This window comes from Leiobunum rupestre, chromosome 2, assembly GCF_980474605.1.
Source record: "Leiobunum rupestre chromosome 2, qqLeiRupe1.1.hap1, whole genome shotgun sequence".
Taxonomy (NCBI): domain Eukaryota; kingdom Metazoa; phylum Arthropoda; class Arachnida; order Opiliones; family Sclerosomatidae; genus Leiobunum; species Leiobunum rupestre.
The window spans coordinates 26,859,222-26,931,310 of NC_143385.1; the positions used below are offsets into that span (position 1 = coordinate 26,859,222).

The following is a 72,089-nucleotide window of genomic DNA, read 5'->3' on the forward strand; positions in this document are numbered from 1 at the left end:
TGAGGGGTTTTCGGACTGGAAAAATATGGCCAAAAAGTTCGAAGAACACTTTACTTCAACTTTTAAGGGGCGCATATCTCTGAAACGAAGCACTGTAGGACCCATTTTTATTAGACTTTTTCGACTCATCTAGACCAAAGAACACGCCCTCGAGTTCATGACATGCTTATTTATTTTAAATATGGGGAAATAATTGATTTATGTTGGTCAACCAGTCTCAAAATTGTCATAGAAACGTGTTTGCGAATTTATGGTTGATAAACTGACTCAAAATACATGTAGTCGTAAAGGCGTAGATATCAGAATATTAAAAATATTCTCGAAAAATATACTGATATTTTTAGTCGGCTTTTGGTTCTCGATCTTAAAACGACTTTACGACCTTTACTAGGCTAGCTTTCACCTTCTCAGCCTATGGTATAGACATGAATGCCTTCAATAATTTATTACTGCGCAGCTATCCGAGTAATTTAATCCAAAATTCATAAAATACACTTTATCTTTAAAGTTGATCAAGGACATGTATAATTTCATTTTCAATGAGCTTGTCATTATAAAAAAATAATTAATTAAAGCTCAATTTGAAGTGGCGCTATTGTATCATAGCCAAAACATCTGTCTTAAGCAAGAAAATAATAAAAACTATGTTTGACAGTTATAAAAAGTTCGACAAATAAAAAAAAATTAATATTTTCCCCGGTGCTATGTTGTTTCTCCAAACAAGACGTAATTTCCTTTCTCTACAGTCAGCATAAGCGGTATATTATGTTTGCCCAAAAAATGCTGTTTAAAACCAGACATTTTCGTTTCTAACAAACTTGATGCTCTAATATTTGGAGCGATAGAATAATGTGAACCAACTGGGTGTCTCAAATTTCTGTAACGCGCAATTTTTCTAAAAAATATTTCGAATAAAATACTTAAAATTTCCGTTTTAATGAAAAAATCAAAGGATAACAGTAATTACATGTATGGCTTAATCTCGTCCGCATTGCAGGTGTCAGTATATTATGAAATGCACTCTGTATCGTATTCGGAATTACCAGCCAGAAAACTGGAAAGATTCTCTCAAGAAAATCTGATAGGCTCGCCGCAAGCGTTTGATATACTTTTTTTTTAATGAAACTCAAGATAAAAACGTCAAGAGGTGTCAGGTGTGAAAATTTTGGTGGCCACCAAACAGGTCCGTAGAAAACTCGTTGGTTAGAAATTCTACATTGCGGTGATAAAGTGCTGGGGCACCGTCATGCTGAAGCGAAAATTAAAGGAATTTTGGTCAACTCGCCTACTAATTGGCATCGTTCCACATTTGGTGGTTTTGGCGTTTGTACGACCGACGTTGTATATTTCTATCAAAAAGTGTCTGGTGAAGCTTCCCATGGAACGGATGGTAAATCTAGCGGTGTAGCACTCTCCTGTCATTGCATTTGAAAAAACAAGGTCGTAACTCGCTTGCTCGAGGGTATTCCTACGGCCGTGAGAGAAGGACACATTCTTTAAATATTTGACACTATGGGGAAAAAAGATATTTTGGGTAGTACCAACTTTTTTTCTTATACATTTGTTAGTACGCTCTATAACTTTCTCATTGATCCTTTTTGTCTGACGCTTACCGTAGAAAACTATTTCCAGACTGACAAAAAAATATTTTGCTGAAATTCACAAATTATAAAATTCCCTTACCAACAAAATTACCCAAAAATATTTTTTTAAATTTAGTTGGTTTTTGAGAAATCTGACCTGATTTAGGACTTTGAGACACCCCGTAGAGTAATCTTCGACTAACTTTCGACAACTTCTTTATAATTTTAATTGGTGTATTCTGTATGAAATCAGCCGCTTTTCAAATTAAGTAATTTTTAAAAATATAACCTTAAAGTTTAACAAACTTAAGCAAGTTGTGGCCCTAAAAAAACCTTAAAATTATTTTCCTTATTCCACCATAATTAGAAAGAATTGCTCCCCGTCTTAGTTGCAGCACGAAATATTTAATTTTCATCATACGACAAGAAGCTCCGGGATAACTTCACTTAAATCAAATTAATATGGCTCCCAACGAATCACTTCAATTCTTTTCCGTGTCACATCAAAACGTCATTGTAAGGAATCACCCCAATTTTCGGAACAGCGATATTTGACTTTTACCACTCGAGAAGAATCTCCAGCGTCTAAATTTAGCCCGCGAAGAAAATTACCCGAAGCATTTAATTAATATATATTTCACTGAAATTACTTTTGATTCACCTAATGTAAGAGTTAAATCTTTAATACTTTAATTGTTTAATCAAAAGCTGTTTATTATAATTAAAAATACGATTTTCCGTTAAGCCTCGGTCGTAAGATGGTGAACGTGGTAATTTCTTAAGGCTAGGACTTGAATAACGAGGCCGCTTGTCACGTATTTAATCCCCGTTTGTAACCTTTTTAAATATGAATCACGGTGGCGGTTCTACGATTTTGGGTTGGGTTGGTCAAGTATAAAGAAATTTGAGACCGTTTTAAAAGTAAGAAGTTAATATTATTTTAATAAAATTACTATTTCTATACTCTTTGTCAAAAGGTTTTCAAGAAAAGTAAGGGATATAAAAGTTAACGTACATAGTATTTCCCGTGATAAAAGTTATTCAGCCCCAAAGGTGCTCATTTAAAATATCTTTTCCTACCTCTTGGCGTCACCACCGCTCAAACAATCGAAGAAAATACACTAGCTTGGCAGAGCTGCTATAATAACAACATCCTACTCTTAAGATAATACCAACCATTGGATTTAAGCTATCCTAAATATAAAAAATAATTGGAGAATTATTAATGGTCCCTTAATTTATAAAATATTTCGTTGATTTATTTAAATAATTCAGTGATTTTATAACGTTGAGCTTAATTAGCTCATTATAAAACGTTTTTAAATTGACTTCTTCCTTATCTATATGTTGTTTTTTTATAAAAATTAATATTTTTTTCTAACATTCAGAATACATACCATTCCATTTAATAAATCAGCAAATTACAATGAAGAAGCAGCTAGAAATGTAAATTCCATTTTTATTTCATAAATATTTGAAATTTGAAATTATAAGTATTTATCGACCAAATATTGTCGTATAATTTAATTTCAGTTTGTTTTATGAAAAACTTATAATTTTAAACATATAAAAAGAGAAAAGTGTATTTTGCTAACCAAAGTGAGGAACGTTTATACATTTTCAGAAAGTGGACGTGATGGCCTTTCCTTGTGGGCTTACGTCCCTTGATTCCACCCTTTGGACATTCAGCAACTTTGTTTTGGAATTGAATTATCACATCATCTCTGGAAACCAATTAGTCCATAAATTTGACCTTTGCTCTATTCTTAGTATATCAAGTCTAATAGTAAGAAATCTACGAGTTAAATGCACAAACACTTAACAGTCTTATGCTTGAGTGCCGCAAACCGTTGTTAGGGTGTTCATGGCTCATGGAATGAGGTCTTCGCCTGCAGAGGTTTAGGGATTTTTATGTTTAGTAATTCGTTGAGAGAGATTGGCAGTTAAATATTACATTTCGTTTTTAAAAAAAAAATATTTTTAACACTGATTTGTACTAAAATGTTTACTAAATATTTTTTCAGGTCATAGTGCTTCAAATTGGACTACTATCTATATCATCTTTTGTATCGTATATGTTTGAAAAATGTATAACTATTGATAACCGAAACTCAATAGTTCAAAATAGGATCAACATTAAAAATCATTTGTTTCTATTTTTGGCTATGATGCTATCAAAACGTGAGTCTTTAAAGTTAATAAAATAATAATTATAAATTACTGTTCATGGTAAAATTAATAAATTAAAAGCAAATTTATTTATATTTTATTTCACATGATTTATTTTAAAAGACAAAATTATATAGATTAAGGGGGCCATTGTCTACTTTCGCGCTATTTCAAGCTGAACTCTTTTAATTTTCTATTTTAATTTATAAAATTAATATTTAAGTGTAGAAAAGTCTCTTGTTTAGTGCTAAAAATAATTTTGACAATTTTAAATTTAGAAGTAATTAAGTTATTACGTTTTAATTCGGACCCCCAGAGCTAAACAAGTTGGGCTAGCGCCCAAACTACTCTTTAGTTAGGACCTTATATCTCGTTAACTATTAGTATTAGAGTTATCAAAATTATTTTAAGCACTAGAGGAAGGTTCAGCCTAATAATAAAAATATAATTCAATTATGTAATTGTTAAAACAGAAACGTTCAGCTTGAACGAAAAAGAGGCTTTTACTGTATTCTTCCCCCTTAAGTAAAGAAAAAAATAGGTTAACAGAGAATATGAAGCCGCTAACTGATTTCCTCGAGACCCCGGAAAGAACCACCTATCTTTGCCTTTCTTCGACTCTCTCGGAAATACATTTTGGTATGATAGAACGATCTCCTTTCGTTTTGGAACGGAATGTTTTTCGGAAATCATGAAAATACAGCCTATATTTTCGCTATTAAAATTATCTAAATCTAATTACATCCTGGATAAGGTTTATAACACGTTAGTAAGAATATTTTTTTTCAATGGCTTCAACAGCGAAAATTTAATGATCTTAGGAATAGGGTTGAAAAACAACAGTAGTCTATTGAATTTGCTTCCGCGTTTCTAAATAGTAGTGCTATTTCTATTTGATGCTCTAGGGGGCGCTTAAGATCAACACGACAAGGTTTTTATGTTCCATTCGCTATAGCTTCAATCACCTTCGAGAAATTTTAAATTCATCTTCAGACTGCTTGCAAGCACTTGAATCGATCCTCCGAGTAGGATCATGCAGTAAAATTAAAAAATGTAAAACATCTAAGACTTGTAACCAAGTTTGAAAACGGCGGCGTACTCGCGACCAACCCGAAACATGTCACGCGCCTTTTAAATTCAAATAAAAAGTTCCCTAGATTATTAATCGTGGAAGTCGTTTTGGTTATATTCTTTGGGAACTGGATAAAAGATGTTTAAAGTAAAAAATATGATAGAAACAAGAAATTCACTTAGTCTAGGCATACATAATTGAATACTCTAACACTTTCAAATATAACCTCTATAAGGCTTAGTTCTTAGTTGTAAAACCATTCGAAGATAAATGAAAGTGTGATTCTATGAACAAGCGAAAAAGCCAAGCAATAAATATAGCTATCACGGTTCAACAAGGCAATGAGGCCACTGTGCTAAAAACTTTCCCTCTCGCGGCCTTAAAGATCTTTAAGTCATGCTACTTTGTTTTTGTTGATAAATAAAATATACAAAGAGTATAGGTGTTTTCATAAAATCCAGCTATGTTGTTTTCCCTCCGACAAAAATTTCCCCTCTGTCTTTGATGCGAGTTCAGTTCAGTACGTTCCAGTACGAAAACCGTCAGCGCGACTCGCATGAATGTACGTCAACAAGCTGGCAAACATGATTCCCGAAAAATCTAAAAACCAAAGACAAAAGACTGTTACATGTCCCTTCCTAAAGTATACCACCTCTAGGCAGTTCTTTGATGGGGGTTTTATTAAAACAACTATTAGGACAAAATTTGGCACCTAGGAGCAATAAACACAGCACCCCACGCAAGGAGAACGCAACAGGTCAAAGTCGTGCATTTGCTTGTGTACATTTTTCATTGGTTAGACGCTTTAGGGAATGCAGCCGTCGGAAGGGGAAAATTCAGAAATTGTCTTCCCCCTTTCCGTAAAAAGTTCATGAAATTGCGTGTTTAAAGGCTAGCTGCGTTCTCTTTGTGCTTGTTGCTCCTAGCTGGTACCAAAAATTCCCGTTTCTATTAGATTGCGACTTAGTTTATCCAACTTTGTTATTGCTTTTACAGCAGTGCCCGTATCTCGTCTGCCTCAAAGTGCTGCCAGCAGAGTTTTGATCGGCGTCTGGTGGATTTGTACTATTGTTATAATTGCGCACATTTCGACGATTTTAATAGCTGTTATAACCAATATCGGAAAGAATAGAAAAATTGAAACAATAAAAGACGTTATGAAGCACAAACATGTTCGACCGTACATTCCAGCTTACTTTGAAGGGACGCTAGGAGTAAGTTAAACCTACTACTTATAATAAAAATGTACGTGACAAGAAATATACTTGAGGGTCTTAAAACTTTGGTAAGCGCATAATCAAGCTTTCGATTTGTCTAGTTGACAATATGAAAAACTATTTTTATTGTAATAATTCAAGTTCCTATTATTTATTGAAAATAATAAAGCGTTAAGGAATGTATGCCAAATCATGATATTTAATTAAACTGATATATTTAATATAAAAAAGAGGATAGATTAAATAATTCATTAAATAAATTAAACAAAATTCCTTCATGAAAATAAAAAATATAACTTAAAATTAAAATACTTGATCTTAATATAAAGCGACTTCACTTTCCTTAAAATTCAAAATAAAACTCCAACATGGCGTTTATGAGAAAATCTTTAGATTGATTCTACATTATTTCACAGTTCAACCTTGGAGTTGAGAAGTTGACTGGAGGGGAAATGCCCATATCTGTAGCATTAAGTGTCTTCTCCCATCAACGCTGCCTAAGCCCTCCCGGCATGCACTGCGTTTTGGTAGGGTCAACTTTTTACCTGAACGCTAGCGACGAAAAAGATTGTTATTTTCAAGGCTTCCTTTTAAATAGTTGGGAACCGTTGTGTTGGATGATTTCCTTTTTGGTACAGATTTTATCTCAACATTGTCACCTACCTTCTATAAATAATTTTAATTTATTAAAGAGATAAATAACTTGTTAGGCCTGGGTTTTTAAATACAACCTTAGATAATATAACAAGATTTACCTTAATTTTTTGAATTTTTTTTTTAAATTTACTATATGTGTGATCATGTTGATATCCAAAATGTTTTAAACTAAAACAATCCATTATATAAAAAAAACTAATACAAACGGAAATCAAATAAAAACTTCATCCATCCTAAACTACGAAAGAACGTTTAAAATTTTGTTTCAATAAAAACACAATTGAGGGCGACGCTTATGGCGCCCCTACTGCGGAGCAAAGGATTCTGGGTAAAGTTGAGCCTGACAGACTTCCCACCCTCTTTTCCCCTCCAGTCAACTTCTCTACTCCAAGGTTCAACTTTGTTAACTGGTCTCTCGATTTCATATAAACTTGAGCATGCATACATTATGCTCTTTATTTAGGTTTATAGTATAATAACACGTGATTTTTTAGAGAGATACCGTTTATCTTAATTCAATGGTTTGGAAAATGGCCAAAGAAATGGGGACAACTTTTAACTTCATTGATCCCTTCGATCACTCGAATGACGTTTCTAGCGGACTTGCGGTTATTATTTACGAATACAATTATTCAATTTATAAAATAATGCAAAGAAATAGAAGAGATTTTTACATTAGCAAGAAAGGGTGCCTCAAGCAACTTCGATCAATTCCAATGCGATCATCTTTGAAACTATCTGTGAAAGAAAAAATTAACAGGAAGTAAGAATATTTACCATAATAATTGACTTATGGAACCTAGGCCAAATTAAAAAAAAAAAACAGTATTCACCCGATCAAGAAATTTTATTCTTTAAGAGAGCATTTAATCAATGCGTTTTAGCCTTGACCTTGGTCTCAAAACTAAGGAACACATTTTGGCCTGGATAAATGTGGCATCTAGGAGCCACAAACACCAACGCAAGGAGAACGCAACACGTCAAAGTCGTGCATTTGCTTGTGTACATTTTTCATTGGTTAGACGCTTTAGCGCCTGCTGCCGTCGGAAGGGGAAAATTCGGAAATTATCTTCCCCCTTTCCGTAAAACGTTCAGCGTAAAGGCTCTTACAATGAAATTTGTACACAACAATGCGTTAGCGTGTTAAAGGCTAGTTGCGTTCTCCTTGTGTTTGTTGCTCCTAGATGGCTATTATTAGTCCAATAACTTTAATGCTAATCTCTAGAAAATAAAGTAGAATTTAACTTTTGTATTAATTGCCTTAGAATTTAAATAATATCATGCACTTTATAAAAAAATTGTGTTGTTAATTTTCCATAAAATTTTCCGCTAATCAGAAAAATAAAAAATTGAAACACTCAACATTGTAATATTAAGTGTAAGAATGAAACTAATTACATCCGCCCGTGAATATTAAAAACACATAGACCACCTTAGTGTGATATAGCTGTTATACAGGCTTGACTTTGTTCAGTGATTTTAAACACTCTAAATACAACTCTCCAATCAGCCCGAGAACAGCCAACGTGAATTCGGTATGGATGGCCCTCTCGCCCATTTTCATTTTCTGTTCCTTAAACATCACTTTAACAATGCTAATTCCAAGTTATTTCTTATTTCAGAATTCTCATTTTTATGGAAACGGGTTTTCAGATACGTGCTAAAGAAATGCTAAAGTGGAATATTGCGAATTATTTACTTGAAAATGATTTAGAGGAGTTCTCGTTTTCTCTTTCCAACCAAGCTCCTTCGTTCATTTCTTACGCTATCGTAATTTTGGTTGCTTTCATTGCATTTATTTCAGAATTAGCATTCTAATCTAATTAATATTCTAGTAGCTTTAGTAACTGTACAGAATGCCTCCAGGTTATACACCACAAATAATATACTGGCGCAAGTGAACGTTTTGCCTGTTATCCTTTTTTATATTTTAAAACAAAAACAATAGTAATAGTAAAAATAATTATGGGAGTTAAATGTAACCCAGCCACCTGAATTAATGATTTTAAAAGTCGCTTGATGACTTAGGCCTAAGGTGGTGCCTTGGGTATTAGCCTAGCTGTTTATTATTATTATTATTATTATTATTATTCTTATTATTATTATTATTAGAAAATGAAAGTGCATACACTAAGTATCTGTGTCTTGTACAACAATAAAGTAAATTTAAAAAAAGTTAAGAATTGCATGGAAATCCTTAAAAGAACTTTACTTAAAAATTAAGATAACCTATCAGATTTTGAAGTACTGTATTTTAATTCTAGATAATCAATAAAATTTAAGAAATGACATGTTAGTTTCAGAATAATTATATTTCAAATGCAACACGTGAGAAAAAACGGGCAATTTAATTTGACTTTCAAAGCCTTAAAGCTTGCCACTTTGCTTTAACATTAGATGGTAAATTCTTCCACTCAGTATCAGTCCTATTTGGAAAAAAACAGTTGTCGATTTGTAGTGGAACAATTCTCCGCCTTAAACATTTTTGGCGTTATACGCCCCAACCACATTATTTTCAAGAGCTTCTCAGGCCAAATGGAATTGAAATTGTAAATTAAATTGAGACATTTAAAGAGATCGCTGCATACTGGTCGTGCTGAAAATGGCAACCAAGTAATGCGTGGCCATTATTTTCTTAAAAGGGGCATATTATGAAAGTAATAGTTATTTCTTTTTACGTAGATTATAGGTATTGTGATTGGTCGGTTAGAAACTATCCATGTAAATCCCAATGTCGAGAAAAAGAATGACAAGTTTAGAAGCCGTCAGCTATGTGATAAGGCGGTCTTGTGTGCTGTAGCGCTTTAAAATATAACGTAGAAGGTCGCCAGTTCGCGACTCCGGTTTACCTTTTTAGTTCCACATAGATCGATATATATATATCGAAGTGGGACTATTGCTATGGACGGAAGGGCGTTAAGTGTTTGTTTGTTTGGCGTGGAAAAGCAACGACACGGTAGATGGAGCTGCGAAAAATAGTTTATATTATTGGCGATACCACGATTCGAACCCAGATTTCTGGCCGCGTAATCTCCAAAACCGACGCCTTTACCAAGCTAGCCACGCCGTCCTCTTCAAAGGTCATTGTTTGAACTTTTAGCCTTGAAAACTTTTATAGTTTGTATAGTGGGTCCAGAGATGTCACTCTTGTCCGAAAGTTTCAGCGCATTTTTTTGTTTGAATTTTTCATCGAGCAGTTAGTTTGGCGGGAAGTTTGAATTAAACCCAGGTCTCCTGAGGGTGGGCGGGTTGGTCTCATTCTATAGAACTCTTTTTTCCGCCCCCTCTGACCCGCCCCCTTAAAGGGAGAGTGACCAAAAAAAAACAGTTGGTTTCATTCGATAGAACTCTTTGACGCGCACGCAGTGCCGTTAATTTCCGCCCCCTCCAACCAACCCCCTTAAAGGGAGAGTCACCGAATGGCACGATATCGTAGACCACGAAAAATGCAATACGCCTTAAAAATTGCGATGAAATCATCGCACTGACGCATCTTCAACTGATTTCCTACTTCCTATAAAACAAATCGGTCGACAGTATGGTGCTAATTAAAGTGTTTCCTCTTTGTGACCCAGTCCAAAGCACATTTGCCCCCGCTTATAGCCAATGTCAAGGGCTGAGTTTTATCCCCGCATGTTTCCTCCAAAACGAAACTAAAAGTGGACAAAAAACCTCTGACACCGCGCAAACACGTGGAGCCAACGAAAGGCGACCTTTCTGACGTGTGAACCTCGTCATCATAGCTTCCACAGGCTGGACACCTTCTTTGCTTCAAGGGTCAAGTCTCATTTTTCGCGCCGAACGATACCCTTCCGCATCTGTATTTCAAAAATTACTACACCTTTATTACTTCTATACCTCTAAACTGTGTGCAAGTTTCAGGTCTGTCAGGTAAACAGGGGGCGCAATGTTTCAGCTCTGTCAGGTAAACAGCGGGCGCAATAGCCCCCCTTTTTCTATTTTGATATTTGTAATTGATTTACTTTTAAATTCTGTTTCACTTTTCTTATTTAGGTTTAGTTACTAACATAACAAAAATTAAAACAATTGTTTTGTCGTTTCTTCACAGTTTTATTACTTATTTAAAAAATTTATAATTCTCAACATTATTTTCATTTTATTATCGTCATTCCGTTTTATCTAAGGCTAAACGTTATGGACTGATAAATTTCAAGCGGGAAATATATTTTAGTCGTCGAAATACCGACTATTACATCATTGATGCGCAAGTAAGATACTTCACAAATAATTGTTGTTTCTTGTTAAGAAGTGTTCGAAGTGTAATATATTTCAGGGAAACGTGATTTTAAACCTTGATTTAAAATTTTTGCTTTACAATATTTGAGAGTCGAAAGTATGTTCTGAACAGATTTTAATTTATGCCTTATCACCAAATAAATTAAATTAAGTTTTACGCTTGTTCACCAAGTTTAAGAAAATTTTAACAACTAAATGGTCAAAAGATATTTCCTTAAGCAGAATTGAGATATTATATCTTAATTTAATTAAATTTAATAAAAATGAATTATACAACCAGGTTGCTTGGGGAATTGGTTGAAAACTCGGAACTACTTCTTCAGCGTTGAGTTTTCAAGTTATCTCCTCACTGGTTAAAGGGGTATTTCTGTCGCCCTCCGAGGGTTCCGATATTGTCCGCTGCCTCCCATGGCTTTTCACACCTGTGGCGCTGGTGATGAATAAAGGAAATTGATGGGGTCTTCCATAAAGAGCGCGTTGGAGATTCTATTGCCTTTAAAGGGGTTTTACCCCGAGCTCATATGTTTCCCTTTTCCATAAGAACTTGTTGGCTAGCTTGGCATAAAGGGCTTTCCACCACCCTCCTACGCATTTTAACCTGGTCACCTTAATTAATTGCTTTAAAAGTCGCTTGATGATTTAAGGGCCTAAGGTGGTGCCGACTATTATTATTAGATATGAGCTTCTGGATGGACGGCACAAAAGTAACAACACAAAAAGGGAAGTTGAAAGTGATAGAAATCTAAAGAACAGATTATATATTTTTACACCAAGTCTGGAGGTTCTATGAGCCTTCAAAAAGTCGACCGCCAAATCAGACAGCGAAAAAAAGTTAAAATTCATTAAATTTTTGCTTAATCATATAACTTGTAAATTTTGAAGTTTCGTTTTAAGTAGCAGTAGAGAACGAAACCAAAAACAGGCACGGAAAAACATGTTAAAATGTTCGTCGGTGGTAACGCCAATTATTCGGAATTTGTCAGCACTCTTTTTTCACATAGCTTGAGCAAAGAACTTTAAGCGCTCGGGTACAAATTTCACGGTTTCTGCCAGTAAAAAACGAACCTATTTATTTCAATTACATAGTAACACTGCAGGTGTTGAAAGTGAAATTCCGCTGGTTTAGAGTGATTTTCGGTCTTTTCTCGAGACTAAAAGGCAAAGTTTTGCTTTTTAAAGATAAACTTTCAGTTTGACGTGACGCAGTTGAAATTGCTGATACTGCTACTCAATATTCTTTATTTGAGATAATTCCAGAGTTTCAATTGAAGCGCGGTATATAGGGTGTTTCAAAGGTTAGGCAAAAAGTTTAAGGAGTTGAGAAGTATGCCTGTTTTTTTCCCATCTTCCTACGATGAGTTTAAAGAGCACCAGAGAGCTTCAAATTGTGGCCTACTAGCCCCTGGAAATAGGCTGCTACAACCAACTGAACATTGTGGGCATTTCATGGTCGACCTACTTCGTTCCTGCTCTGTAAAACGAACAATATGTTTGTAACGAATCAGTCGCAGAGAAAAGTAACGTACCCAGAATGTGCCTGTCACACGTAATCGACGATCAGTGACGTAGCTGATGGTCCGCAGAGTCCGCGGTGCGGGGGGGCCTTGAGCTTCGGGGGAGGGGGGAGGGCGCTAACCATAAAAAAAAATTAAAAATGGGGGCCTCATAGAGATTTTTGCGGGGGGGCCTCTGAGTTATCAGCTACGCCGCTGTCGACGATGGACATTGGTTAAAGTCCGTGAGATGGGGATGCGGTGGTTCGGGTACATTTCCTGGTAGAGACGTTCAGCATCTAAAGCATTACCACCGCTAGTTCACACACGAAATGAATATCCGCTAGTTCTTCCGAAGTGAATTCCATTGTTGCAGTTTGAAAGTGAGGATTAAATTACATTTTAGGCTGGTTACTTCGATTTCATTACAAAGTCCTTTTTAACCTATCACACGTACCCTTAATGTTCACATTTCCCTGCTGCTTGGATTTGTGCTTGTTGCAGCCTACTACCAGGGTCTAGTTGGCCATACTTTGAAGCTCTCTGGCGCTCTTTTAACTCATCCTAGGAAAATGGAGAAAGAACAGGCATACTTCTCAACTCACCCCCTACAACTCCTTAACATTTTTGCATAACCCTTTGAAAAACACCCTGTATATAGGCTATATATATTTTCCATGTAACAATAACAAAAGCGGAAATAGGAGAAAAAGAGTAGCTAGTGCACATGGCGCCCTGTGCAATACACCAAAATTGCACCCCATTATTATTAATTTATCTTTCCAGCAGTGTTCACTCCGAAATGATGTATCATTTCAACAAAATGTTTATTTTCGTATTTTAGTATTAAAAATATAAAGTTTTGAAAGCATTTCTTCTCCCATTACGGAAAGAAATGAATCTAACTTTATTTTACGGAAATATTTTTCGTGAGACAAACAGTGATGTTAAATTTCATGTTTAACCTTAATTATCTCGCAAGTTGTAGCAAATTTCAGTTAATCATTATTCGAAATCACACATTTCGTGGCTTTTGAAATTTTGAGCTTGTGCAATTTCTTCTTTTGTCAGGCGCTAGCTACGACTCTGACAGTGAAGAAAATTGCCTTAAGTTTAGACAGCTAGACTAAGCCTACCTAATTTGTTTATAACTTCATGGTGACATCGTTACTATAATTATCGCCAAACTCTCATATGAAAATTTCCAGATGTTCATTACGGATTAATATTTCCATGAATTACTTTACTTCATCGTAGGTTCAACAGGTTGTATAATAAAATAACTTTCGGAGAAAAATTAGATGATTTTTAAAATATTTGTGATAACCACCTTAGATCAATTTATTAAAGATTTCTAAAAAATTTTAAGTTCGTTTTATCAAAGATACAATGTTTTTTAAACTGAAGATATAATTAAGGCCCACTATAATGTAGTTATTAACCGATTTCACCTACTACAACCAAATATGACACAATTAAGAGCGTTAACAAAATGTGGTTTTCGTGGTCTTGCATCATAGATGTGTCCAGGAATTATATTTACTTGAGATCCAGTATCTAGTTTAAAATGAATTGGGTAATTGTTAATTATGACCCGTTCATACCATTCGACGTTGATTGGAGACTTCTCAAGTCCGTTAGTGACGCTGCATATAGTGGTGAGCATATATAATGAGGAGTCGTGGGATTCTGAGGGCGAAGAAACAGGTAGTTCCAAAAAATAACCATCCGGGAGCCGGGTGTGTAATATTAGGGCTATAATTATCTAATATAGCCTAATAGGTTAACTAAACAATGTATATTTTTAATGTTCTTTTTTATTGACATGGCGTCATACTTTTAGTATAAAAGACCGGAGAATTAATCTCAGGGCATCAGTCTCCTCATGTAAAGCCGCGTACAACTATTGTAAATAAATCTTGTGTTATTGTAATATTCTTTGTATCATTCATACAAAACAGGGTGCTTGTTTGGTAGGCGTCCTGACGGTCGGTCTCGACGGGCGTCAGGCATACAGGCATGGGCTAAGTGGGCTACAGCCCAGGGCCTCCAGCCAGTTGGGGGGCCCCCGGAAAGGCCATCCATTCTCCAGGGATAAGGGATTAGTTAATTAAATATTATTTATACTCATTGAATATTATGTATCTCTGCAATTGTTAGTTACGTCTAAAGTAATTTGACTCATCGCCACATCGCGCATCATACGGTACCAACAATTTCCAAAATCTAACAGCGAGTCAATGTCAGTAAAAATCTCATTTTCAGTAGGACTATGTTATACTTTTGAAATTAAAAGCTTTGGTTTGATTATTGTGTAGTTGAATTTCGACAACGGACATACAAATGCTGCCCGTGGGGATCGCAAATGTTTTAAGAAATAATTCAGCCCATGGCCCCAAAAGGTCTTAAGACGGCCCTGCATACAGGCGGTAAGTATTACAGTGAGTGTAGATCGTGGTAAGTGGGCGGTATGTGGTGATAAGTAGGGTGGCTGTCGTCATGAGGTATTGAATGTGGTAAGGTCGGAGCATCTAAGATATGACTATTAGATGACCTGCTTCGACATAACATCGCCCAGTGGCCCCGACGAGAGCAGTTGTGACACAAAGAGGCAGCGGCCGGGCACCGCGCTTGACGAGAGTGGAGAAGTCCACAGTTCAGACAAGTATTTCGCGAGAAACGAGAGGAAGATCTCCCAAAAGGTCCTTGGGACACATGACTTCGTGGCTGGGAAACGTGGTGTTCATGAGGTCGTAGATTCGGGCGGAAACCAGGAGAGACTAGGAACGACACAACTGAGTGGAAGAGTGTCTGGAGAGCGTGTGTACTTTGGCAGTTGTTCCTACAGAAGACGGCAAGGTATCAACCAGTCCTGCGTGCGTAGCCGATGTCTCCCCAGCTTTACATATGGCAATGGCTTGGGTTAGAGTGAGATTCCTATGCGAAAACAAGGTTTTACGAATAGCAGCGTTGTGTACCCCAGCAAGTATCTGACATCATGTTGAATAGCATAATAAGGCAGCAGTCGTAGTATAAAAGAATGGTTAAGACTTTATTTACATTTAATCATACATGAAGGAGATCGTTGGTCTGTGCTTAGAAATATAGGTATTTATAGTGGAAACTTGGAGAAGGGAAGTATTCTGGAGTGGAAAATCCCATAGCGGTAATAAGAACGTCCTTTCCCACCTATTGCTGTTAGAATTACCCAGACTACCCCGGTTAAACCGGTTTTTGTGATATTAATGAACATTAATATTAAATAACAATATATAATATGTTAAATAACGCGCCTTAATACTTATATGTCTAAACTTAACAGATGGCGCTAGAGAGTGGCGCGTAGTCTTCAAAATAAAGAAGTACGGGTATAAACCGGGGGGCTAAGAAAAGCTCGGCGGCGGGAAAACAAAGCCGTAATGATTTTGTGTTACTTTGTAAAGTTTATATTCATTAAAATAGTTTGTGTTCAGATTAAAGTAGTTTGACTAAATCAATCGAGAACATAACATGGTGTCAGATAGATATGAATCTCCCCAGTAAATTTGCGGTGTTCCTGTGTAGTGATAGTTTTTTGTGACGTTTGGCACGGCCCATGTGCCATGCCAAGGCTAAAGTTAGGGGCTTTTTGGACCGAGTTTGCTCCAGCGTTTTTGTTTCGTGCGTTGTTCTGTCTCGCACCCCCATTCACAATGACTACCACTCCTTCCACCACACCTACCACAACTACTCCAACTATGATGGTTGCTTCATTTCAAGTTTCTCAGCCAGATGTTTACCCATTTTCGACTCCAGTGGAATGGCCAAAATGGAAAAGGCGGTTTGAAAGGTTCCGTATGGCTTCTGGGTTGTGTTATAAAGACGAAGCTGAGCAAGTAAATGCTTTAGTGTATATGATGGGTGATCAAGCTGATGACATTTTTAACTCATTTGGGCTGAGTCCGGCGGACCAGAGAGTGTATCAAACTGCCCTTGACAGATTTGATGGATATTTTGTGGTAAGAAAGAATGTAGTGTTTGAAAGAGCTACTTTCAACAATCGCAACCAAAAAGAAGTGGAACACATGGAAGAATACATTACGGCACTCTATGCACTTGCTAAAACCTGTGATTTTGGAAATTTGCATGATGAGTTGATACGGGATCGTATCATTGTTGGTGTACGAGACAAAGTATTATCGGAAAGAATGCAGCTTGATATAGTACGATGACTTTGGACAAAGCTATTACTACAACTCGTCAACACGAGGAAGTAAAACGACAGCAAAAGCTAATGAATGGAAGTCAGTCAGGTCAAGCGGAGGCAACTGTAAATAAAGTGGGTTCACGCAACAAAAATAAGTCTACCACTAGTAACAGTGCACGTACGTCTTTTCAATCTGGTGGGAATCCTGGGAAAAGTCCTAAACAGTTTAAATGCACAAAATGCGGGTCCAAGTATTTCACTCACCTGATAAGTGTCCAGCCAGGAATGTAACCTGTTTCAATTGTAAGAAAAAGGGACATCACAAAAAGGAATGTCGTAACCGAAAACCAGTTAATGAGGTTAAAGAAAATCATAATGGACAAAATGGAGCTGAATACGATTCTGCTTTCCTGGGTGAAATAAAAGGTTTGGACATAAAAATTGATTCCGTCGCAGATAATTTCACAGACAAATCTTGGGTAATTAATATTCAAGTAAATGGGATTTTGACAAAATTTAAATTGATACCGGTGCTGAAGTTACAGCAATACCAGAAGTTCTGTTTCGAGAAAAGTTCAAGAGTTTGAAATATCAAAAGTCAAACCGATCACTATTAGGTCCGGCTAAGTCAAAATTAGAATGTACAGGTATGATTGACGTTGAGCTGTCATTTCAAGACGTGAAACATATTGCGAAAGTTTACATCATTCGTAATCTGGAAATACCACTGCTGAGTTTGAATGCAAGTGAGAACCTGAAGGTAATAAAACGCCTGTACAATGTTCTAAGCAAGACTGCCGTCGATCCTAGGAAGGATTTTCCAAGATTATTTTCCGGTATTGGGAATTTTAAGGAAATATATAAAATAGAACTGACGGAAAAGGCGATACCGTACGCAATTGCATCCCCGAGACGAGTACCCATTCCGTTGATGAACCAGGTTAAAGCTGAACTCGAAAGTATGCAAAAATTAGGAATAATTTCACCAGTTGAGACTCCAACTGAATGGTGCGCACCCATGGTCATTGTTAAGAAACCCAATGGCGAAATTCGCATCTGTATTGATTTCACGAAGCTCAATGAATTTATTAGAAGGGAAAGATTTCAGTTACCAACCGTTGATCACACACTAGGAATGTTAGCAGGCGCCAAGATATTTTCAAAATTGGACTGCAATTCTGGTTATTGGCAAGTCCCTCTAGCACCAGAGTCCAAACATTTGACAACATTCCTTACTCCTTCTGGGAGGTTTTATTTCGAAAGACTACCCTTTGGTTTGAGCTCAGCATCTGAACACTTTCAGCGTCGCATTAGCATGTACATTGACAACATTCCAAATTGTATTAGTCAACAAGACGACATTCTCATTTGGGGTGACGAAGTCGGTAAACATGATATTTCTTTACGCCAAGTTTTATCAAGACTGGAAGGGAACGGCGTTACTTTAAACTCGAACAAATGTGCATTCGGCGTCGACACAGTAAAGTTTTTGGGTCACGTCATCGATGGTACAGGTATTCGACCTGACGATGACAAAGTCAAGGCCATAGCCAAGATGGAACCGCCAACGAATGTATCAGAGCTGAGACGAGTACTTGGAATGACCAATTATCTTGGAAAGTTTGTTCCAAATATGTCTGAAACGTTACACCCATTGCACACGTTATTGAGCAGCAAGAACTTGTGGGTTTGGGGTCCACCCCAACAGCAAGCGTTCGAAACGTTAAAGACAGTTTTAACAAGTTCACCGGTTCTCGGATTATTTGACCCTAATAGACCGACGGTTTTTTCGGCAGATTCCTCCGCTTACGGAATTGGCAGCACTTTACGACAGAAACAGACAGACGGCACGTATAAGGTCATAGCGTACGCTTCAAAGACTTTATCGGAGACTGAGAAGCGATATGCGCAAATTGAAAAGGAAGCGTTGGCTATCACTTGGGCATGTGAAAGATTTCAAGATTTTGTTACTGGAATAAAAATCACAATCGAAACTGATCACAAACCCTTGGTGACGCTCCTACAATCGAAAAATCTCGATGATTTATCGCCCAGACTCCAGCGACTTCGTATTCGGCTAATGAGATACCAGTATAAGATAGTTTACATTCCTGGAAAGGAACTTGTGGCAGCCGACACTTTGTCGCGAAGTCCATTACAAACAATTGGCGATAACGAATTGGAGGAAGAGGTCGAAGCTTATGTACAGCTGGTTATATCTCAATTACCAGCCACGGACAAGCGAATGGCGGAAATTTGGGAAGCTCAAACAAGAGACGTAGAATGTGAAAATCTCAAGCGCTACGCGATTCAATCACGGTTCAAAATGGCATACTGATGATGGGTACGAGAATTCTTATTCCAAAATCAATGAGATCGGAAATGCTTGACCGCATTCACGAAGGTCATTTGGGCATAACAAAATGTCGCGCTCGAGCGCGAACGTCTATTTGGTGGCCCGGAATGTCAAGAGCAGTCGAGGATAAAGTACGCTGTTGCGTTAAATGTTTGAAGGAATCGACTAATCGTCATGAGCCTCTACAGCCGTCTCTAGTTCCAGAGCGACCTTGGTAAATAGTGGCTATGGACCTATTTTATCTGGATGGTCAATGGTATATACTTTTGACGGACTATTATTCTCGTTATTTTGAAATCGCACGTTTACCAGATCAACGAGCAGAGACTATAATCGACTTAACGAAGAGTATTTTCGCGCGTCACGGTATACCTGAGGTGATACGAAGTGATAATGATCCTCAGTTCGATCCAACCAAGACAGTGGCATTTATTTCGTTCGCCAACGAATACGGATTTCGCCAAGTTACGTCAAGTCCGCGTTTGGCGCAAAGCAATGGGTTTGTGGAATCCGCTGTAAAAGTAGTTAAGTCACGCTTGAAGAAATCGGAAGATATATATTTAGGATTGTTAGCGTATCGCACCACGCCGTTACCGAATGGATTTAGTCCTGCCAAACTTTTGATGAACCGAAGATTACGAACTACCGTCCCCTCAGTTCCCGAACTACTCCCGTCTAAAGTTCCTCCGAAAAAGAAAGTAGAGGTAAAGGAACTAGATTTAAAAAAAATCAAAAAGCTAACTATGATAAAAGTCATGGTGTAAAACCTCTCCGAGATCTTAGTACAGGAGAGAGAGTTTGGATAGTAGATATGCGTGCGGAAGGGCATGTTGTATACAAATCGACAGAACCACGATCCTACATTGTCAGTACGCCAAACGGTCGAGTTAGACGGAACAGATACCATTTAATACCACTTCCAAGACTTGATCAGGTTCCACAAGTAACGACTCCAGTTCACAAGGCGTCTAGCCAACCTCAACAAGCGTTTCACCCTGTACCAACACCGAGTGTTGTTCACGGCTCATCGACGCCACCTCACAACCAGAGTCCAGTCAACAGTCCCCTGAACAGGCCGATTGGTCAGAGTCCGCCTGCAAATAGCGCAACTCCAAAGGCCAGAGAAAATCAGAACCAGTCAAGATCGAGTCGACCCAACAGGCAACACACTCCTGATGGCACAGTTCAGGATGGTTACGTATCAAGATCAGGACGTCACGTTAAGAAGAAAATTATGTACGATATATAAAGTTAAAAAAAAATCAACTTTTCCTAAGAAAGGGAGATGTGATATTAACGAACATTAATATTAAATAACGATATATAATATTCTAAATAACGCGCCTTAATACTAATAATATGTCTAAACTTAACAGATGGCGCTAGAGAGTGGCGCGTAGTCTTCAAAATAAAGAGGTACGGGTTTAAACAGGGGGGCTAAGAAAAGCTCGGCGGCGGGAAAACAAAACCATAATGATTTTGTGTTACTTTGTAAAGTTTATATTCATTAAAATAATTTGTGTTCAGATTAAAGTAGTTTGACTAAATCAATCGAGAACATAACAGTTTTTGGTGGGACGTCAGCTTTATCTGCCATCATTCTGGCTTGATGACGTCCGACCAAAAAGAGCATAATGGGAACTTTACAAAGCCGCAGGTGGCGCCCGACTTTTCCACTCCAGAATACTTCTCTTCTCCAAGGTGGAAACTAGGCGGGAAATTGTCCCGTGTTCTTACAGTTATTAACGCTCATAGTTTAGCGCCATGTAGGCATATACAACAATTGTTATATATGCCTAGATGGCGTGAGAGTTTTTATAGCGTTATAAGATTTTATGGACTTTGAAAGACACATTTTTGTACGCTATATTGTGTCGACGGGATTTAATTTGCACAATACAATTTATCAGAAATACATGTATTTCTGAATTTATTGTAATGAATTTATATACAATACAAGTTGACCTTTTTAAAATACAAGGTGAATTTAAGAGATGTTGTAACTCGGTCGAAAGACTCTTGGACGAAGATTATAACGTGCTGGGAGGTTTGCTGACGTCGATGGCTGCGGCTGGACGATGGGCAAGATCGACGGAGATTGCGGCGAGTCTGGGACGGCGGGTTGCGTCGTTGGCTGGACGGGAACGGCTGACGGTGGTTGAGGCATAGAGGAACTATCCTGCGTCTCAGTAAGAGCAATTATGGAAGGCTGGAGAGTGGCAGTAAGGCCCGGAGGGCAAGGTGCTTATTTGTGATGGAGCACAGATTCGTGTACAGCAGGGAGAACCCCGCAGTTCCGAGTCCTTTCGAGGACGCGGTTGAGGAGGGTGACGAACATGAGAGGGCTGCTCCCGAGAATGCCCAGGTGTCTGAAGGAGCTGCTCGTCAGCAAGAGGACATCGTTGGGAGAGCCGGGCGTTAGTACTGCCAAGTGGCAGAACAGGCCCAGACGCGATTTCCGCAAAAGAAGGAGGCGGGGGGTGGATTGGCTGCTGAGGCATGAAAGAGCAAATTCGGCGAAGCTCTTTGTTCTCAGCTTCAAGAGACTGAATCCGCTTAAACAAGGAGGCTTGATGCTTTTCGAACAGGAGGAGTTTTTTGTGGAGGCTGAATGGTAGATCTACACATCCTTTACCAGCCATAGATATAGGAAACGTATATAAAGGTCTAGATAAAATATTTCAAAGGGAGTGAATACGGAGGTGATAGCTAGCAGAAACGCGTAATTTCTGCAGGCTATCCTTATAAGGCGCTATCTATCGGTAAGAAAGCTCGTGCTATCGTCATTGTCTCCTGCTTAAAAATTATACTAAAAGTCACCAACAGATGGTGTCTAAAGACTACGGCCTGCGGAAAGGTCAAGCACTTAGTACTAAAATGCTAAGAGAGCTCGCGCTCTAGGTCACGTGCCTTCCTCGGTGTCTGCTAGGTGTCAATTCCGTATTTTATGTTAGGCTTAGACGCCCCGAAATTTATCTAGACCTTTATATACATTTCTAATATCTATGTTACCAGCCCAGAGGCCGTAGACGTTGGCATTCGCCCTGATTTTACAGCACAGCATGTGAATCCAGCGGTAGCAGTACGCGCAGTGGAGCATCTTTCCTGAAGTTTCACTTTCGCTAGTGAATGTTTGAAAACATCCTTATTTCCAGACTTACCTTTCATAAAAAAATCATATTGTAGTCTGCATTCGTTTCTGTGAAGAGCAAACCCTTCGGCTCGCCGAACTATCGCTAGTTTGCTACTTCTTATATACTTATTATCATGTTATTTAAAGCATTTTAGAAACTAACTTGAGGGAATGGAGAATGGGTAATATGATAATTTATTTTATAACCATTATTTTAAGTTAAACTTTTGGTAAACTTGAGTACGTTATCCATGAAGCTAATGTTCAACATTTTGACCACTAATGCGAAGACTGATAATGCTACATTTAATTAGTTTGTCGATTATTATTCACTAGTCATGAAAATTTTATCTGTTCCCTATTTGTCTATTTCTACATGACCAGAGATAGGTAATGTTCATAAGTTGCAAAATTAGCTCGTGGAAAAACTAATACTAAATAAATCAAGTCAGGGTTTGGGGCTAGGCAGTCTTTAATAAATTAGTGAAATTCATATTCATCACCCTCTAACAGAATTTTTTCACACAAAACTTTGGAATCCACTTTCACTAAGGAAGGTTTTTCAAAATGTTCCCAATAACGTACGCTTTAGGCATTTGGTTACTAAAAATCATCAAATGTTATTTAAAATGTTGAAATTGAAATGAAACTTAATAAATTGAAAGCCGAAGGACGCAGTACTGGGCTATGAAAAGGAGACAAAACACGTCATAACAACAATATAACTAGACAACCACATTATTTATAGTAATAATTTTATGCCAGAGAAGCGCTGAAGCCAGGAACATCTACATTTTTAGAAGGGCATTCCCATCATACAATCTATATATAGTGTTCGTACGGGGTTAAAATAAAGTCGGGGTCGGGGATGGTAAATTCTTTATATTTATTAAGAATAGAAAAATTATAAAAATACCCCAATTTTACGGGTTAAGATTAGATAGTGTATCTTGTGTAAGCCAGCCTTTGAGCCTAGGGACTATTAGTAATAGTCTTAGTCGATAGCTATGCAGCAAAATTTTCGTTTTCGAAACAAAAACATTTGAGAGAGTTGGTTGTTTTCGATCTATCGAAATATGGCAGCCTTGCCTGCCTTCTGGCCTGTATCTCCATACCAAAAATGGCCGACGATTACGCCACCGAAAATATTTTACAAAACTGATCGGCGGCTTTTTTTACCGTTATTTTGAATTATCGACTAGGACTATAGAAAAAATAGATAAGATAGGTAGATTTTAAAATAGAGGTCTCTAGCTTAGGCATTGTAATTGTTTAAATAAGTTGTTTTATAAATTCACAAGTTATTTCCAAACGTTGTAACTCCACACTCCTTAGCTGAGACTGAGAGAGTCTGAAACAACGGCAATTATGAAACTAAAACTTAAAAAGTGACTCAAGTCGGAGTCAAGCGTCAGGCGAGAGCTACGTCAGCGGCATCAGCCAAAGGTCATTCGGATCATTCTATTGTCGCCCACGAAAAAAAAGAGAGAAGGAACCTATCTATTTTATATTTTTAGGATTTAGCGGGGTGCGTCGGCGCGAAAATTTAAAATTACACTACGAAAACCCCGACTTGATTTGCGACAGTCGGGGTCGGGGACAAAAGTCGGGGATCCCCGACTTTCGGGGTCGGGGTCGGGGTCCCTGTACGAACACTATCTATATATGAGACAAGGAGGGAACAGTTTCTAAAATATTTTTTACAATTTTGGGCCTAACTCAAAACTAAACCAGTTGCAAACTGTCCAAAATAACAGTGCCAGAACGATTCTATGGAAGCCTACAAGATCAGCAACTACAGCAAGGAGCGAACTTGAATGGATGAATTTGCAACCAAGAGCGAATTACCACCTTCTGTTAATGTTTAAAATTTAACATGAGGAATGTCCAACCTATATTTTAGATATATTTGAACCCCCCCTTAATACGATTCATAATTACAATACGAGAGCCATAACCACTAATTTTAATGTTTTAAAGAAGTCTAATACATAGCTTTCACCTGGGTTTTGCTGACTGCTATCCCTTTACTGCCTATTCTAGAAAGTGCTGTCAGGCATCTGTAATGTATTACTTTTAATGTGTTTAAAAATGACCTGAGAAATTACATTAATAGAAAAGGAAAAATATATTAAGTAAAATTTTATGCAAGTTAAACTGTACTCTTATGTAAAACTGATCGGAATATCCGTAAATAAAAGCTTTTTATTATTATTTAAATACAGTAATGTGTCAATAGGAAATTGAAGAAATATTCTTAGTTTCCTGAATGTGTTCTTGAAAAAACTCACTGGTAAAAAGGTCAACAGCACATTCCATAGAAATAATCTCTGTAGAAGTGTTTTTATTGTATATAATTACTCATGAACCCTATTTTTGAAGTTTTTCAATGGGATCTTGTTTTGTGACAATAGTAAGAAACTTACGGATAGGTAGAACCTAAAACTGCGTTTCATTTTCTTCCCTTTCAACCAGCATTATTTATCAAGTAAAAACCATGTCAAATGATGTTGGTTAAGCATAGCTAAAATGAAAGATTTTGGTATTAGCTGCTTGCTCGTAAAGTCATAGCTATACATCATAGCTAAGCCCTGGCCATCATGACATAGTTTCACGTCACAAATCGCAATCATGTAACCACCTTTGCTGTCTTAATGTCATGGCTGATCTAAATGCCTTACCATCGCAACATACACAGGCCAAGAATACTCGAGGGAAATTTTTTGAACTTATTAAATGAAAATTCTGCAGCAACTTGCCCTTATTAAAAATATATTCCAAATCAAATTATAAAGGCCAAAAGCCTTGAGATAATAGATTTCTTTAGTAATGACAGATTACTAAGCCAGGCATGAATGGCTTCTGTGCAAAGAAAAAGTAATAAATTAAACAGAACATAACAAATCTTGTTTAAGTAGAAGTTAATTTTAACCCTATCAGAGTATTTATGCATTTTTGTTCAGAGTGCATTCTTCTTTGTTGTTAGATGGTGGTCGCTCATTTATTTATTTTTATGGTTTTAGATATTTCATCTACACCACCCTGTGAAGTTGAAAGCAATATAATTGAGTCTCATGAAAAACAGCCATCGAGACCAGTTGATCCAAAAGCATGGATGGTATTTTTTTTTCTGAAATAACTAGTTGCATAAATAACATAACCATTATTTTCATGTTCATTTTCTTATCAAACTGTTTCAACTCTGACACTTTTGTCCAAGTTGGATTAGCAAAAATGTTTTAATGCGATAATTTAAAATATATAAGACAAAAATTGTTTTTCTGATTTGTTTGCAGTGTTTTAATGATGACATACTCTTGTTCAGAATATATATTTTTTTATAATTGGGGAGAATGACTATGTTGATTTGATTCACAGGGAAAACATCATGTGCAAGGGGCTCTATCTCATTGGAAGACGTAAGTTTTAAGGAACCAATGAGATAATTTTGTAGTAACTGGGGTTTTGGGATACAGGCCCAGTGGAGTATTATTGGTTTTGGTGAAAAAAATAGTGCAGATATTTTTAAAATTAAACTTAGCTTCTTTATTATTACCAACTAACTACATTTTATACTAAAAATTAAAACTATTGAGGTTTTTAATCTCAATAACCAGCAGAGTGGTGAAATGACTCGAAACAATAATTAAAATATGAGAGTAATTTATTTATCAAAACAACATATTAAATGAACTGGTAGCGAAGTGAGTTTCAGCTAAGGGAACTGCTAAAGTCAGTTTCAGGCGAGTATATATACTATACAATAAAAAACAAGGGCAGATTCTTATCTGACATAACCTTGAGAAAAAAACATTGTAACGTATTGGATGGTTTTTTTATATATACACAAAAAAGTCGTTTATTGTAATCTTCAACAAAAACCACAAAAAATTATACTGGAGACATAACCCATGATGGTAACAATGGGAAAGGTTCCTATATATATACACACGCCTTAGCAAGGTTGCCAGATTCCAAGCTCTAGATTATCGTATAGAGTTTTGATTCAGATCATTCTAGATTAAGAAGGATGGTACAGCTGAAAACAAGTCAATTAAGCCCAAAAGTTATTTAAAGATAATAATAAACAGTTTGTTTAACCTTTTATGTTGTATACTTTAGCTCATTTTAGGTACTAAAAACACTAGAGAAAATATTTTGGAAATATTTCCAATTTGTGACGTCAATTATAACTCCGCCAGCAAACCACAAGAGCTTGTTTGGAAGTGGTAGCGCGGAATCTGGGAGATAACCTTTACTTGAGATCAATGATCACCGCAATATTTAGATATATATGAAGGTTTCCGCTCTAAAGTAACAGTTTTTACAACAGATCGTGCTCTGGACCGTATGATCCAGCCTTTGGATCGTATATTGTTCAGAGTGTTCAATTACCATACAAATACGATCCAGGTCGTACCTCTGGCAACTCTACCCCTTACCTTATCTTTTGTCCTTTCACCCCTTATCTTTCCTTATCTAAGTTTATTTTATTTACATAGACTCACTTCTAACGCCATCTATCATGGTTTATCTATAATTTTTAGTATAAAGGTTATTAATCCGTTACAATTTGATTGACTCTTAAGGGAAAGAGGTTACTGGCAGACCTAAGGATGTTTTCAGGGCCATGCATAAGGGGCTAAATACCCGCGGCACAAGGGTAAAAGGGCCTGGAAGCATGTTTTTAAGGGTATAATAGGGAACCAGCACACCCCCTCCTTGCTAATTTCAGTTCGAAGGGCCCCCGACAATGTAATTTGTCCTGTGGCCCGAAATGTCTTTGCACGGCCCGGGTGGTCTGGGAGCAAAAAAAAATTTTTTCAAAATAGTCATTCTTCAGGATTATGAATATGTAAATATGTTCTTGCTTTGGTTGAGTAACGCTCGTTCTATTGATTTATAAAAGGATTGTGATGTTTAATTTCTTTCCTTTTCCATATCATACCGAATCTTGAATTTTAAGTTTTAACATAAGTAACATAATAACAATAAGCGTGTCAGTTAGCACAAATTATTAAAGAACTGATTTTCAGAGCTATTGCGCAATCAAGATTTAGTTCAACACGAAACCCCCTCGCGTCTAAATATGAACAAGGAAGGGCATCTGAAACATTTCTACTCTGATAACTAATGAGAACCAGCCTGACTGAGAAAATGGATGTGATAAATTAAATTAAAAAATTAATTAATTTGGATAGTGCTTAAAATAATCTTGGCCTGGAAAAAGCCTTAAGAATTTTTTCTGACGTACTCTTTTATGGTTTGGCTATAAAACATTTATAATCGTGATTATATTTGTGTCCCATACATGTGTCATGAGATATGCAGGGTGACCATTCTTCCTTTCTTTTATAATTTTTCCTATATTTCAATGCTTTCCTTTATTTTCCTGTAATTTAACCATTTTTCCTATATTTTCCTGTAATTAGATATTATTTGTATTTCGCGCGGTTTTTTCGAATTTCCCTCGTGCCTAGTTCGCTTTTCATAAATACAGATGTACCAAATCCTTTTGATAAAATGTCAAGGTTTTTAAAAATCATGCATGCAGATAAAATGTAAACTGCTTCTCCAAAGAACGGCACTGAACGGAATTAAGAATATCGTCGTCTGCTTAAAATAAATTTAAATTTTATTTATGCAAATTTTCCTATATGTCCCTATATTATCAAAGATAATACTCCTATATTCTCCTATAAGTCAACTGTTGAATTTCCTATATTCCCATAAATGTTTTGAGGTTTTTCAGTGGTCACCCTGGATATGCAGCCAATTGAAATAATTCCAAGCTTATATAGATAGCTGTGTTGAGTGACGTAGCTTTGGCATAATACCTAAAACTTAAAATAAGTTATTACATGTCCGTTCTACAACTCACTACACACATTCACCATGATAACAAGGCAGTAAATATTTTACATGCAAAATATATCCAGGGTGGTTGATTGGTTTTATTTAAATAAAATTTATTTTATTTTAATCGAATTTTTATTGCTTTAAATTTTTTGATTTGATTGATTTATTAAACCTTTTATGTCTCTTATACTTGATAAATTGATTAATAATTTCAGTGAAACGGTAATGTAAACTAAAATTTCCATTAAATTTAATTGCTATTTAAAAACGAAAATTAATTTAGTTTTCTCGTAATTGAAAATGCGATGGACAGTGTGATTTTGTACATTTTCATAAATACATTAAAGTATAATAGGTGATTTAAATCTGTATTTTTTTTAAAAATAACTTGATTTAAATTAAATGATTTCTGACACATGTGAAAGATAATTATATTGCTGCTATGACGTGTAGTGCTTAAATTAGAAACAAAATATTTTAATGTAACGTCTCTTTTAGGTTCGCCCTTGTGAGTGGTACAAAGAAGAGCTAGATGATTGCACAAGTTTGTAGTCTAGATGAGCAATAAAGTGTTATTTTGTTGGGTTATTTACCTGTGTTATATCTTTTAAGGTTTAAAAGCACGATTTCACCAGCATTTTGTTTATGGTAAATCTTTAAGCTGCGATATCTGGAAGATTGATTATGACAATTGTATGAAGTATAGACGCACGAAAGATGAAAAATGTTTGGTATGTGAAATATTTTTATTGGCTGTTATCAACCTATTGCTAGTCTTAATTAATTAGGGTAACATTTTGATTTAAGAAAAGCTAAAATTATTTACCCAAGGATTGTGAAGTATAAAAGCAAATTGACTATACTTTTAATCAAATATGTTTTCAATGTATGTCCTTTGCGTTAAATGAAAATTCAACTTGTACCCAAGTCTTTATGATTAATATAACCTGGCTTAAAGGAACTATATCACCACCTATTTAAATAAAAATAGAGTTTTAGGCCAGGGTAGAAACGGACCTATAAGAGTGTTGTTCATACTCAGGTGGTTATGTTTGCCAGGCAGATAAGATAGTAGAGTCCATTTAGGTATTTTGGGTAGAACTTCGCAAAAGAATGTTTGACATGGAGTCTCTAAATGGACGCTTCTAGGAAAAACCCCACATCCGGTCAAGGGGCAGTGAGGCACTTGTGCTCCAAGTGCACTATTGCAAATAGTTTTTAGGTAGACATGATAATCCTCTCTGTCTTGGCGTTTTTGAAGAAGAAGAGAAGTTTGAGAACCTCTTGTGAATTTGCGATAGGAAGAAGGTTAAATTTTTAAACCACAGCCGGCTGTTAAATGAAATCAGGGTCTAATTTTGGTTGAAAAATAGAGAAGGAGAAAAATAAACAATATTAAGTAAATTTAGGACAAGAAGGTTTTCAGCGGTGGTCCATTTACTTTATCTGGAAGCTGTGAATTGGTCATATTGTTTGAGCAGGGGACTTTTCCAGGTGCGCATTTGCACAAATGAGTGCAAGTCAGTCTCATGCCTGACACGGACAACCACCTCTTCTTGGTGCGGTATTGTTTTTTTTATTGTGAATTGTGGCTCTACTACACACTGTTCTACATTTGAACAAAATTAATTCACTAATTAATGTAATAATAATAATAATAATAATAATAAAAAGCTTTTTTTTGGAAGCACCTATTCAGCTAGAGCTGATTTACAGTAGGGTCCGGTTAAATTAAAATTAGGCTGACTATTAAAATGAATTAGATGCAATGACAGAAAATTTCAAACCGGAAAAAATACAAGATTTTTAGAACAGTTCATTAAATATGCAAATTATTCAGGTTTTGCATTAGGTTTATCAGATTTTCTAAAACACTATTCTTAAAGGATTGGGGTTATCACGTTGTTTAAGTTCAAGGGGCATTGGGGCAAATTATTCCATATCGACATCAGTGGCGGCTTAAGAAGGCTGGGTCCCCGGGGCGGCGGCAGTGTTTCGTGACACCCCCCAGGACCGTGCACTTTGTTTTGTCTTTGTTCATTATAAGTTCCTTTTGAGTTAGATTGTTTTCAAGTTTTTTAAAGTCAAATTCTGCTTGATCTTTCAGTCTGATTAAGTCCTGGCTAGATGTGATTGTCGCTTTCTATATCTTTATGTATATTCCGAGTGCATATGTCAAATAGAAGGGGCCCAAGAATGCTCCCTTGTGGTACCCTGTACTGTTTGCTTCTTGTTTGATTTGGTCCCTTCCATTTCTACATATTGTGACCTCTGGTGTATACAGGGTGTTTTTTTTGCTCGAAAAAGTAATTTTTTTCAAAAACTATGTTTTCTAGAAAGTTGAAAAAAATTTTAAACAAAAAGTCAAAGTCATAAACCACTTGGTTTAAACAGACTCTCATTCATGGTTTTGTAACGAAGCACTTACCCACTTCCGGTAAGAAAAATAGGGCTCCATTGGTTGCTGTATTGTACTATCTATTGTTGATTATTCATGTTAACTATCCAACAGGAAGTGGGTAGCTGCTATTGACTATGCTCAAGGGAGTGATTTTTAATCTAGGGTACAAGGTTTAAAGCAAATTTTAAACCAGCCAACCGTGCATAATATGTAATTATTGATTTTCAGAACTCCGTTATTGAGAGCGAAGTGCAAAGATATCAACAAAGAATAAAAGCTTCTCAGAATAATGATGTATGGGAAATGCGTGATTCTCCACCAGCTGAATGGAACAGTGCACTTCCAGACTGGTTTATAAAAGAACAAGAAAATAGCGCATTCAACAGTAATTCCACACTGAAATATACATCTTGTTCCATTCAGTAGATCCACGATCCAAACAAAATGCTTCCACATATAAAAATTACAAATCTGGTAGATGGAGAAATAGTTAATCACTCTCTTGTTATCATTTATGGTAAAATCCATGCATTATCAAATAACCACACCCTAATTAACTTTCAAGAAGAACAAATTTTAGTGTCGACTAAATTCGATAGTGGTCCAAATTCTTGGCCAATAATCAACAATAAATTCAAAGCAGTCATACAATTAAATATTGGCACTAATAACATTAACTTTCAATTTGGAGAAATTAAAAGAGAAATTTCAATTTTGTATCGTCCAGTGGAGTTCCCAACAATTGTTAAACTGGTCTACATAAAATGTTCCAACAGTGACGGCTCATTTCAGTCTCCTGCTTCGCAAAGAAACGATATTGAAGCTGCTAAACAAAAAATTTCGCTAGCCGCAACTTTAGTACAAACTGTAATGGCTGAAAAGATGAGAGATCATGGCTTGAAAAGGAAGTGTTTTAAACTTGAGGAAAATGATGGCAAAGTAGTTTGTCATGTATTTACTTCAAAACTGAAATTGGAAGACATATATGCCATGAACAGTGAAGAACTATGGGTTCATTTTGCCACTGAGTTAATGTCTTCATCTCTTAGTCAAGACGCACCTTGCAAATTTTTGGCATTTCTATCAGGAACCATTTATCAATGCAATTCTCCAGAACCACCAATAAATCACGCAGAAGTTTTGGCGAATACTAAAGGTCATGTGGCTTTAGGAGGCGGAGGGTTGGCTCTGTTTGGAACTGGTTGTTTACACACTTGGGCTTCAAACCTAAAAGAGCTCTCCTTCTGTTTAACAGATGATACACAAGTAGACAGAATGAAGTTCATGGATGATAGCTGTAACAGGTTGGGAAAATTTTTATGATTTTTGTTTTGGTATGTTAAATTTAAGTTTGCTCCAGCTGGTAACTTAGAGAAAACTGGTGTTAGATTAAACACGTACAGTATCCTAATTACTTAAAATTAAAGGCCAAGAATGAAATTATTTATGTTGAGATGAACTGCCAGAATCATGAGCTAATTTTCTTTCCACTTGAGCTTTAGGGAACCGGAGTTATTTGCTCTTTTTTTAAGTGAAGGAGCTTATTTTTCGAGCATGAAGGAGATTGGGAACAACACTAAAAATCATCTTAACAAATGATCATTATCAATGGCCAAAGTACTTTAAGGAAAAGTATTATCTTTGTAATAAATTGTTTTAGTGCTAATATTCTCTCACCAATCCATTTTGACACTAATAATAATCAGCTGGGCCGGGTTAAATTGCATTTTCCGTTTGACTCCAGATTAACTCTAAATTAGTCTTTGTTGTAATTGATTTCACTCTAATTGAGAGAGAAATCAAACATGTTCAAAGATTCAAGTGATTTTTTTCTCAATCTAAAAAGGAAAGAGCGAAAAATTGCTCTGAGCATTATGGATCCATTGATATGTTGAAATGGTCAATTTGGTTTAGAGAGCATAAGTGGAACGCACAAAGATTGATAGCAGATTGAGGCAAATACAACATTAAAAGTTTATAGCGGAAATCTTGATCACTATAGAGCTGTCAAACTTTCACAAGGCAATATAAATAGCTCTTACTGGCCGTTCAACTAAAACACAAGCTAGCTACAAAAGCATGAAATTTGCTGATCCCCCATCAAACATCTTACTTTTAAAACCACTGGAATGAAAGATTTAAATTGTCATAATTTGCTTTCAAATTGTTCAATTTTTCAGCAATTACATAAGGTTTAGTCTTATGGACAACACCTCACAATGGAATTTATTTCCAAATTATACGTAATAGCAGAAGTCTATAATAAACTCCTTAAGGGGGAAGTTTGAAAGCTTAATGAAATTGTGTAACAGAATTGTCCCATGAAACTATATAGCTGTGGCGGACAAGCAACGACTTTTTATACACATTTTAAAACATTGTGGAATAGTTTACTTGTAGTGTACACTTGTTTGGAAGGTCGTTCTTGTCACTGATTCAAATTCATCTGCTGACAAGACGGAAATTTTAATTTTTGAAATGTCTCAAAACTTGATGTTAAAATCATGATTATAATTTTGTACATTATAAAGTGTTTTCATAGTTTTAAATTTTTTACTATAAATATTTTGTCACATGCGGAGACTCGAACCTTGAACCTAGTGACGCTGCATGGTTACCAGCTATCCCTTACCAAAAAATAAGTTGGATAAAAACCACTTAGGACAACTTGTATATCAACTTGGTTTTCAGTTTGTATTTGGGACAAATGCCTATAGGCATTTTTAAGTATACTTAAAAATAACTTAAATCCTCTTTATTAATCAACTTATTTCCAACTAAACCAGAATCAACATTTACATTTAACTACTTAAAAGCAACTTAAATCCTACTAGGGAAACATCTTAAAACCAACTTAAAAATATTATGTAATTTCCTGACTACTAAAAACCAACTAATTATAAACTTAGCAAAAGCAGTATTTTCCTACCAACTGAATAACAACTTATTACCCCTTTAATAGTAACTTGAAATATGCTGACAACTTGAGCCTACTTAATACCAACTCAATATCAACTAATAATGTGTTAACAAACTAAATACAAACTGAAATCCAACTTATTTTTGGTAAGGGATATTTATTTGAATTCCACAGTACCGTCTCCTAGAACAGGGGCAATGCAAATGGACCTGTTTAATTACTCTAAATATAACCAACAAATAACGCTATCACTATGCCCCTTGGGTTCCTCAAAGTCATTTGTAAATTTGACTTGATAAATAATGATTTTTTTTTAAAAATGACTGATTACGGGTGTAATATCAAGGCAGAAAATTTACATACTAAGTATAAAATCAATAGTAACATAAGACCCAAAAGTGTGTCAGATGTACCTTCGCGCCTATTAAAATTTCTAGTGAGACCTAGTCACACTATAGACTACATAACCTACTAGTTGGAATAGTACTAGCAACATTATATTTAGTCTAGTCCCTGGCGCGATTTTCTCTCCGGTTTACTCGCCCGTAGACATACTACTATACCGTTCTGACACACTTTTGGGTCTTATGTTACTTTTGATAAAAACAAATGGTATTAAACATTGTATATAAAGTTAAATATTACTTTCATAGTTATGGATTTTTTGGTACTATTACATTATACTAGTCTAATATTAAACTTTTATTCATTTTAGAGGAGTAAATTGGGCATGCTATTCATCTGGCCTAGGCGCAACACTTCACGAGCTTGGACATGCATTTGATCTTGGTCACTCTAAGAAAGGTATAATGGGTCTTGGATTTCACGAATTTAGAAGAGAACTTATAGAAACTAGCAGAGATTCTTGTTGTGTGTGTTTAAACAAAACCGTTCAATCACCAACTTACAACTTATCTTGGGATTTCAAAATTAATCCCTCAAAATTTGCAACTGATAATTGGCCCACTCCTAAGGAAAAGTGTCTAAAATGTGGAGATGGTTCATATTGGATCCGATCCCAAGCACTCTTGCTTTATCATCACAAGTGGATGTTAACTGAAGCTTCGTTTAATTCAATTATTACTTTTCCAACATTTAAAGCTAATAAAATAGAATGGTTTTCCGGTATTAGATTAATTGAAATAAGAAATTTGACAGGGATGTGGCTGCATCATTTAGAATATATTGATAAAGATGTAAAACAGCTAGATTTAAAACTATTAATCCAAACACTTCCGCCTCTAGATCCTATAGTCAGTTTGGTAATTATGGATAGGGTTGGGAACATACACAAAGTTGATGTAAACACCATGACATACTCTGCTGTATTAAATTAAAATTGTAGCTTCAAATTTAAATTGAATAAAACTAGAATATAGGTAATATATGATGTTGTTATTATTTCAGCCCTAAATTTTTATATAAACTAATATTTACATTTTTGAAAATTGAAATGTGGATATGTTACTTGAAATATTAAGTAGATACTGAAGGAAATTAACTTTTTTTTAATTAACAAATGGTGTCAGCCCGAAGGAAATTAACTGACGTTATTAAAATGGAACTGAAATACTGAAGTTCTAGCTCCTACACTCTTTTTAGATAAACTCTTCCATGTTTTTGTTTACGAGGTCAAGTTATTTTAACTGACTTTTTTTAAGACAGTTTCTCAATTTTTAACTTAATATTTAGTAAGATGATCATGTTTGAAATGAAATTCCCTGATTTCTTAGATATATTTTTAAAGTCAGTGATTTTCGTCAAAGTGGAAAATTCCGGCCTGGACAGAAGTGAATTTAGTGGCTTATTTATCCTACAGGAAATTAAAAAATATTTTAACACAGAAATGTAGTTGCCAGATATTCGGCTAGTTAGGCAGTAAAAATATTTTAATTTAGGCTCTTAATTTTGGCCAAGCTCATTGTAGTACTCAGGGATAATAATAATAATAAAAAAAGCTTTATTTCAGGATATTCCTATCAGTTAGATACTGGTACGTGTTATTAATTTAAATTGAATCTAAAATTAACAACCAAAGAAAGGAATACAATTTTGTCACCAATTTTCAATTATACAATTTTTTAGGTCTTTTTAAAAATATTAAAAGAGTTCTGACTTTTTAGGACTTCCTCCGAGTGAGTTCTATAACCTTATACCGTTTACTCTTATGCTTTTTTTACTAAATGAATTAAGGTAACTCTGAGTATTAAAGTTAATATTAGTGTTTCTTGTGACGTACTTATGGTTTTGATTGAGGGAATATTTCTAAAGCATATCTGGGGAATTTTTTGTTATGGATTTTGTACATTAGTAGTAAGGTGTGGTAGTTCGCTCTTTGCTGTAAGCTCATCCAACTTAGCTCCTTTCTTGCTTCTGATGCAGAAGATCTTGGGGGTATATGTAGTATAGCTCTGGCTCCATTATTTTGCAAGGTTTGTAGTTTCTTCAGATTTGTGTTGGGTGCGGCATTGTAAAATATATCACCATAGTCAAACCCTGATTGCACCAAGGCATTATACAAGATACAGAGGGTTTCTTGGTTGAGGCTTGATATATATGGTTTAAATATAGCCAGAACTTTTGTTTTACTTTGGTGAATGTATAGTCAATGTGACAAGACCATTTAAGCTCATCGTCAAAGATTAGACCCAGGTATTTAAATGTATTAACCCTCAGAATTTCCATTTTTGGCAGCTCCGTTATAATTGATGTGATTTGTTTTTGGTGAAAAGATCATAAAGCAGATTTTTTTATGTTATTATTATTATTATTGATGATGTAATTAAGGCTTTGTGGTTATCACTAGTGTATAGGTTAAAGAGTAGCGGTCCGAGCACACTACCCTGGGGAACTCCGGTTTTGACCAATAGTGGTTTAGAGGTGTTCCCATTGACTGATACTGCTTGCGTTCGTTCACTAAGGTAGGAGTTAAACCAATCCAGTGATGCATTTTCAAGACCAATCCTCTTTAATATTTCAATTAAAGTGTTGTGTTTGACACTATCAAATGCTTTGGACATATTTGTCAGCTTCGAGTTTCTGTATGATGCGCTCATGTAAATTCAGGGTACATGTCATTGTAGAATGGCCTGGGAGAAAGGCGAATTGCATGTGGTAGAATATGTCGTTATTGAAACAGTACTCTAAAATCTGATTGTACGCACATCGTTCTGATGCCTTGGATAATGCTTGCAGGATTGATATGCCTCTGTAGTTACCCGGGTCCTTGAAAATATTATTAACATTTTTTAGTGATCTATGTAATATTAACCGTAAATTTTATTGAAAACTTAATTATATTTAGTTGTTTTAGCTTTTCAATGCAATTTTCCCTCATCCACTGGCCTGGACTTTTCTACAAAAAAAGCTACACTGCCAGTGTCTCTTAGAAAACCAAGCCACTCATTGACAATAATGAAACTTTGACTGTTTCATAGCCCGCCAATTTGGATTTATGGCTGATGTCTCATCTATAAAGTTGCATTGTCTTTTTGGTTCATATAAAAAAAACCACCTATTTTTTAAACTTTTTTTTAATTGATAGGGGGCGGGGAGGCATAAATGCCCACCCATGCACTTCGACCCTAGGTCCATTGTGCACCCCTGACCTATGAAATATTTTTGGTCGGCATATTAAAGAAGTCGTTAGTTTCTAATTGATGCATCCCAAGATGCTCTAGCCTTTGACCCGCATAAAAATCGCAGCTACAAAGAATGTGAGAGGCAGTTTCCTCCTCGGCCTTACAGGCTCTACATAGTGGGTCATCGCTGATACCAATAAGATTTAAATGTCTGTTGAGCTGGCAGTGACCAAAGCTCGAGTTGACGGGTAGTCATGTACTTGGGAGACCAGGCTGCGTATCAAGCCGCGGGGGATAGGGACAGCGGGTTCTTGTTGTTGGGTAACTTTGCCATAGCCAATATGTAGTGCATGTTGTGTGTAATACTTGGTAGTTGAAACTATGTGCATTTTTGTCATGGTTTTTATCAGGTCTGGCAAACCTGCATACATTCAGTTTTTCAGTCAGTCTAAAGCCAGCCACCATAGGTGTAACATGTTCACTCATTAATTACTAATAAATTAATTCAGTTTACTTTATTTGGTTTGTTGTCATTCCATATTACCACAGAACATGGTAGCAGAGCGTGGTTGTGGAATGATTTAATAATATTGCGAGTTTTTGGAAAGAAGGCAAGACCTACGAAAATACAAGAAATACGAAAAAATCGGCACAAGAGCGTCTGCTTGAAAACCAATATGGCGGAAGGTGGTATGATCTTTCCCGGACAAGTTCGTAAGCTCGATTCTTTAAATTATAAGGCTTGGAAATATGAGATGGAACAACTGTTAAAACACCATGGATATTGGGGAATAATAAATGGTACAGAAAGGGCCCCGGTTGCATCTAGTACTCAGGTTGAAAGAGATAAGTTCAATGCAAGGGATGCCAAGGCCTATGCTGTTATTGCATTGGGTATCAATGAGAATTTAAGAAGTCTTGTTGAAGGGACTGACACTTCTGTTGAAATATGGTCGGCGTTAGCAAACGTATTTGAACCTAAGACACGAGCTAGAATAGCTGTATTGAGAAAAGAATTTTATTCAACAGCATATCAACCCGGGGAAAGTATGGCAGAATTTATTGGCAGGCTTTATAATATAAAGACTCAGCTGGCCAATGCAGGGAAGATTGTAGACGACGATGAACTATCGTATCAGCTGATAGGGTCACTCCCAGATGATTATAATTCCTTGGCATTACAAATATATCAATTTCCCGATTCCAATTTTAAACCCAAGGTAATAAAGAAAATGTTGCTTGCAGAATATGGGCGCCAGGTGGCCAAGGAACAGAGCTTGGTAGATGGTTCTGATGCGTTATTCGTAAATACGAAAAGCACGAAAAGTAAAGAACCTAAGAGGAATGACAATCGAAGGTTGTTTAAAGGGAAATGTTACAATTATGATAAGTATGGCCACTGTTTTGCCGATTGTAAAGGTCAAGGCAAAGGGAAGAGTTACTTAAAGGGAAAGGAGAAAAAGAAAGATCATACGAATAGAGCTGGTTTATTTGCTACAGCGTTTTGTACTGCTGACGCAACACAAGAATGGATAGTTGATACGGGTGCTACACACCATTTCTGCAATAACAAACACTGGTTCTATACCTATGAATCTTGTGATGTAACTGAGGTCTCTGTAGGAGAGGGGAAAACTAAAGCCGAAGGGCGAGGATCTGTATGGTTAGAGGTCCATTATGAAGATAAGATTAATTATATGCATTTGAGAAATGTAATACATACACCCTCTATGAGAAAAAACTTATTGTCCGGACGATGTATGGATAACGCCGGTTGGAAGGGTATATTTGAACAATCAAAGTTAGTGGGTTATTTTTCCCAAGGTCATGTGGCATTTGAGGCCAAATTGAAAGATAATTTTATGTCATTGACACAAAAGTGTTGGTCGAAGGCCCACCAGACGAAGAAACAGAGGCTTATAACTCATCATATAACATTAGAGACACTCTTCGGCCTATTGAGCTCTGGCACGCCCGTTTAGGACACGTGAATGAGTATGATCTAAAATATATGGCAAACAACAGCATGCTACAAGGACTTGATCCTATTAAGGGAGAACTCCAGACCTGTATTCCCTGTAAGATTGCCAAAAGTACTAAAACACAGCATAAAAGTTTGGATAATATACGAAGTCAGACGTTATTGGAATTAGTTCATGCTGATGTCTGGGGTCCGTCTCCCGTTACATCCCTAGGAGGAGCTCGCTATTATCTAGCATTGGTGGATGATTATAGTAGATTTATTAAAATATACATATTGGCCAAGAAAAGTGACGTTTTTGCTTGTTTCGAGAATTATAAAGCCGAGGTGGAAAAACAAACAGGGACCACAATAAAAGCCCTCCGTACAGATAATGGTTTGGAGTTTTGGCGCCGAGTACCTAGAGAAGTATTGCCGTAGAGAGGGTATTAGGCATGAAAAAACTAATGTATATTCACCCGCCATGAATGGTGTTGCGGAACGAATAAATCGTACGTTGATGGATATGGTCAGGGCTATCCTGGAGGATTCTAAGTTACCTACTAAGTTATGGGCTGAGCTAGTCACAACATCAGCTTACATTAAAAACCATCTGAAGCATTCTAAACTCGGTAATTCCACCCCATTAGAACTCTGGTGTGGTAACAAACCTAGTGCCCGACACCTTAAAAGGATTGGTTGTCTGACGTTCATGCACATCCCCAAACAAAAGCGTAAAAGCAAATTGCAACAGAGAGCGAAACAAGGTGTATTGGTGGGATATGCACTACATACTAAAGGATATAGAATATGGTTTCCTAATGACAATCACGTACTAGAGAATAAACATGTCTCATTTGACGAAAATATATTGGGTGTAGAGAAATGTAACATAAAGAGAGGAGAGGAATTTTTCCAGTGGCCCTGTATCACCGATCCAGAAATAGTTCGTACTGATGAGGAACAAACGACTTCTACCAACCCAGAACAACAAACAGGTGATGAACCATTAGTCCCGGAGGCGACCATCAAAGAAATCAAAGAACAATTGCCAGAAAATAAGACACTGCCTGCAGATTGGAGCTATGAGGTCGTCACACGACAAAAGGGCGCTACTGCGGGTGCGATTGATATTTATTACAGGAATCCAGAAGGCAAACGGCTTCGTTCCAAAAATGAGGTGATGGCGTACTTACAGAGCAAGGGACTAACACATGACATCACATTGTTTGACTTCTCGAAGAAGAACTACGAATCTCCATCATCCAGTACATCAAATTTAGCTTCATTACCGGAAATAATGGATTCACCAGCAGCACTATTTGCCGATGTGATTATCCCACAAACTTATGATGAAGCTATGTCCTCACCGGAGAAGGTGAAATGGGAAGAGGCCATGGCGGATGAGTATCAAACTCTCAATAGTCGACAAGTTATGGAGACTGTATCACTACCCCAGAACAAGAAGATTGTCGGATGCCGTTGGGTATTTGTGGTGAAGAAGAATAGTGAAGGGACCATTATCCGTTACCGATCTCGTCTGGTAGCGCAAGGTTATAATCAAGTGGAAGGTCTGGACTACGATGATTCTTTCTCACCCGTAGTCAACTTTAGTTTGATTCGATTTTTTGTAGCCTTGTTTGTCGTGCAACTTGGTTGGGTGCACTCATTGCTAGATGTTAAGAATGATTATCTCTATGGCGAATTGGACCGCGATATTTACATGAGACAAATTCCTGGTTTCGTAACTCATGATCCGACTATTTATTGCTTGAAGATCAAGAAAGCTCTGTATGGCCTGCCTCAAAGCGGAAGGCAGTGGTTTATTGAATTGGATCGTTCTTTTAAGCAACTTGGATTCGAGAAGGTACTTGGTACCAATTGCGTGTATTGCATTCCAGGACGAGCGATAATCCTCGTTTATGTTGATGATATACCGATTATAGCAAAGAATACCGAAATCCTGGAAGATATAAAAGACAAAATCGCCAAGGTGTATGAAGTTAAATGTATGGGTCCAATTAAAACGCTTCTAGGCGTGGATTTCGCCACCCAGAGTGATGATAATAGTTTAAAACTGAACCAAACAAGGTATATCAAGCAGGTTGCTGTACGATTCAATATCAAGGCGGACGAACCAGTTAGTCTCCCAATGAGCCCAAATATCATTTTAACTAGAGAAGATTGTCGAAAGACCTCAGGGGAAGTTGACACCAAGGAATACCAGGCACTAATAGGCTGTCTCCTCTTTCTCGCTCAGAGGACTAGACCAGATATTATGTTTACAGTCATTGCACTATCCCAGTTTAATAATAATCCTGGTATAGTTCATTGGAACAGACTACGCCAAATTATGCGATACGTTCTTACGACTGCAAGTTACGGGCTTATATATCGACGACAACAACAAGAAATAAAGATAGTTATGTATTCCGACTCTGATTGGAGTTCCAATCGCGATACCAGACGATCGACAAGTGGTTACGTTCTTTTTATTGGGTACTGCCCAGTAGCATGGAGGTCACTAAAACAAAAATCAGTGTCTCTTTCCACTATGGAAGCCGAATACGTTGCCCTCTCTGAATCAGTCAAAGAACTTATGTGGCTTACACAGATAATCAACGAACTAAACCATTTTGCACTTAATTTACCAAAGCCGGAATTGTGCTGTGATAACCAATCAGCAATCTTTTATAGTCAAAATAGTGTGGAAAAACATAAATAGAAACATATAGATATTAGATATCATTTTGTACGAGAAAAGTTAGCAGAAGGACTCTTCACTCTCAAATATGTCCAATCAAAAAATAACGTTGCTGATATCTTTACAAAAGTGTTATGTAAAACTAACTTCATTAATTGTGTTAAATTATTAAACTTACAAGAAGATGGACTGTCATAAGAAGTATGTCAAAGAAGGGAGAGTGTTGTTGGGTAACTTTGCCATAGCCAATATGTAGTGCATGTTGTGTGTAATACTTGGTAGTTGAAACTATGTGCATTTTTGTCATGGTTTTTATCAGGTCTGGCAAACCTGCATGCATTCAGTTTTTCAGTCAGTCTAAAGCCAGCCACCATAGGTGTAACATGTTCAATCATTAATTACTAATAAATTAATTCAGTTTACTTTATTTGGTTTGTTGTCATTCCATATTACCACAGAACAGTTCTGGTCCACAAAACCCAGCCATCACACCCTCCCTGGCCAAGACGTCAGCCTTTTCATTCCCATGATACCCCTCATGTCCAGGGACCCTATAAAGTTGAACCTTATTAAGCGTCCCGAGATTAGAAAGGAGATCCAAGCAGCTAAGAACCAGTCTAGAAGAAACATTAGACTGGTTTAGAGCTTTTAAAGCAGCCTGGCTATCCGAACAAATTTGGATAACTTTCCCGCGATAGTTCTTCTTAAGACAGAAGTCAACACAGAAGCAGATAGCAGAAATCTCTGCCTGAAAGACACTTGCGTAAATTCCAAGGCTTTCGTAGAAGCCGTACTTGGTCGTTAGGCAGTACATCCCTGCGCCCGCACCTAGATGGGTTTTAGACCCATCAGTGAACCAGACAACATCCCCTCTGGTACCGAGGGTAACATTTGACCATTCCGTGCGGCTAGGGAAGTACACGCCAAAAGGCTTATTAAAACGAAGTTTAGCAGCCATGTTGTCAGAACCCATTGAGAGAACAGGTAACTGACTGGAAATATCCCTAATAAGCGTAGTGTGGCTCTTTTCCCAACTATTGGCCACCCATTTTGGTTTAGCCTATAGGCACCAAAAGTAGCAGCTTCCTCTATAAACAAATGTAGAGGAAGAATATTCAGTAGAATTTCTAGAGAAGCAGTTGGGGCTGTTCTCATAGCTCCTGTTATGCCAACGCAAGCTAGCCTTTGAAGAGTGCGCAGTTCTGACTGCACCGTTTTGAGAGTAACCCTTGGCCACCAGACCACAGCTGCATAGGACAGTATGGGTCTGATGATCATTGTGTAAAGGCAGTGAACAACTCTAGGACTCAAGCCCCAGGACTTGCTGGCCGTACTTATAATTCTCCAAAATTAGCTTAGTTTCTTTTGGTTCATTGTGAGAATATCTATAAACTAGATATCCGTTAAGTAAATATGCAAGAGCCTATATAAAATTATGGGCATATATATCACAAAATTACTAAAAAAAAGCCCAATGGGCTGAGTTTCTTTAAATCCCGACAGGTGTGCACAACATTTGATTTCAGGTAAGGCAGCCATATTTGGTGCCCCTATATTTTTATTTAAAATTTTCCTTGCCTTAAATTTCCCAAATATTGCACTCTTCAGATATAACTCAGTGTGGATACCACAAATGTTCACTTAGATGTACAAAATATCAAAATGCGAGAAAATTTAAAAGAAAGTATTTATAAAGTTTTATTGACTGTATTTTAACATTGCAAAGCAGAGAAGTAACAAATATACAGAAAATACAATTTTATTCAATATGTATTGATTGGCTATGTTCAAGCTTTAAATGTATGAACTACTCTTACAACATATTGCCGACATATAGGACACTCATTCATTTGCTTTCCACAGGGTGTACATGTTGCCATGTGTCCACATTCAAGCATTACGCAATCAATTTGGGTTTCCCAACAAATTTTGCAAATATTTTCATCCACAATGTTTTTATTTTCTGCAGAAAAATTGGGTATGAATATAAGTTTGAATAATAATGTTTTTCTATTTGGCATAGTAGAGCTATATGTGTTCAGAATTTTAAATCAAGCCTTTTTCAAATTTAATTTTATTCTTGAAAGAGGTTAGTGTATTCTTGAGTTACCCTCAACCATTTATAATCGAGGTGGTTTGCGTTAATTTTGGTTCAGAAAATAGTTTTTTCTAGTTAGTAATCAAGTTAAACGTTTTTTCTAGGAAAGACTAGGTACAGTTGGACTACGTCTGAAGTCTATAATTTTTCTAATCACGGCTTAGTTTGTCTATTTTATAGTGGCAGCACCAATAATTGTTCTGAATGGAAATACCTCTTTCTTGTTTTTGGCTCCAGAGCCGATGCACCCTATCTTGGAGTTCCAATTTTTCGCAGCAGCCTTTGTAGTCCACGAAGTTTCTGACAAGAATTAATTTTAATTGGCGGGTACTTAGTTGAGCAATATCTTCAGGCCCTTTTATTTCATCTAATGATGAGGTAGTTATCTTTTCGGCAGTTCCCTAATACGTTCAAAAGAAAAATATAAAAGTGTTAATTTATCAAAAGTAACTTAAGAATTTCAATTGGAGAAATTTCAACCCATGAAATTTTATATGCCTCTTTGTTAGTCTCAATACATAATGTGTCAAGTCCCTATCATTTGGTAGTACAATATTTTTAAGGTGGGAAAAATTGTGTATCTCTAATATTGTGAAATATCAAACTTAAATTTCTATAAGACTTTGCCATACGGCGTACCTTGTTGACTACCCTGTTTTACATTCTTTCCACAAGGCAGCGTCTATGATGATGTAATAATGATGACGTCATTAATCAGTTAACAGCTAATCTCTCTCCCCCACTTCTAACTCTGAATGGCGTGGGTGCAGTTGTAATCTATTGTAATTTGTTGAATAATATTATTCCTTTTATATTTTGATTAAAACCAGTTATGTTAGTTATTTATTGATGTTCTTTCTCCACCTACAACCTAACAAATATTTACATCTGTATTGAATTTAGAGCTGTAAAAACCAGGAAATTTTCTACTTGACGATATGAAAATTTAAAACGAGCAATTATTTACAATCTTGTTTCAATTTTTATACCTGAAACACACCTTAACATTTTCGAGAGTACAGTCAGAATTTAATAAAGGAAGGCAAAAACCTCCCCTGTAGCACATGAAGCCATTTTAGGGTCGGGGTACGGTCGAAAAGTCGCTTTATAGTCGACGACCAAATGCCGACCTAAAAACGTCCGAACGTTTTTCGACACTAAAATGTAAATCCTTTTTTGGGACTATTTATGGTCGGTATGCCGACCATTATCCGACTTAAAATAGACCTTACATTTAATTATTACCCCTGTAGCGCAAAGAATCGATTTAAAGTCGCGCTTTGCCAATTAATCGCTAAAAACTGCGATCCCTTACCAAAAAATAAGTTGGTTTTTAGTTGGTATTCACATTTAAGTTGATATTTAGTTGGTTTTAAGTGGTCAGCATATTTCAGTAAACTAGTTAAATTGGTTTTAAGTGGGTGGGAAAATGCCTTTTTCTTTAAGTTGGTATTTAGTTGGATTTTAGTGGTCAGAAAATTACATATTATTTTTTAAGTGGTCTTTATTAAGTAACATTTTAAGTAAGTTTTAAGTTGGCTTTAAGTGGTTTTTATTAAGTAACATTTTAAGTAAGTTTTTAGTTGGTTTTAAGTTGGTGTTAAGTAGGTTTTTAGTTGGTATTTGTCTCAAATACAAACTTAAAACCAACTTAAATAGTTCTTAGACCACTTATTTTTTGGTAAGGGATTTAATAAAACAAATTGAAATATTATAAAATAACTTCCTTTCTGTATTATATTTTTTCGAAAAAGATAATATATTCAATCTGATATTGTTTCCTTATTAAAAATCTCTCAGCTCAAGTAGGTTACATTCATATAGCTAAATATGTTTTACTAAGCCCCAAGAAACTCTAGAACTCTGTACTCGAGATTCAAGAGCTTTCCGATTTAAGGAAAAACTACATGTATATAGCTATATTTACGGTTTTATTTGGTCATTTTCAGTCACTTAAAATATCAAAAAGTAAGTCGTTTCGACGTAATGATACAGTACATTCTAAGTCGGCCCGACGTCGTTTCGGAGTCGGTTCTTAGGTCTATTAAAAGGCGGTAAGGAGTCGACGTATTGTAGTCGGCCGACCCTTTTACCCCTAGGACATTTCGACACTCAATCCAAAGGTCAGCCGACTTTAGTGTTTAGTACCTTTTGCCGACGTCGGCCCGACTCTAATTTGCTACAGGGGCTAGTTCTCTTCAAAACCTTTTCTCTTAGCATAAAATAATCTCAGATTACTGTATTAAAATTTTATTATTGTTAGTATAGTGTAGAAGCATTGGGAAAACAATTTAAAAATTAAAAATCAACATTTTTCAATGGATCTTTCCATAAAATAGCAGTGGCTTTGCTAGGATTTACTCCCTGCGACGGACGCACAATATTCCGAAAATGATTTATCACAAAATGAATCAGATTTCCACATTCTAAAAACCAGTACGTTGCATCCCAGTATTTTAATTTTATGGAAACACCTACAATTATCACTAGACATACTAAATTTTACAAGGATGTTTAAATTTTGATCCAAATATATTAGTTAACAAATTTCCTTTACTCATACACGCTTAGAAAGCATATTACAGATAAGGTGGAGGGACTTGTGTTAAACCTTATTTCAGGGGTAAATATCTATCAGGCAAGGTACTGTCTGCTCCCTCACCCCTTTCCAATAATAAACAAATAAGTGCTTCGCCACAATAAATACCAGTTCCTATAGAAATTCCAATAATTGTCTTGAAAATAAAGTAGGCTAGCTGTTGATAAAAATAAAATATAAATAAAAACAGCCCCTGCTCTAAATATGATTTTTCAATCGGTGGCATAGTCCGGATTTTGGTGGGGGGAGGCACAACAGTAAAAACAAAAGATTTTTACAACCATACGTTTGGGGGCCATGAGTCCCCCTACTGGGAACTTCTTTAACCAGCCATGTTTCCCTGTTTATAACTCTTATAACCTGAATGTTCACCTGATTTTTAAGGCTAGAGCATCCTATAACCTAAACGTTTTCCGATTTTTAAGGCTAGACATCCTATAACCTGAATCTTTACCTGATTTTTAAGGCTAGAGCAGCTTTCGCTATTTCTATGTAGAGAGAACGATCTAGGAGACGGAGGACATGATCTGGAATCTTGAGCCCTTTCCTGTAGTAAATGAGCAATGAATTAAAAATGGTTTTAAAAAGAGCCATGCAAAACATTAATAGTCTTGAGCTTATATCTCTCTAGGGATAGTGGGAATGTCAAGAGATAGAGAACACCGGGATTTGACGTTGATAGGGAATGAAACGGGGTTGTTGATATTTTGATTTCATTGTTTTTTTTAACGTTTTATGGCGTTTTTTCTTGACAAATTGACTCAATGTGAGTTCAATGGTAATGTAAACTAAAATTTAAATTTATCTTAGTTAAATTGAATTACTAATTAAAAACAATTAAATTAATTTGCTCTGAATTAACATTCATGCTAGCGTACTTTTTTATATTTGCATAAATATAATAGGTGATTTAAATCAGACAACACTGGAATGAAAGGGGATAGGGACATTCGCAGATGCCTTCTTATCTGTGAGATAAGATTCCTATCTGTATCAAACTATTGCCGTTTATAAGAACCTACTTATGCATGCTTAGACACACCTATACACTAATAATTATCGCAGAAGATCGGGATTGTACTCCTTGGAAATAAGTATTCCAATGTGGTTTAAGCCCAAACCCCCCCCCTGAATTTCCTTTTTAGAATAGGTGGATTTACTATATTTTTCCACACAAGCGTGCTACCGGGACAAAAGCAATAATCACAATTTGTACTGACGCTAAAACATAGCACAAGATGCTGCCACTGTAGTTCTGCGAGAAGGGGCCATCTGCTACGATTTCCACAGATGGACACCCGCGACCCACTCGTTAAAATCATTTGAAGTCTAGTATTTAAAATTTGGTCATTCCTTGAGAGCAGCAACGTATCTACGATTTTCCTGATTCATTTTCCCCGCATACTTACATTTTGTTTTATTTTTCAGTGTTTTATTTAGGAAAAACTAGAATTTTTACCCAAATTCCGTAAAGCCTTTTGGCAATTGTCTGATCTCTCGGCATAAACACCATGAGATTTAAATCTGCCACTACAAGTTACTAAAAGTTTAAGTAAGCCTACGCATACTGATTAAGAGGTTTAAAGGCCACAATTTTAACCGGGAAAAAAGATCTTTTTATTCTGTAGAAATAGCTGTTCTTCATTTCTATTTTAGTTGATGGTGTTATCCAAAAAAAGTCACCATTTAGGAAGTTCCTCTAACTTAAACGTTTTAAAAACTATTTTAAGCCTATTGGTTTTGGGACTTTTGATTTTACTATAGTATGAATATAAATTAATAAGGGCTGTGCGAGTAATGGTTTTGGGCAATCGAGTCGATTATCGAGTATCCATTTTTTTATCAACGAGTAATTGGGTACTTGATTAAGGGAAACTCTCTTATTCGAGTCGAGTAACTAAAAAAAAACCTTGAGTAATAATTTTAACGAGTTGGGTGATCACGTACTTAATTAGGAGCTGGTTTTATTCTAGTAATTATGAAATTAAATTTAAAAGGAGTATAAAGTAACTTTTAATGCTGAAAAATATTCCTTTAATTTAAATGAACCAGTTTCCACAACTTTGTAGGCACCGTTTAATGCCCCCCAAAAAGTTGTAAAAACCTCTCTGAGCTTTGAAGCAATGAGGATAGAAAAAAAACTAATACTCAACGAGTTTAGAGAGGTACCCGAATATGCAATTTTTTGGTACTACGTAATTGACGAGTATTGTCCAATTACTTATTTGAGTTAGAGTACTCGACCCCAAAAAAGGCAGAGTACTTCATGATATTCAAGTACTCGCACAGCCCTAAAATTAATCCATTTTAAATGTAAAAAGTTAAGGAATGTATTAGAAACTTTCTTACCTGGGGAGCCCCAGTACTTGAATTTTCAGCGCCATGGTCTTCACTTAAAGGTACATCAGTTTTTTGACTAGAGTTTTGTGAATATCTTCCTTCCCTTAAGGCATCTCTGTCATAGTGATAACTTGTTGAACTACTACTAGCCACATTTGGGGCATGTTGCATCACCAGATCAACTAGTTCAGATTTTTCAGTGCACGCAAAAATGGACACTGATTTTGACTTAAGAAACCATTTAAGTTCAGAAACGCGAAGTTCCATGATGGTTCTGCGGTCCAGTGGTCTGGCGGAAAGAATTTTACATTTACCACATTTTCTCTTGGCACCTCCTTTCTCTTTTGGGAGACAGTTTGAACAAAATACATGGCTGCAGTCGCAACAAAGCCTCTGAAAATTAAAAATTTTAGCCACGTTCATTAAAATGTTAGCATCAAACCTCATGATGGTAAAATGAAAATTGTATAGTAAATAAAGAAATAGACTAAGAAACTAAAGGTAAACGCTCTATTAAAGAACAATAGTTTTATTTCTATGCATTTCCTTCCTTCATACAAAATTCCATTAAAAAGACTGACCTTTCGCTGGAGTAGGCCAATTTTACGTGAACAGTTTATGCATGCCGCTGACAAGGTATTCATTTTTTCATTTCCTTAATTTGAAACTGATACCTTTTTCCAACAAAACAATCAACTACACATCATTCCTGTTAAAGAAAGATTGTATATAAAAACATTACCGTTTGCTAGAACCAGATTTCATTTGCAAATTATTGCGTTTGATATTACATTTCGCAAGTAAAGGATTACATATCACAAATAATAGATTACATATAAAACTTATGACCTTTTTTTCTGAGTAATCTAATCTACGAAACGTTACAGACATTTATAAGTATTACAGATAAAGCATATATTTAAACAAATCTAAATGAATCTTCCATAAATTTTTTTCGTAAGAAAAAAACTTAAAATTTCTATTTATTTCATAAGGATTAAGGTTGCTGTTAAATAAAACCTGTTGTGATAACCATGAACAGAGGTAATGAATAGTAAACTAAGGGTAATAAAAACATGAAAGACAAGAGCCCCCATTGGTCTGTAATGGGATAACTTTAAGTTTAAAACTTCACCAAAAAATTAAAAAAGACTAACCCCTTGGGATGGTTAAATTGAACTTTATTAGAAAATATTAGTATGAGGTACCTCAACTTATAGGCTTTCTAGTTATAAACACTACAGTCTTAAAGATTGACAAATAATAATACAGTTGTTCATATTTTGCCTCACTAATGAAGTTTAGTTTCGACCCTTCAAAGTAGTTGATGTTATTTGATTTTTTTATGTTTAAAAATTAAAGAAAATCGAGATTTACAGTGTTTACCTATTCCAAAAATATGAACAACCACAAATTTCAAAATGAAGAAGATTATAATGCAACATATGTTAACCCTAGTTATAAGTTAAGTTAAGAGCAGGGGCTACAAAACTGCAACCAAAGGTTATCTATAGAAAAGATGAATTTAAACATAGTAAAGGATATTACCTTAAAGGGAAATTAAATATACTATATGAAATATACAACAATTTCCTCATATGAATCATAATTCCGAAAAATATTTTTTTATCGTTAAGACGAGCTAGCAGACCACTAGGTATAATTCTTAGGGAAAAACAAAAAGTTTTCCAGAAGGCCACAAGTTCCACAACCGAAAGGCCTTAAACACCACGACCTTTTGTTGACGAAATTTGGTATCAATCATAATATGTACTTAGTTTACTTTAGAATTATTCTAAATAGACGCTAAAAGAAATTTTTCGCGTGACAATAAAAACCGTCAAAAGGAACGATTTTTAAATTCAAAACGCGTGACATCAATGATGTATTTTTCATTCAAGATAATAAAATCGAACCACGTGGGCATTTGTCTTAGCCAATAAGATTATTCCTCCCGAAGTTTTTAAAATCAATTTTTTTTTCAGATCTATAAGAGCACTCTCCCTACTAAACACAGGGTGTTTCAAAAAAGTCTGGCACAAATTTACAGGCGTGTTCTTTGGGTAACAAGGAGTGAAGAAGGTTATGAGAAACGTTTTCCTAAATTGAACCGTATCCGAGTAATTACCCTCCAAAACGTCGAAAACGCGCAATTGTGCAGTTTCTATTATTCCTTGGATTCAATTGTTTCCTTTCACCATATGTAACATAATCACTCATAAGTATGCCACTGTACCTTTATTCCATTCAAAAAACTTCACTAACGGTTTGTTTCACCACGAACCAGAAAAAAGGTGGACTACGTTAGATTTTAACCTTTTTATTCATCCTAGTAATTTTGGGAGTCACACTATTGGCTAGTAACATATGTATTTAAGCCAATGGAAAACCTCTAAATTAAGAAGAAATTTTTGCGTCGAAATTTTAGTCAGCCCAATGTAGCTTTATTGAAATTTATTAACTCGCTCGGTTTGTGCGGATGAAGTTAAATAATGAGTAGTTTAGAAAAAGAAAAGGTTGGGGAAAATAACCAATACGGTTCGGTTCAGAGATCACTTTCCGAAAATGGAACAAGCTAGTCGTCGAAGTGGGATATTCCACCAGCGTTATTAAAACCCATACCAAGCCTAGAAGATTTAGGCCTAGGCTCAACCTATTTTTTCAATAAACCTGCTTCTTTTATTTGACAATGCAGATTTATTTTAGAACGTGAGTCTCCGAAAACTTTATTAATTGCATTAACAGCACTTGACAGTATATTGTAGTTCATTTTAGCTCCTAAGCCTTGGTTGTTCAAACAGGTTTGTTTACTAAAATAATGGCCATCGGTTTATCAGAAGTAAAGCTAATTCTAATTGAGCGACGGCATAATCGGCATTTGAGATTCGATGACGTCAAATATGACATCAAATATTACGTAGGGTACGGATGACGCAATATCTGTGAAACAAACTGTTAGTGAAGAAATAGAGCCAAAGTTGGGCACACTTTTGCAGATAAATTTTTTTTCCTATCAAAATATAATAGATGGCGTTGCTATCAATTTTCTCTCATTTTTTTTTATTTCAAATATTTAAAGTATAGATTTTTTGCGATTTAGATTCAATAGATGGCGGTAAACTCTCAATGAATAAATAAAATTTCCGAGATTTTGTGTCTAATAAATTAACTCGCGTGAAGTTAGTATTTGAAAATTTACGATCGTATCAGTATCAATTTTTTCCTTAATGACTTATTGGTAACTATCAATTATATATTTTTTTGCATTCTACAAATAAATTTTTCTCTCATATAAATTGTTTTACAGATAAAAAGCTATAAATCATACCCCCAATAAAAATATTTTTTTTGTAAACCTATCAAATCAAACTCATCAATGAAATATGTTATAAACTAGCCTATCAAATCAATCATACCAATGCAATGTTATTTATTAACCTATCGAATCAATACTATTATTTTTTAAATTTTATCAAATAAAATAATATACAGCGAAATAATTAAATATTTTTTTTCAAAACAATCAATTTTAATTCCTCGTTTGCGAAATAATGATAATCACAAATGCTTTGTTTAGTAGATATATATCACAATCACAATAGGCTCAATAGCTTTAACATGGAGTTTGACATTGTAAAGCCCCAGCCTCTTCCATTCAATAAAACGATAATTATGAGGTAAACCAGGTAATTAGTAAAAATGCGATGCAAACTTTCTATAAATCAAAACCAAATCCAAAACTAAAACTTTCGATAGAACTTTCGAAACGTCCCATTGGAGTTTAACCATGGACTAATTAATGTCCGCATAGGAAATTTAGCGGCTAGCGATTGCTAAATGTGCCCTCGAGCGGCGATTGTGCGAACTAACGACAAACTGAGTCAAGGGGGATGGAAACGGGAGGAAAGGTTTAAGGGTACAAAAAAAAGCAGTCGCCTTGCCGGCAATGTTGTAAGCTCCACGTGCGTTTGGTAAATGAATTCATTTATATTAACAATTAAATTGATTGATATTAATTTTTCGGCCCATACATTCGAGACGTTATTCTCAACTTCTCCAGACCAAAAGAAAATGAAAAAAGTGGATTTAAGTGATTCCGATAATGGTAAATCAAAGATTATTTTGGACAAGGCTTAGAAAAAGATGAACAGTAAAGGTATAAAGAAATCTTTCGTGTGTTCTTTATGACAATACTTCGAATCACTTTTACACGAAGGGTAAACACACAGCTTTTTCCTCATAATTAATTTGTAAAACTACTTAAATAAATTAAAGCTCTTAAATCATACACCTTATTCAAATGAACGAAAAAAACCGTTTCTTTTCAAATCATAAGCAGACGCCAACATCGATAGACCCCAAGACTTGCAGATAGAGGGCAGCATCGTTTTTCCGTTTGATGACGTTCTGACTCGGCTAACTTTGCTTAAGGAGGGAGGAAAAGAGGGAACAGCATTAACAAGACTTAGTCGCCGATTTTATGAGAGAGTGGCGTTGTGCGGACCGTCCCTGTGTATACATTAATTAGTCCATGGTTTAACCGTCACGTGATAATACCCCCTCCGCAAGCTCAGTGACTTACCTCACGGCCTTTTCACGTTTGCAGCGAGACATAAAGAAATCCGTGTACCCCTTACCTGTCTTCCTTCATCCCCCCACTTTGAGGAGGGAGGAAACGGTTTGAAGTTAAAAAAAACAGTCACATGGTTCACATCATCATCCTTAATATCTGCCCTTTTCTCCATGCTTCAACTCTTTTTAAAGGTAAATTAAATCTTTCAAATCAAACTATAAAAAATCGTCAAATAAATTTTATAGAAGATAATTTTAAAATTTTTTGATAGTACAGGAATAAATTTTTCTATAAAAACTTTAGCTTTTCATATCATAACTATCAAATTTTGAAATTTTTACTAAGAGATGGCGTGAAAAACATATTTCAAAATTTCAATATTTCTCCCAAAAACGCAGGTCGCATCATTTTTTTCGTAATTTTTTAAACTAGGATAAGTGAAAATCTATAAATTTTCGGGTAAATTTTCGTCAAATCTATCAAAAAACTAAAGCCATTACCAAGATTTCAACTCAATAAATCATTTAGAAGTTTAAATCGTTGATAGATCACTATCAAAAATGATATTTTGATAGTATGAAATTTGATTCCCTATCATATCAAGTACCAAAACAATCAAAAGATATGATAGTGCCCAACTTTGAATAGAGCTAGCGGCATACTTATGAGTAATTATGTTACATATGTTAGAAAACACCACTAAGCCACAGTGGAATGAAAGAACCAGAGCATAGTTTAAAGGGATCCATCACTTACAACAGGGGGAGGCATAGGGGTAACATAAAATCCAGACTTGCAGTGTGCTTCAAAACCAGTTTTTTTTGTGACCCCTATGCCTTCCCCTGTTGTGAGTGAGGGATCCCTTTAACGAAACATGTTTATTAATGATTAGGCGAGGAATGACAAATTATAAGTAGAATATTGACATATATATACATAGTATAAAAAACATTAATCCCGATAAGGTTAAAAAGGTTATTGCGTAGAGGCGGCGTCACTTATCTCTAACACCCCTTCTCGATGGCGCCTCGTGAGTCCTGCTTTATTCATCAAGTGGTTAAGTCTGATCCCGATCATTGGTTTGGTAAGTATATCGGCTGTCATCTCCTCGGTTTGGCAATACTGGACGTCAACCGTACGTTGTTCTTGTAAGTCGCGAAGGAGGTGATGTCTGACGTCGATATGTTTGGTGCGGGCGTTGGTTCTCTCAGTCAAGGATAGTTTTATGCACCCTTGTTTGTCTTCATAGAGGATCGTTGGAGAAGAGACTCGTTGACCCATGTCTTTTAGTAGTTGACGTAACCATATGGTCCCTTGGGCTGCGTCAGCGGCTGCAACGTATTTTGCTTCGGTTGTGGACAAAGCAACTGTCGTCTGTTTACGACTTGCCCATGATACCGTGCTGTTGCCGAGTTGAAATAAATAGCCGCTTGTAGACTTTCGATCCAGTTGATCCCCGGCCCAATCTGCGTCGACGTAACCTCTTAGATCCAACGTGGATGTCGATGAGAGCTGCAGTACGATGTCCGTAGTACCTTTGAGATACCGCATCACCCGTTTAGCAGCTGTCCAATCTCGTTCTCGGGGGTTGGAACCCTACGGCAAAGAATCCCGACTGCGCTAGCGATAGCAAATCGCGATACAGTGGCGATATGTAGCAATACTCCAATAGCTTGACGATAAAGAGTATTATTGGGCAAGGCATCATCTTCACCATCCAATTTTTGGTAGGCAAGATCCATAGGTGTCTTCAAAGGCTTTGCATCTTGTAACTTGAAGTCCTCTAACAAATTTTGAATCTTCGTGGATTGGTGGAGCTGATAACTACCATTGTCCGTTTTGAGAATTTGAATGCCAAGGTAGTAGGAGACCTCGCCGAGATCCTTCAACTTGAAGTGAACGTTCAGGTGGTTTGCGATGGAGTTAATAACGTCGTCTCTCTTGTTGGCTACAAGAATATCGTCGACGTAGAGGAGTACATAGCTCCAAGTCTTGTCCTTCTCTTGTCTGATGTATATGCATGGATCGGCTTTGCTTCTAGAAAATCCTTCGCCGAGCAAAACTTCATTAGCTCGCTTATTCCAGGCTCATGCTGATTGTTTAAGGCCGTATATGCTGTGCTTGAGCTTGCATACTTCATCCTCATGACCAACTTGAACAAAGCCTGGGGGTTGCTCCATGTACAAATCTTCTATAATGTCCCCATGAAGAAAAGCGGTTTTAACGTCAAAATGCTGGACCTGCATTTTCGTGGCTGTTGCGATTCTCAAAAGAATTCGAACCGTCTCATATTTCACAACAGGGGCCAAAGTTTCGTCATAGTCTTCACCAAATCGTTGTGTGAAACCTATAGCCACGAGTCTTGCTTTGTACTTCTGCACTTGTCCATTCTGGTCGTATTTCGTCTTGAACACCCTTTTGCATCCGATCACTTTTCGGTTTCCAGGAGGGCGTACAAGTTCCCAGGTCTTACATTCTTCGAGTGATCTCATCTCATCCTCAGCAGCTTCAACCCATTTGATCTTCTCACGCTTCAACATGCCGATCACTTCGTCCCAACTGGCAGGTGGTCGTTCGTGCTCAGTGGTTGCCTTGTAAGTAAGAAGTTTTGGTGGGATACCTTTCGTTGACCTCGTCAACCGTTTTGGCGTAAGTTTATTATAATCGTCGTCTTCACTACTAAGGTCAGTTTCATCGGACTCTGAAGTGGCTGAGGAGATAATGACGCAGTCTGTCGTGGGTTTCTCTGTGATATCCCCTTCTGGCTCATGAGAGATCTTGGAGACGGAATCACCTTCATCGAATCGCACAGTTCGGCTCAGACTGATCCTTGAGGTTGTAGGATTTAGTATACGATAGCCCTTGGTAGATGATCCATATCCCACAAAGATGCCTTCTGTCGCTTTATCGTCCCACTTGGAGCGTCTTTCCTTGGGTACTTGAGCAAACGCCTTACAGCCAAAGACCCGAATGTGCTGAATTCGAGGTTTCGACCTATACCATAGTTCGTACGGCGTTTTCTCCAATGGACTACTCGGTAATCGGTTCTACAGGTAAGATGCGGTGTTTATGGCTTCTCCCCAGTAGACGTCATTCAGGTTAGCATCGAGAAGCATGCACTTCGCCATTTCAGTCAGTGATCGTTTTTTACGCTCCGCAACTCCGTTTTGTTGTGGGGTATAAGGAACGGTCATCTGGTGTTCAGTTCCTTCCATTTTCAGGTAGTCTTGTATTTCTTTCCCGATGTACTCGCCTCCATTGTCGGAACGAATCTTGATCGGTTTTCTCCGGAAATTATTAATGTTTTCCCGGGACTTTAGTTTTGTTCTTTATAAGATACGTGTGCGTAAATCTCGAGTAATCATCGATGCAGGTAAGCAGGTACTTGTTTCCGCTGAACGTGGTGGTTCTCATGGGACCACAGATATCGGTATGGATTAGATCTAGTGGTTGACGACTGGAAGTGTCGCTTTCTTTCGGAAACGGTTTCGAGGCCATTTTGCCTTTCACGCAACATTCGCAGAAAACCTTGGATTTTCAATTCTTTAATTTAATCCCAATTGCCAGTCCGTGGTCATACAGCTTCTTGACGGTTTTTGAATCTCTATGGTCAAAACGTCTATGCCATAGGTGAAGACAGCCTTCGTGCTGGCTATCCGTTGTAACGGCATGGACACTCTCCTTGCATTTCAGTCTGTAGAGCCATCCGTCCATAACCGCCGTTGCAACCAGTCTTTGACCTTCCAATATGCTACAGGTGTCGCCTTCGGAGATCACCTTGTGGCTGGTTCGAGCCAATCCGTGGACTGATAGAAGACTTCCTCCTAGTTTTGGAACGTAGAGGACTTCTTTAACTCGGATGTCTCTGAGGTCTCCGTTCGGACCAATACATCGTATGACGCCTTCACCAACGCCTTCAGCTTCTATGACGGACTTGGGTTCGAGATATTTGAAGAAAGAGTGGTCACTACTCATATGAATGGTGGCACCGGAATCGACGTACCACGTTGCTGGTGAGTTGCCTATGTATGCTTCGAAAGCGGCGTAATCACATCGTTGCCCAGGCGACTTTTCAGAAGTGGCACTCGTACTCTTCTGTTTGTGTTGTTTGGCTTTGTTGCGTTTTTGCTTGGCTTTCAGGCTTCGACAATCCTTCTGGTAATATCCGGTCTTGCCGCAGTAGAAACATTCGATGACATTATCTGGATTACTGGATGACCCTTTACTGTTCCAGGTACTCAGTGCTGTCTGGTCGGATGTACACTGCTCGGAACCTTCCTTCCGCCGGTTGAATTCCTCGATTAGTTTCGCTCGAACATATTCCAGTGTCAGGTCTGCTTCGGGTCGTACCTCTAGTGCCGTAACTAAGGTGTCGTAAGACTCCGGAAGGCTACACAATAGCATGCAAGCGATATAGCTGTCTTTGATGACTTCTACGATTCCTCTAAGACGTTCCACGAGTTCCATCATAGCGGTGATGTGCTGCTGCATGGTTTGGCCTTCCTTGATCCGCATTTTGTATATCCTTCTGAGAAGGAATAGCTTGCTTGTGATGGAGGACTGTTCGTGGAGTGACTGGAGTGTAAGCCACATCATCCGGGCCGAGGTGTCGTTGACTAAGTGAATCAGTTGGTCATCTTCGACTGATAAGGCGATGGCAGCTTGTGCCTGACGATCTCTCTTGTTCCAGTCGGTAGGTACCTCCTGTGTCGGCCTAGGTTGATCGACGACCTCCAACAGATTATCTCTGATCAGCAACATTTTCAACTTGATTTTCCACATCTGGTAATTTGAGTCTTTTAGCTTCGTGATGGACAACTTGGGATCTGAATACGAAGCCATACTCTCTTTGAAGCAGTTGCCTGAGGCTGAGCAGGAACAAGTTGAGAGAGACAGTAGAAACTGTTGACATCAAACGGCTAAAGAGATAACTGGTACTGGGCCCATAACCTGTTAGAAAAACACAACTAAGCAACAGTGGAATGAAAGAACCAGAGCATGGTTTAACGAAACATGTTTATTAATGATTAGGCGAGGAATGCCAAATTATAAGTAGAATATTGACATATATATACATAGTATAAACAAGTTGGCAAGCCAAAATATACCTCTCCTAGGAAGAATGGGCCCTAGTGGTATTAATTTCTCGACACTACCCCAAAGATATCTCCGCAATTCAGAGTTATTTACGAAAAACGTATTCTCGGTTCCAACCCTGCCCGGTATAAAATTTTAATTTAAATAATTGAGACGAAACAATCGAGTTTAATTTATTCAGAATATTATATATAAAGTAGTTACAACAGCGAGTTAGACTTACTAAAACAATGCACAATTGAATTTAACCCTTTTTACAGTACATGTTTATCAGTTGAATATAATACTAAGCAAATTTTAATGAAAGAAATATCTACAGATGGTATTTGTATTTTTCTCGCTTACGAAATACTTGCCGCATCTTTAACGCTCATTTTATTTCAACACTCGTAGACTTCCAGTTGACGTTGTGACACATACCGCATGAAAAAGACCAATGCCGTCCAATTTCCAATATCATATAATGACTCGCACACCCAGGAAATCATTGACTGCGTTAGAAATCGTAGATATCCAAATATCCACACCAAATATATTTACAATGAGCAAAAACCTTACCATCAACAAAGCACAGAGAGCCACTTGACTAACCGCCAGCTCTTAAAGCAATTAACGTTAAATTATCGCCTTTGAATTAACACAACTTTATATAGGTCGTTAATAATACCCGTAAATAAATAACAAAAAACTAACAAAGTGGACCACCCACAGGGTCTACCCTTTAACCCTCTTATCTCGGCTGACTGCGCTAAAACAAGATTTGACCTTTAAAATGGCAAACGTAAAAAAACCGGATTAGGCCTTCATAAATTCATTAATAAAAAAAAGACTTTATTACCTATTATGCTTACGATGCGTGTCTTAATTTCAGTAAACCTAAGCAGCTATCGTTGGTTCTGTGGTAGAGCGCTCGACTGCCAAGCCGAATGGCCTGGGTTTGTAACTTGGGTGGCGCATTTGTTTTTAATCAATAGAGAAACGCTAAATTATAATTTCTTCGATGCAATAATTTCAATTTCAATTCTATTTCAATTAAACCAAAATTTCGTACTCTATTAAATACGCTTCCGATAAAGCTGAAGGTCTAATTTTCAATAAAGCGTAACAAGTGTCGGTGGTTCTGTGGTAGAACGTCCGCCTGTCAAGCAGGAGGTCTCGGGTTCAAATCCCGCCCGATGCGATCGCAAGTTGATATTAAGACGAATACCGTGTACAACTGGTGGAAAACCTGCCGTTGGACGTTGAGAGGTAGCATTACACTCAGCACACGGTCCGTCCCAAAGTCATTAAGAAGAAGTTGGAGAGAAAACAAGCACAACAGACTTAACATGCACAAACATCGGAACACAAACACAACACTCACAACCTACGCATAAACATTAGACGACGGTGAGCGAAAAAACACGAAATGATTCCGTGAACGCTCACCGCCACACGGTGGTTTTGCCAACCCTTCTAGAAACTGCAAACGCAGAGATCTCGAGAAACTGCGTACGCAGTGATTACACTTTGCACCGAAAATGCGAACGCGTTCGCAGGCCTGACAGACAGACCCACAGACAGACAGACGGACACGGTGATTGTATAACCCCTCCTAGGGGACTTTGTCCCCTCGGAGAGGTAAAAACATTAATCCCAATAAGGTTAAAAAGGTTATTGCGTAGAGGCGGCGTCGCTTATCTCTAACAACATATGCTTTCACTAACAATTTGTAAGAATTTGGTTTTTTATCGAAAAAGATAAGAAAACGATAACTAGTTTTAAAAGTTCGTTATTAATTGAAAGAAGTATTCTACGTGAAGAAATAAACAATAACACGGTGTTTCATAGTGACCACGTTATTTGTTGAATTTCGTTTTTACCTCTCCGAGGGGACAAAGTCCCCTAGGAGGGGTTATACAATCACCGTGTCTGTCTGTGGGTCTGTGGGTCTGTCAGGCCTGCGAACGCGTTCGCATTTTCGGGGCAAAGGGTAATCACTGCGTACGAAGTTTCTCGAGACCTCTGCGTTCGCAGTTTCTCGGAGGGTTGGCAAAACCACCGTGTGACGGTGAGCGTTAACGGATTCATTTGCGGTTTGGTTTGGATGGTGTTTTTCGCTCACCGTCGTGACGGTTGGTGTGTTACGTTTTTGTAATGTTTATGCGTAGGTTGTGAGTGTTGAGTTTGTGTTCTGATGGATGTGCATGTTGATTCTGTTGTGTTAGTATGGGTGTTTTCTCTCCAACTTCTTCTTAATGACTTTGGGACGGACCGTGTGCTGAGTGTAATGCTACCTCTCAACGTCCAATGGCAGGGTTTCCACCAGTTGTACACGGTATTCGCCTTAATATCAATTTGCGATCGCATCGGGCGGGATTTGAACCCGAGACCTCCTGCTTGACAGGCGGACGTTCTACCACAGAACCACCGACACTTGTTACGCTTTATTGAAAATTAGACCTTCAGCTTTATCGGAAGCTTATTTAATATTACGAAATTTTGGTTTAATTGAAATTGAATTGAAATAGAAATTTTTGCATCGAAGAAATTCTAATTTAGCGTTTCTCTATTGATTAAAAACAAATGCGCCACCCAAGTTACAAACCCAGGCCATTCGGCTTGGCAGTCGAGCGCTCTACCACAGAACCAACGATAGCTGCTTAGGTTTACTGAAATTAAGACACGCATCGTAAGCATAATAGGTAATAAAGTCTTTTTTTATTAATTAATTTATGAAGGCCTAATCTGGTTTTTTTACGAATGAAATTTTAAAGGTTAAATCTTGTTTTAGCGCAGTCAGCCGAGATAAGAGGGTTAAAGGGTAGACCCTGTGGGTGGTCCACTTTTTGTTATTTATTTACGGGTATTATTAACGACCTATATATAGTTGTGTTAATTCAAAGTTGATAATTTAACGTTTATTGCTTTAAGAGCTGGCGGTTAGTCAAGTGGCTCTCTGTGCTTTGTTGATGGTAAGGTTTTTGCTTCTTGTAAATATATTTGGTGTGGATATTTGGATATCTACGATTTCTAACGCAGTCAATGATTTCCTGGGTGTGCGAGTCATTATATGATATTGGAAATTGGACGGCATTGGACTTTTTCATGCGGTATGTGTCACAACGTCAACTGGAAGTCTACATGTACGAGTGTTGAAATAAAATGAGCGTTAAAGATGCGGCAAGTATTTCGTAAGCGAGAAAAATACAAATACCATCTGTAGATATTTCTTTCATTAAAATTTGCTTAGTATTATATTCAACTGATAAACATGTACTGTAAAAAGGGTTAAATTCAGTTGTGCATTGTTTTAGTAAGTCTAACTCGCTGTTGTAACTACTTAAGTTATAATATTCTGAATAAATTGAACTCGATTGTTTCGACTCAATTATTTAAATTAAAATTAAAATTTTATACCGGGCAGGGTTTAAACCGAGAATACGTTTTTCGTAAATAACTCTGAATTGCGGAAATATCTTTGGTGGTCGTGTCGAGAAAATAATACCACTAGGGACCATTCTTCCGAGGAGAGGTATATTTTGGCTTGCCAACTTGTTTTTTCTTCAAATGCCATAAGTACAAATTTAACTGAATTACCAAAAATGTACCAAATAATCACCTGGGGCACACGCAAATCATTTTTGAACCCGTTCGAAGATTCGAGGCGTGTTACGAAAACTATGGTTGCGTTCCCTAACGGTGGCGGGCGGAAATACAGTGACTCGTCGGAGGTCAAATTTAATGCACTCTGGTGTGGAGGCTAGCAAGTTAGAAACTTAAGCAGACGCTTGATGTAATTAGACCCCTTATACGGCTGGGCATCGTTGCGTCATCTCTAGACCCATTTCGGTCGCTAAGTTTCACAGCGATCAATAATGCGTTGTCGTCAATGTTGCGGACTTCAGTCTTGTGTACCAATTTTTCAAGATGTCCCCAAAACTAAAAGTTAGGTATGGGTAGAAATTCGTGCTCCTTGAGTAACAAGGAGTAAAAACGCCTTATAAGATAATAGAATAAAAATTTCTTTTAGCAAAAGAATGTTAAGCGTTCACATCTAGAAGTCTGCTATCGTTACTATTTAAAATAACCAAGAAACACAGTAAAAAAATTATTTATTTGTTTTATGGTTTCTCAGAGGTTTTAAGTACTTTTACCTAACCACATTACACTGATCATTGTTTTTACAAAAGATGTTCGAAATGGCCCCTGCATTGTCGTGTAGGCAAGTTTGGACGCCGTCATGGGTAAAATTAGCTTCGTCAGAAACTAGTAGCATGGACTAATTAACACTGGGACACCGCGTTCCCGAATATTTGCTTCGGGCGATTGTTAAATGTGTGCTCTGGTGGTATAGTTAAGAACTATCGGAAAGTAGGGTCAAACCATAGAAATCGGATAACAAACTAGAACGCTTGATCGCATGGCTGGAAGCCCACCGATTAGATTCTTGGCTAAAACGACAGTACCACCATCTACCCCGCGCGCACGAAGCTTATTTTATCTAGTGATCAGGTCTACTTTGTGAATAACGTAGGCTGATTCAAATAACCATTTACATGTGTTGTTGATTCATTTGTGGTCTTTTCCACTTACTTTAACAGTTTAAGCTGTTAGCACAAAGCGAGAGAAGGCTCCAACTATCCAAAATGTGGTTTTCGGATTCATATTTTTCGAAAGGTAAATACAGCATTTCTTTGTTATTTTACGAGATGATAAATTATCTTTTGAATAATAGAGTAATGGCAGTGTGACGTCACGGTCACGTCACCCATGCTTTTCCCTATCGATAAAAAAAACGCGACTAAAATGGCGACCATGGCCAAAGCTACGGAGTGCCATTACTCTATTGTTGTAACTTATCTTTATTATTAAAAAAATGTTTACTGTATTTAGGGCTAGTTAGGAAGGCTTAGGCTTAGACTTTGTTATCTGATTCTGTCACTCTTGTAATCTAATGTTATGCAATTACATGTTACCTAGCTAGCTCATATCCAAAAGTTAACTATTTCTTCACTGTTGGTTTGGGAATTTTACATTGGTCGCATAGGCCTAACTATTTATAATACTTAGTTTATAGTAGGTTTTCAGTTTGTTTCTGTTAAAATTAGATTTAGCTTTGTTTAGAGAACCTGTCTTTGCTAAAGGATTATATAAGGTAATAACCAAGTATATTGTTCCTGGCTCTGAGGTCTTTAATAATAATAATATACAATGTATATACTAATTTAAAGTATTAAATATAATTTATTATACGTTTGAATCGCTCGTGTCCTACATGTGGAACAGTCTCATCGATGTAATATTGTCATATTTGAAAAACGCGCCTAGTCTACTACCGTCATCTAGTAGAGGATCGAGACGGTACCTATGTAGCGCGTGTGTTATCATCGGGAATAATAAATGTATTATTAAACTAATGTCTTTTAATTATCATACCTGAAGGCATTACAATCGGTGCCGTGTTTTCTTTATAAAAGCATTTTGGATTTAATCCTTACAGCAGTCAATATGAACTTAAATTTAAGTGACCCATCATTTTCTCTCACACAACCTTCACAATAGATTCATTTTCAAGCGATTTATAATTGCCGAAATAACAAGAGTTAGGTGGGTGGTAAATTTTAAACGCGGTTACATGAAGACCTGCGGACGCGTTTCGGGTGCAACGTTAAAACCGCGAATACGACACCACGATTGCTCGTATGTAAAATGTTTATAGAACATTTGTTGTAGAAAATAGCCGGGGCCTAATGTTCGTAATTAAAACTATTTCTAATAGTAACCGGTTTTTATTTGAGTAATTACTCTTAAAATATTTAATTACGCAATTTTAAACCATTTCTAATTTTTTAATAAAAAACACTAACTTTCTATGAGTACGATTTGAGAGAAACGCGTTTTCTAGTACGTTCTTAGCGATTGGAAATTACGGTAAAAAGAAAACTATTTCTAACAGACTACTGCATCACTGCATTTTAGTCACTTCGTCCAGACAAGATTTGAAAAATAAGATTTGTCCAGACTACTGCATCACTGCATTTTAGTCACTTCGTCCAGACAAGATTTAAAAAATAAGATTTGTCCAGACTACTGCATCACTGCATTTTAGTCACTTCGTCCAGACTAGATTTTAAAAATAAGATTTGTCCAGACTACTGCATCACTGCATTTTAGTCACTTCGTCCAGACTAGATTTTAAAAATATTATTTGTCCAGACTACTGCATCACTGCATTTTAGACACTTCGTCCAGACTAGATTTTAAAAATAAGATTTGTCCAGACTACTGCATCACTGCATTTTAGTCACTTCGTCCAGACTAGATTTTAAAAATATTATTTGTCCAGACTACTGCATCACTGCATTTTAGTCACTTCATCCAGACTACTGCATCACTGCATTTTAGTCACTTCGTCCAGACTACTGCATCACTGCATTTTAGTCACTTCGTCCAGACAAGATTTGAAAAATAAGATTTGTCCAGACTACTGCATCACTGCATTTTAGTCACTTCGTCCAGACTAGATTTGAAAAATAATATTTGTCCAGACTACTGCATCACTGCATTTTAGTCACTTCGTCCAGACTAGATTTTGAAAATAATATTTGTCCAGACTACTGCATCACTGCATTTTAGTCACTTCGTCCAGACTAGATTTTAAAAATAATATTTGTCCAGACTACTGCATCACTGCATTTTAGTCACTTCGTCCAGACTACTGCATCACTGCATTTTAGTCACTTCGTCCAGACTAGATTTTAAAAATATTATTTGTCCAGACTACTGCATCACTGCATTTTAGTCACTTCGTCCAGACTAGATTTTAAAAATAATATTTGTCCAGACTACTGCATCACTGCATTTTAGTCACTTCGTCCAGACTAGATTTGAAAAATAATATTTGTCCAGACTACTGAATCACTGCATTTTAGTCACTTCGTCCAGACTAGATTTTAAAAATATTATTTGTCCAGACTACTGCATCACTGCATTTTAGTCACTTCCTCCAGACTAGATTTTAAAAATAAGATTTGTCCAGACTACTGCATCACTGCATTTTAGTCACTTCGTCCAGACTAGATTTTAAAAATAATATTTGTCCAGACTACTACATCACTGCATTTTAGTCACTTCATCCAGACTACTGCATCACTGCATTTTAGTCACTTCGTCCAGACTACTGCCTCACTGCATTTTAGTCACTTCGTCCAGACTAGATTTTAAAAATAATATTTGTCCAGACTACTGCATCACTGCATTTTAGTCACTTCTTCCAGACTAGATTTTAAAAATAATATTTGTCCAGACTACTGCATCACTGCATTTTAGTCACTTCGTCCAGACTAGATTTTAAAAATAATATTTGTCGAGACTACTGCATCACTGCATTTTAGTCACTTCGTCCAGACTAGATTTTAAATATAATATTTGTCCAGACTACTGCATCACTGAATTTTAGTCACTTCGTTCAGACTAGATTTGAAAAATAATATGTTCCAGACTACTGCATCACTGCATTTTAGTCACTTCGTCCAGACTAGATTTTAAAAATAATATTTGTGCAGACTTCTGCATCACTGCATTTTAGTAACTTCATCCAGACAAGATTTGAAAAATAAGATTTGTCCAGACTACTGCATCACTGCATTTTAGTCACTTCGTCCAGACTAGATTTGAAAAATAATATTTGTCCAGACTACTGCATCACTGCATTTTAGTCACTTCGTCCAGACTAGATTTTAAAAATAATATTTGCCCAGACTACTGCATCACTGCATTTTAGTCACTTCGTCCAGACTACTGCATCACTGCATTTTAGTCACTTCGTCCAGACAAGATTTGAAAAATAAGATTTGTCCAGACTACTGCATCACTGCATTTTAGTCACTTCGTCCAGACTAGATTTGAAAAATAATATTTGTCCAGACTACTGCATCACTGCATTTTAGTCACTTCGTCCAGACTACTGCATCACTGCATTTTAGTCACTTCGTCCAGACTAGATTTTAAAAATATTATTTGTCCAGACTACTGCATCACTGCATTTTAGTCACTTCGTCCAGACTAGATTTTAAAAATAATATTTGTCCAGACTACTGCATCACTGCATTTTAGTCACTTCGTCCAGACTAGATTTGAAAAATAATATTTGTCCAGACTACTGAATCACTGCATTTTAGTCACTTCGTCCAGACTAGATTTTAAAAATATTATTTGTCCAGACTACTGCATCACTGCATTTTAGTCACTTCCTCCAGACTAGATTTTAAAAATAATATTTGTCCAGACTACTACATCACTGCATTTTAGTCACTTCATCCAGACTACTGCATCACTGCATTTTAGTCACTTCGTCCAGACTACTGCCTCACTGCATTTTAGTCACTTCGTCCAGACTAGATTTTAAAAATAATATTTGTCCAGACTACTGCATCACTGCATTTTAGTCACTTCTTCCAGACTAGATTTTAAAAATAATATTTGTCCAGACTACTGCATCACTGCATTTTAGTCACTTCGTCCAGACTAGATTTTAAAAATAATATTTGTCGAGACTACTGCATCACTGCATTTTAGTCACTTCGTCCAGACTAGATTTTAAATATAATATTTGTCCAGACTACTGCATCACTGAATTTTAGTCACTTCGTTCAGACTAGATTTGAAAAATAATATGTTCCAGACTACTGCATCACTGCATTTTAGTCACTTCGTCCAGACTAGATTTTAAAAATAATATTTGTGCAGACTTCTGCATCACTGCATTTTAGTAACTTCATCCAGACAAGATTTGAAAAATAAGATTTGTCCAGACTACTGCATCACTGCATTTTAGTCACTTCGTCCAGACTAGATTTGAAAAATAATATTTGTCCAGACTACTGCATCACTGCATTTTAGTCACTTCGTCCAGACTAGATTTTAAAAATAATATTTGCCCAGACTACTGCATCACTGCATTTTAGTCACTTCGTCCAGACTACTGCATCACTGCATTTTAGTCACTTCGTCCAGACTAGATTTTAAAAATAATATTTGTCCAGACTACTGCATCACTGCATTTTAGTCACTTCGTTCAGACTAGATTTGAAAAATAATATTTTCCAGACTACTGCATCACTGCATTTTAGTCACTTCGTCCAGATTAGATTTTAAAAATAATATTTGTCCAGACTACTGCATCACTGCATTTTAGTCACTTCGTCCAGAATACTGCATCACTGCATTTTAGTCACTTCGTCCAGAATACTGCATCACTGCATTTTAGTCACTTCGTCCAGACTACTGCATCACTGCATTTTAGTCACTTCGTCCAGACTAGATTTTAAAAATATTATTTGTCCAGACTACTGCATCACTGCATTTTAGTCACTTCGTCCAGACTAGATTTTAAAAATTATATTTGTCCAGACTACTGCATCACTGCATTTTAGTCACTTCGTCCAGACTAGATTTGAAAAATATTATTTGTCCAGACTACTGCATCACTGCATTTAGTCACTTCCTCCAGACTAGATTTTAAAAATAAGATTTGTCCAGACTACTGCATCACTGCATTTTAGTCACTTCGTCCAGACTAGATTTTAAAAATAATATTTGTCCAGACTACTACATCACTGCATTTTAGTCACTTCATCCAGACTACTGCATCACTGCATTTTAGTCACTTCGTCCAGACTACTGCATCACTGCATTTTAGTCACTTCGTCCAAACAAGATTTGAAAAATAAGATTTGTCCAGACTACTGCATCACTGCATTTTAGTCACTTCGTCCAGACTACTGCATCACTGCATTTTAGTCACTTCGTCCAAACAAGATTTGAAAAATAAGATTTGTCCAGACTACTGCATCACTGCATTTTAGTCACTTCGACCAGACTAGATTTGAAAAATAATATTTGTCCAGACTACTGAATCACTGCATTTTAGTCACTTCGTCCAGACTAGATTTGAAAAATAATATTTGTCCAGACTACTGCATCACTGCATTTTAGTCACTTCGTCCAGACAAGATTTGAAAAATAAGATTTGTCCAGACTACTGCATCACTGCATTTTAGTCACTTCGTCCAGACAAGATTTGAAAAATAAGATTTGTCCAGACTACTGCATCACTGCATTTTAGTCACTTCGTCCAGACTAGATTGTAAAAATAAGATTTGTCCAGACTACTGCATCACTGCATTTTAGTCACTTCGTCCAGACTAGATTTTAAAAATATTATTTGTCCAGACTACTGCATCACTGCATTTTAGTCACTTTTATCCAGACTACTGCATCACTGCATTTTAGTCACTTCGTCCAGACTACTGCATCACTGCATTTTAGTCACTTCGTCCAGACTACTGCATCACTGCATTTTAGTCACTTCGTCCAAACAAGATTTGAAAAATAAGATTTGTCCAGACTACTGCATCACTGCATTTTAGTCACTTCGTCCAGACTAGATTTGAAAAATAATATTTGTCCAGACTACTGCATCACAGCATTTAGTCACTTCGTCCAGACTAGATTTTGAAAATAATATTTGTCCAGACTACTGCATCACTGCATTTTAGTCAGTTCGTCCAGACTAGATTTTAAAAATAATATTTGTCCAGACTACTGCATCACTGCATTTTAGTCACTTCGTCCAGACTACTGCATCACTGCATTTTAGTCACTTCGTCCAGACTAGATTTTAAAAATATTATTTGTCCAGACTACTGCATCACTGCATTTAAGTCACTTCGTCCAGACTAGATTTTAAAAATTATATTTGTCCAGACTACTGCATCACTGCATTTTAGTCACTTCGTCCAGACTAGATTTGAAAAATATTATTTGTCCAGACTACTGCATCACTGCATTTTAGTCACTTCCTCCAGACTAGATTTTAAAAATAAGATTTGTCCAGACTACTGCATCACTGCATTTTAGTCACTTCGTCCAGACTAGATTTTAAAAATAATATTTGTCTTGACTACTACATCACTGCATTTTAGTCACTTCATCCAGACTACTGCATCACTGCATTTTAGTCACTTCGTCCAGACTACTGCATCACTGCATTTTAGTCACTTCGTCCAAACAAGATTTGAAAAATAAGATTTGTCCAGACTACTGCATCACTGCATTTTAGTCACTTCGACCAGACTAGATTTGAAAAATAATATTTGTCCAGACTACTGAATCACTGCATTTTAGTCACTTCGTCCAGACTAGATTTGAAAAATAATATTTGTCCAGACTACTGCATCACTGCATTTTAGTCACTTCGTCCAGACAAGATTTGAAAAATAAGATTTGTCCAGACTACTGCATCACTGCATTTTAGTCACTTCGTCCAGACAAGATTTGAAAAATAAGATTTGTCCAGACTACTGCATCACTGCATTTTAGTCACTTCGTCCAGACTAGATTGTAAAAATAAGATTTGTCCAGACTACTGCATCACTGCATTTTAGTCACTTCGTCCAGACTAGATTTTAAAAATATTATTTGTCCAGACTACTGCATCACTGCATTTTAGTCACTTTTATCCAGACTACTGCATCACTGCATTTTAGTCACTTCGTCCAGACTACTGCATCATTGCATTTTAGTCACTTCGTCCAGACTAGATTTTAAAAATAATATTTGTCCAGACTACTACATCACTGCATTTTAGTCTCTTCATCCAGACTACTGCATCACTGCATTTTAGTCACTTCGTCCAGACTACTGCATCACTGCATTTTAGTCACTTCGTCCAAACAAGATTTGAAAAATAAGATTTGTCCAGACTACTGCATCACTGCATTTTAGTCACTTCGTCCAGACTAGATTTGAAAAATAATATTTGTCCAGACTACTGCATCACTGCATTTAGTCACTTCGTCCAGACTAGATTTTGAAAATAATATTTGTCCAGACTACTGCATCACTGCATTTTAGTCAGTTCGTCCAGACTAGATTTTAAAAATAATATTTGTCCAGACTACTGCATCACTGCATTTTAGTCACTTCGTCCAGACTACTGCATCACTGCATTTTAGTCACTTCGTCCAGACTAGATTTTAAAAATATTATTTGTCCAGACTACTGCATCACTGCATTTAAGTCACTTCGTCCAGACTAGATTTTAAAAATATTATTTGTCCAGACTACTACATCACTGCATTTTAGTCACTTCGTCCAGACTACTGCATCACTGCATTTTAGTCACTTCGTCCAGACTAGATTTGAAAAATAATATTTGTCCAGACTACTGCATCACTGCATTTTAGTCACTTCGTTCAGACTAGATTTGAAAAATAATATTTTCCAGACTACTGCATCACTGCATTTTAGTCACTTCGTCCAGACTAGATTTTAAAAATATTATTTATCCAGACTACTGCATCACTGCATTTTAGTCACTTCGTCCAGACTAGATTTTAAAAATATTATTTGTCCAGACTACTGCATCACTGCATTTTAGTCACTTCGTCCAGACTAGATTTTGAAAATAATATTTGTCCAGACTACTGCATCACTGCATTTTAGTCACTTCGTCCAGACTAGATTTTAAAAATAATATTTGTTCAGACTACTGCGTCACTGCATTTTAGTCACTTCGTCCAGACTACTGCATCACTGCATTTTAGTCACTTCGTCCAGACTAGATTTTAAAAATATTATTTGTCCAGACTACTGCATCACTGCATTTTAGTCACTTCGTCCAGACTAGATTTTAAAAATTATATTTGTCCAGACTACTGCATCACTGCATTTTAGTCACTTCGTCCAGACTAGATTTTAAAAATATTATTTGTCCAGACTACTGCATCACTGCATTTTAGTCACTTCATCCAGACTACTGCATCACTGCATTTTAGTCACTTCGTCCAGACTACTGCATCACTGCATTTTAGTCACTTCGTCCAGACAAGATTTGAAAAAAAGATTTGTCCAGACTACTGCATCACTGCATTTTAGTCACTTCGTCCAGACTAGATTTGAAAAATAATATTTTTCCAGACTACTGCATCACTGCATTTTAGTCACTTCGTCCAGACTAGATTTTGAAAATAATATTTGTCCAGACTACTGCATCACTGCATTTTAGTCACTTCGTCCAGACTAGATTTTAAAAATAATATTTGTTCAGACTACTGCGTCACTGCATTTTAGTCACTTCGTCCAGACTACTGCATCACTGCATTTTAGTCACTTCGTCCAGACTAGATTTTAAAAATATTATTTGTCCAGACTACTGCATCACTGCATTTTATTCACTTCGTCCAGACTAGATTTTAAAAATTATATTTGTCCAGACTACTGCATCACTGCATTTAAGTCACTTCGTCCAGACTAGATTTGAAAAATATTATTTGTCCAGACTACTGCATCACTGCATTTTAGTCACTTCCTCCAGACTAGATTTTAAAAATAAGATTTGTCCAGACTACTGCATCACTGCATTTTAGTCACTTCGTCCAGACTAGATTTTAAAAATAATATTTGTCCAGACTACTACATCACTGCATTTTAGTCTCTTCATCCAGACTACTGCATCACTGCATTTTAGTCACTTCGTCCAGACTACTGCATCACTGCATTTTAGTCACTTCGTCCAAACAAGATTTGAAAAATAAGATTTGTCCAGACTACTGCATCACTGCATTTTAGTCACTTCGTCCAGACTAGATTTGAAAAATAATATTTGTCCAGACTACTGCATCACTGCATTTAGTCACTTCGTCCAGACTAGATTTTGAAAATAATATTTGTCCAGACTACTGCATCACTGCATTTTAGTCAGTTCGTCCAGACTAGATTTTAAAAATAATATTTGTCCAGACTACTGCATCACTGCATTTTAGTCACTTCGTCCAGACTACTGCATCAC

General features: G+C 36.6%; 3 protein-coding genes across 4 annotated transcripts; 2 read left to right on the forward strand and 1 right to left on the reverse strand.

The window, feature by feature from the left end:
• The first annotated feature begins 22,097 nt into the window (after positions 1-22,097).
• Positions 22,098-30,809, forward strand: LOC149956663 (synaptic plasticity regulator PANTS). The gene is made up of 5 exons (XM_090165499.1): positions 22,098-22,305; positions 25,147-25,241; positions 28,481-28,526; positions 28,595-28,713; positions 30,612-30,809. Exons 1-5 carry the CDS (start codon positions 22,302-22,304, stop codon positions 30,807-30,809), a joined length of 462 nt encoding a protein of 153 aa, XP_090021625.1. The 5' UTR covers positions 22,098-22,301.
• Positions 30,810-30,827: 18 nt separating this feature from the next.
• On the forward strand, positions 30,828-34,690 carry LOC149956664 (uncharacterized). Its single transcript, XM_090165498.1, has 2 exons — positions 30,828-31,687; positions 34,019-34,690. Exons 1-2 carry the CDS (start codon positions 30,828-30,830, stop codon positions 34,638-34,640), a joined length of 1,482 nt encoding a protein of 493 aa, XP_090021624.1. The 3' UTR covers positions 34,641-34,690.
• An 8,531-nt stretch (positions 34,691-43,221) lies between these two features.
• LOC149956665 (E3 ubiquitin-protein ligase rififylin-like) lies at positions 43,222-50,325 on the reverse strand. 2 transcript variants are annotated; one of them, XM_090165500.1, is made up of 6 exons: positions 50,134-50,325; positions 49,167-49,294; positions 48,595-48,978; positions 46,700-46,792; positions 43,861-44,047; positions 43,222-43,511 (listed from the first exon to the last, which is right to left on the reverse strand). In XM_090165500.1, the coding sequence occupies exons 2-6, from the start codon at positions 49,227-49,229 to the stop codon at positions 43,336-43,338; spliced, it is 903 nt and encodes a 300-aa protein (XP_090021626.1). In that variant the 5' UTR covers positions 49,230-49,294; positions 50,134-50,325; the 3' UTR covers positions 43,222-43,335. The 2 variants fall into 2 exon arrangements, with proteins under 2 accessions (XP_090021626.1, XP_090021627.1); XM_090165501.1 differs by lacking the exon at positions 50,134-50,325 and adding an exon at positions 49,328-49,346 and having other exon boundaries at positions 49,167-49,259.
• Positions 50,326-72,089: the final 21,764 nt, after the last annotated feature.

Excerpts from the sequence above, each read along its gene's own strand:
- LOC149956663 (XM_090165499.1), top strand. Across the intron at positions 28,527-28,594 it reads AGAGCTAGATGATTGCACAA|GTTTAAAAGCACGATTTCAC; the intron begins GTTTGTAGTCTA and ends ATATCTTTTAAG. Across the intron at positions 28,714-30,611 it reads CGAAAGATGAAAAATGTTTG|AACTCCGTTATTGAGAGCGA; the intron begins GTATGTGAAATA and ends ATTGATTTTCAG.
- LOC149956664 (XM_090165498.1), top strand. The coding sequence starts at position 30,828 with ATGCTTCCACATATAAAAATTACAAATCTGGTAGATGGAGAAATAGTT. Across the intron at positions 31,688-34,018 it reads ATGGATGATAGCTGTAACAG|AGGAGTAAATTGGGCATGCT; the intron begins GTTGGGAAAATT and ends TATTCATTTTAG.
- LOC149956665 (XM_090165500.1), bottom strand. The coding sequence starts at position 49,229 with ATGAATACCTTGTCAGCGGCATGCATAAACTGTTCACGTAAAATTGGC. Across the intron at positions 46,793-48,594 it reads CAAGTACTGGGGCTCCCCAG|GAAAGGGCTCAAGATTCCAG; the intron begins GTAAGAAAGTTT and ends CATTTACTACAG. Across the intron at positions 44,048-46,699 it reads GCTCTAGCCTTAAAAATCAG|GGAACTGCCGAAAAGATAAC; the intron begins GTAAAGATTCAG and ends TGAACGTATTAG.